The sequence below is a fragment of the Lactuca sativa genome, chromosome 3 (genome assembly GCF_002870075.4).
Source record: "Lactuca sativa cultivar Salinas chromosome 3, Lsat_Salinas_v11, whole genome shotgun sequence".
Classification (NCBI taxonomy): Eukaryota; Viridiplantae; Streptophyta; class Magnoliopsida; order Asterales; family Asteraceae; genus Lactuca; species Lactuca sativa.
Window position 1 is genome coordinate 42,814,402 of NC_056625.2, and position 72,089 is coordinate 42,886,490.

General features: G+C 39.7%; 3 protein-coding genes across 3 annotated transcripts; 1 reads left to right on the forward strand and 2 right to left on the reverse strand.

Moving 5' to 3' along the window:
- Window positions 1-19,383: 19,383 nt before the first annotated feature.
- On the forward strand, window positions 19,384-20,196 carry LOC111919358 (nuclear transport factor 2B). The gene is made up of 2 exons (XM_023914949.3): window positions 19,384-19,756; window positions 19,941-20,196. Exons 1-2 carry the CDS (start codon window positions 19,460-19,462, stop codon window positions 20,013-20,015), a joined length of 372 nt encoding a protein of 123 aa, XP_023770717.1. The 5' UTR covers window positions 19,384-19,459; the 3' UTR covers window positions 20,016-20,196.
- A 74-nt stretch (window positions 20,197-20,270) lies between these two features.
- LOC111919356 (calmodulin-binding transcription activator 4) lies at window positions 20,271-24,688 on the reverse strand. Its single transcript, XM_023914947.3, has 11 exons — window positions 24,347-24,688; window positions 23,606-23,731; window positions 23,408-23,523; window positions 23,244-23,332; window positions 23,096-23,150; window positions 22,640-23,036; window positions 22,338-22,543; window positions 21,634-22,247; window positions 20,991-21,546; window positions 20,580-20,873; window positions 20,271-20,450 (listed from the first exon to the last, which is right to left on the reverse strand). The coding sequence occupies exons 1-11, from the start codon at window positions 24,357-24,359 to the stop codon at window positions 20,397-20,399; spliced, it is 2,520 nt and encodes an 839-aa protein (XP_023770715.1). The 5' UTR covers window positions 24,360-24,688; the 3' UTR covers window positions 20,271-20,396.
- Window positions 24,689-25,389: 701 nt separating this feature from the next.
- LOC111919357 (uncharacterized) lies at window positions 25,390-26,801 on the reverse strand. The gene is made up of 2 exons (XM_023914948.3): window positions 26,089-26,801; window positions 25,390-25,718 (listed from the first exon to the last, which is right to left on the reverse strand). The coding sequence occupies exons 1-2, from the start codon at window positions 26,471-26,473 to the stop codon at window positions 25,702-25,704; spliced, it is 402 nt and encodes a 133-aa protein (XP_023770716.1). The 5' UTR covers window positions 26,474-26,801; the 3' UTR covers window positions 25,390-25,701.
- Between the last annotated feature and the right edge of the window lie 45,288 nt (window positions 26,802-72,089).

Below are 72,089 nucleotides of genomic sequence, written 5' to 3' on the forward strand. Positions count from 1 at the left end.
GTTTACATCATTTAAAACATGTATAAAAATCTTTCACCAGCATAAACAGCAAGTATTCAGACAATATGCACACATAGCACATAATTTATATTAAAATACTTCATATCTATGTGTAAGATGAAAGTAACTATGCACTCACCTGATACGATGGTGACTCGGTACTCGGACAGCACTTCGTTGTCTTAAAACAATTTCCCTCGACGAAACCTAGTATCATTACTACTAGGGTTTAGTCTAATATTCACCAAGACTAATTAATAGTTTCGCTATTGTTACTATTATATAAGCGTTAAACAATACTTATATAACCCATAATAATAGCCCAAGTACTCATTATAAGGTCCTAATAACATTATTATATTGAAACATAAGTTACACTAAAGATAGGGTAGGCATAGCTCACTTACAACGGATTTTTTGCAAAACCGGGCTTCGCTGGAGCAGCGTTCCCGAGCCGAAAGGCTCTTCTTCTCGGAGCCTTCGGGCACTCCGGGGCTTCCGCCTTGTGCTAGGGAGGTTCCCTAGGCTTTTCGGGGGGTTTCGGGGCTAGAGAGAAGTTCTAGAGAGAAAGGGAAGTGAGGGGAGGTGTGAGAATGAATGGAGGGGCGCATCTCTATTAATAGGAGGCTGGAGGGTCACTCACGTCGTGAGTTTTAAGGTTCTCACGTAGTGAGCCAGGCTGTGGCGCAGCCTGGTGCTGACACGTGGCATCGCACATAGGGTGGAAATCAGTCGATTTTCAAAAATTCATAACTTTCGCATACGAGCTCCGTTTTCGACGTTCTTTATATCCACGCGTAGGTAAAAACAAGATCTACAACTTTAATTTAGACTCTGTTGGCTAATTCTCGACCAATCTTAAATTTAACAGTACAAGGAGATTAGACTGCTAAATGACCGCGAAGAATTCGTAACTCCCTCATACGGACTCCGTTTTCATCTGTCTTTTTACCACTGAGTTCCTATTAATGAGATCTTCATCTCTCATTTAGGTCGCGTAAGTCAAAAACCGCTCGAATTAAAATTCGAGTTTCGGGCCGTGCACTGCTATGCCAAATCTTAGAAAAATCATAACTACCTCATACGAAGTCAGATTTGGGCGTTCTTTTTTCTATGTTCTCGGTTTAATGTATACTACAACTCTTATTTAGATCAATAAGGCTAAAAAGTCCTCTATCTTAAATTCACTATTTACGTCTCTCGGTGTCGTGCCGGTTTTGCCGAAAAACTTCGACGGGTCATAACTTCTTCGTTATAACTCGGATTTCGGCGTTCTTTATACGTACGGAAACCTTGAGACATATTCTACAACATGGTTAAGACTATTTATTATAAATAATATTTTGCTGAAAAGTCGTTTTCGACCCCTATTATCTCTAAATTGACTAGCCCGGATCTACAAGCGTTACATGGAGTTTGTCGAGCAGGTGCTTGCTAAAAATGTGGCAAGGAGGGGCATATAGCCAAGGATTGCCCAAAGGTGTGACATCCCCATTTTCACGGTCAGAAAAGACCGATTTTGTTTATGCTTTGTATAAAAATCAGAGTAATATTTTAAATAAAAGTGTTGCGGAATTTGTCCCAAAACAAAATATGATAAAGATTTATCAAAAGCATTTCCGTAGAAATGTATGTCATTTAAAAAGACTCGGGATGTCATGTTCGATATAGATCATAAGCATAAACATTACAGCATAGGCCTTACTACATTATTCCGTATTTACAGGCCTAAAATCCATTACTCTCTCATCCCAAGACATCACATCTATGCTCATGCGCCACTACCTGTAATACAAGAAACTGAGTGGGTCGGGCTTGGGAGCCTGCTGAGCACATAGGGTTTTCAACCTACAATAAATAAGTTATTAGCTTTATCAAACCAAACAAACCCGATTACCCGTTCCCGTTATCCTCACTTTACGTCCCTAAAACATCTAACACAAGGGACCTAGTCTAAGGACTATCATCGGGATGGACACTACTGCTAAGGGGATTCCTCAGCAATAAATGTCCTTAAGGCAACCATGCGGGGGATGGAGTACATCTGTTGAGCACACAATTCAAATAAACATACAGTTCAAATAAACACCTATAGGTTGCGAGCCTGCTAGTGTTCCACTGGACTGTCTAGAATAGTCCGTGGTCGTCATCTATACTCCGCTAGATGACTGGATCATCAATAACATCTATAACGAGCTCTCTCATTATTTTATTTTGTCACACAACAACTATTACATCTACCCATATTTTACCCAACACATTTTGTAGATATAAAATACATATACAGTTTAAATCATTGAAAACATGTATAAAAATGTTCATCCAGCATAGATAGCAAGTATTCAGGTAATATGCACACATAGCACGTAATTTATATAAAATACTTCATATCTATGTGTAAGCTGAAAGTAACTATGCACTCACTTGAAAAGACGGTGAATCCGAACTCGGACAATGCTTCTCTTCTTAAAAATAATTTCCTTCGACGAAACCTACTATTATTACCACTAGAGTTTAGTCTATTATTCGCCGAGACTAATTAATAGTCTAGCTATTATTACTATTATATAAGCGTCAAACAATACTTATATAGCCCATAATAATATCCCAAGTACTTATTATAAGTTCCTAATAACGTTACTATAATTAAATAAACGATATATTAAAAATAGCGTAGGCGTAGCTCACTTACAGTGGGTTTTATAGAAAGCCAGGTTTTGCTTGGAGCAGCATTCCAAATCCGAAAAGCTCTTCTTCTCGGAGCCGTCGAGCACTCCGAGGCTTCCGCCTCGTGCTAGGGAGGTTCCCTAGGCTTTTCGGGGGGTTTCGGGGCTAGAGAGAGGTTCTAGAGAAAGAGTAAAGAGAAGAAAGAATGAGAAAGGTGTGAAGAAAATGAGGGTGGGAGAGGTTCTATTTATAGGGTGAAAATTGGCTGAACTTGGTGCCACATGTCACCATCTAGTGGCAAGACTTGGGGAGAAAGCAATGGCCAAGATTGTGCCACATCACCCATTTTCGCACAGCACACTTCCGACTTCTAAAATCCGTAACTTTCACATACGACCTTCGTTTTTGACGTTCTTTATATCCACACGTAGGTAAAAATAATATCTACAACTTTTATTTTTACTCCGTCGGCTAATTCTCGACCGATCTTAAATTTAACGGTACAAGGAGATTATACTATTAAACGTCCACATAAAATTCATAACTTCTACATACGGACTCTGTTTTCTTCTGTCTTTTTACCTTTGAGTTCCTATTAATGAGATCTTCAACTCTCATTTAGGTCGCGTAAGTCAAAAACCGCTCGAACTAAAATTCAAGTTTCGGGTCGTGCACTGCTAAGCCGAATCTTAGAAAAATCATAATTTCCTCATACGAAGTCGGATTTGGGCGTTCTTTTTATGGATGTTCTCGATTTAACATATACTACAACTTTAGTTTAGTTCACTAAGACTAAAAACTCCTCCATCGTAAATTCACTATTTATGTCTCCCGGTACCGTGACGGTTTTGCCGTAAAACTTCGGCGGGTCATAAGTTCCTCGTTATAACTCGGATTTCGGCGTTCTTTATATCCTCGAAATCCTTGTTTCGACCACTACGACTTTATGTAGAGATATCGGACTTATCTCACACTTTAATTTTGAAGCTTATTTTAATTTGTTATTTATTAAATATTTATAAATACATAATAAGCATAAAAATTCACATAATTCACATAATACTCAAATATTTCATCTTTATTAAAAAAAAGTTACAATAGTTGACCTAGACTTTATGTAGGGAACATCTCCCGTGAATTTCCTCAAATAACACACATGGAAGGTGTTATGAATACCATCGAGTTCTTCGGGCAATTCCAGCTTGTAGGCTTGGTTCCCAATCTTTTGAAGAACTTTGAACGGTCCAATAAACCTTGGACTTAGCTTTCCTCATTTCCCGAATCTTATAAGTCCCTTCCACGGTGAGACTTTTAGCAAAACCGAATCCCCAACTTCGAAGGTCATCGGTCGTCTTTTCTTGTCAGCATAGCTCTTCTGACGATCCTGAGCTGCTAACATCCTTTCCCTAATCACCTTCAGTTTCTCAGCAGTCTCATGGACTATCTCGGGGCCCATAAATTGCTTTTCTCCGGCTTCAAGCCAACAAGACGGCGTACAACACTTATGTCCATACAAGGCTTGATAAGGTGCCATCTTGATGCTCGAGTGGAAACTATTGTTGTACGAAAATTCTACCAGAGGTAAGTGCTCGTCCCAGTTCCCTTGGAACTCGAGGGTACATGCTCTCATCATATCTTCCAGTGTTTGAATCGTTCTTTCGCTCTGTCCATCAGTTTGCAGATGGTAAGCAGTACTCAAACACAACTTTGTACCCAACTCCTCTTGTAGACTCCTCCAAAACCTCGACATGAAACGACTATCACGATATGATACAATCGTAAGAGGAACACCGTGAAGTCTTGCAATTTCCTTCACGTAAGCATTTGCGAGCTTATCCATAGACCACTTCTCGTTGGCTTCTATGAAGTGTGCACTCTTGGTGAAACGATCCACGACCACCCAAATCATGTCGTGTCCGTTCTTTGTCCTGGGTAGTTTAGTCACAAAACCCATGGTGATGTCTTCCCATTTACCCATGGGTACAGGTAAAGGTTCTAAACTCCCATACGGTTTCTGATGTTGTGCCTTAACTCTTGCACATGTTACACACTCGGCCACGTACTTCGCAACATCGAGCTTCATCGTCGGCCACCAGTAGTAGGGTTTTAGGTCCCTATACATTTTAGTGCTACCGGGATGAATCGAGTACATGGTCTTGTGTGCTTCTTCCATCAGAAGATCTCTTATTCCTCCCGTCTTAGGTACCCAAATCCGATCTTGGAATACCTTCAGTCCTCGACTGTTTGTACCGAATACTAACATTTTGCCCAAACGTTCTTCCTTTCGGTCATTCTTCCCTAAAGCTTCTTCTTGGGCTTTCCTGATACTTTCCACAATTGTCGAGACGACTTCGATTCTCAACGCTCTTGGCCTCTTCCTTTCAAGGTTGACTTTCCGACTGAGAGCATCAGCAACAACATTTGCTTTACCAGGGTGGTAAAGTATCTCACAGTCGTAGTCCTTGAGTAACTCTAGCCATCTTCGTTGCCTCATGTTCAATTATTTCTGATTAAAGATATGCTGGAGACCCTTATGATCAGTGAAAAGCTTGCACTTCGTGCCGTAGAGGTAATGCCTCCATATTTTTAAGGCAAATACTACCGCTGCCAACTCCAGATCATGAGTGGGGTAGTTCTTTTCATGTTCTTTCAATTGTCGAGATGCGTATGCTATCACTTTTTCTCTTTGGGTCAGAACACAACCCAACCCGACTCCAGATGCGTCACTGTATACCGCGAAGTCTTCAACTCCATCGGGTAGAGAAAGTATTGGTGCTTCGCATAACTTCCTCTTTAGTTTCTTGAATGTCTCTTCGTGTTTCTCACTCCATGTATACGTAGCTCCTTTATGGGTCAAAGCTGTTAATGGAGCAGCTATCGAAGAAAAGCCTTGGATAAATCGTCGGTAATATCCGGCTAATCCCAGAAAGCTCCGAACCTCCGTGGGACTTTTCAGACGTTCCCACTTCATCACAACCTTGATCTTTGCGGGGTCAACCATTATCCCTCCTTGGTTAACCACGCGACCCAAGAACTGGACTTCTCGTATCCAAAAGTCGCATTTGGAGAACTTAGCGTAAAGCTTCTCCTTCTTTAACACTTCCAACACTTCCCGTAGATGCTTGCCATGCTCCTCCTGGCTTTTCGAGTAGATCAGAATGTCGTCAATGAACACTATCACGGGTTTATCAAGGAATGGTTTACAAACCCTGTTCATCAAATCCATGAATGCTGCGGGAGCATTGGTTAGTCCGAATGACATAACCAAGAACTCGTAGTGTCCATATCTAGTTCTGAATGCAGTCTTCTCAATATCCTGCTCTCTTACCTTCAGCTGATGATATCCTGACCTAAGATCGATCTTTGAGAAGTAGCTCGAACCTTGCAGCTGATCGAATAGGTCATCAATCCTCGGCAATGGATACTTGTTCTTCACTGTTGCCTTATTCAGCTCTCGGTAGTCTATGCACATCCTCATGCTTCCGTCCTTCTTCTTCACGAATAACACCGGAGCTCCCCAGGGTGATGAACTAGGTCGAATGAAACCGTAATCCAACAGCTCCTAGAGTTGCGTCATAAGCTCCTTCATATCCCTTGGTGCTAGTCGGTAAGGTGCCTTTGCTATCAGTGTTGTTCCTGGTAACAAGTCTATACGAAACTCCACTTGTCTATCAGGTGGTAATTCGGGAAAATCTTCGGGAAAGACTTCCAGATAATCACATACGACCGGTATATTTTTCACCTCTTTCTTTTCCTTCTTAGCATCGATTATGAATGCCAAGTATGATGTACATCCTTTGGACAAACATTTTCTGGCTTTCATCAGGGAGATGATTCCAGAATTCACTCTATGTTTGTCCCCGTACACCATAAATGACTCCTTTCCAGGGGGATTAATCCTAACTATCTTCTTTCGGCATAATATCTCGTCATCGTTGGCGCTTAGCCAATCCATACCCAAAACAATGTCGAAACCGTTTAACTCTATTGGTAATAGCTCTTCGTGGAATTCGTTTCCGTTTAGGTCGATGACGATGTTCCTAATACGATCACTAACAGGTACGAATTTGCCACTGGCAACTTCTACAATCAGGGAATTATCTAGTTTTTCTACAGGTAATGCTAATTTCCCACCAAATTTATGCGATACAAAGGAATAGTTGGCTCCGGAATCAAATAGTATATTTGCAGGCAAACCATTTACAAGAAAGGTACCTAAAGCGACGTCTGCTGCCTCCTTCGCAGCCTCTAGCGTCATCTGGAAGGCTCTCGCCTTCGGCTTTGGTGGTATGTTGGGCCTTCCCGCATCTTTCTTCTTTGGGGAATCCTTAGCAATATGCCCTTCTTCACGGCACTCGTAGCACACCCTCTTGTTGATGGTGCACTCATTGACATAGTGCCCCGTTTTCCCACACTTGTAGCAGGTTATTTCCTCGTTACATTTTCCAGAGTGCTTCTTCTTGCACTTCTCGCACCATTTAAATTCATTTCCTCCTCCCCCGAGCTTCTTTGAACCGAACTTGCTCTTCTTTTTGTTGGGTTTAGCAGACCCTTCAAATTTCCTCTTCTCGCCAACCTCAACTTTGCTGGCAGCTCTTCCCTTAATCATATCCTCCACAGACTTGGCAGCCCAGATAGCTGCCTCCAGAGTAGGTGCCTGACGCACTGGCACTGCATACTCCCATGGGAGTCCCTTAGCATACTTGTCGATCTTTGTCAGCTCACTCGGAACAAGACGCAAGGCAAACTCCATCTTTTCTGTGAAGTTGTTCGTGTATTCATCGATTGACATGCTTCCCTTCTTCAGGGTTAGAAACTGGTTCTCTAGCTCGAGCAGGTTTTGAGCTGAGCAGTACTTTCGTTTGAATTGCATCAGAAATTCTGCCCATGTCAGTTGCATGGGCTCATTGGGGCTTAGAGTCTTCCCCAAGGTATTCCACCAACGTACAACGCCTCCTCGAAACTGACGCACTGCAAATGTGGTCTGTTGTTTTCCTCTGCAACCGCATGTCATGAAAGCTAACTCCATCTCCGAGATCCAATCCATGACCCCGATCGAATCTTCCTTTCCAGTGAAAGTCGATGGCTTGCAAGTCAGAAAATCCTTGTACTTGCATCCATTCCTTTCGACTTCGTTATCTTGGTTGTTTTGTCGAACTATTGGTGGGTTGACCTGACCAACGATTCCACTGTAGTTCCCCTCCTCAGTCTGCCCTTCGTTCGACTCGAGTCGTTCGATCTGTATAGTCGCTTCCTCTCGATTTTGCTGGAGCAAACGTCTGGTTTCCTCCATTTGACGATCCAACATCGCCTGGATCATCGCTTGCACTCCGGCCATCGTTATTGGCTCAGCAACAACTTCCACAACCGGTATTTGCTCAATCACTGGGGGTTGGTTTTTGTTTCCATTTGCATTCACGTTTCCGCTACGGGTCCTTGCCATCTTGATCTATACACCGAATAAGGTGAATTTAGATATTTATTTAGGACTGATGTTCAAATCATCCTTATCTCTCCGAAACATTTATATGCTAGTTCTAATATCGTAGTCGTACGTTTAGAATCCTAAACACATAAGGTTTCTAGATCCGGTTGGCAACAGACCATAGATCCGAACAAATAGTAGCATATCAGGCACAAAGCATTTAGCACGTAAAAGCATTTTAGGCATAGTTCCTAAAATAAGCTAGTGCTCACACCTCACAATCATCGCTTAGCATTCTAAGTTTAAGTCTAGAAATCCTACAAATTCCTAGTTCGCTTAAACTAATACTCTGATACCAACTGTGACATCCCCATTTTCACAGTCAGAAAAGACCGATTTTGTTTATGCTTTGTTTAAAAATCAGAGTAATATTTTAAATAAAAGTGTTGCGGAATTTGTCCCAAAACAAAATATGATAAAGATTTATCAAAAGCATTTCCGTAGAAATGTATGTCATTTAAAAAGACTCGGGATGTCATGTTCGATACAGATCATAAGCATAAACATTACAACATAGGCCTTACTACATTATTCCGTATTTACAGGCCTAAAATCCATTACTCTCTCATCCCAAGACATCACATCTATGATCATGCGCCACTACCTGTAATACAAGAAACTGAGTGGGTCGGGCTTGGGAGCCTGCTGAGCACATAGGGTTTTCAACCCACAATAAATAAGTTATTAGCTTTATCAAACCAAACAAACCCGATTACCCATTCCCGTTATCCTCACTTTACGTCCCTAAAACATCTAACACAAGGGACCTAGTCTAACGACTATCATCGGGATGGACACTACTACTAAGGGGATTCCTCAACAATAAATGTCCTTAAGGCAACCATGTGGGGGATGGAGTACATCTGGTGAGCACACAATTCAAATAAACATACAGTTCAAATAAACACCTACAGGTTGCGAGCCTGCTAGTGTTCCACTGGACTGTCTAGAATAGTCCGTGGTCGTCATCTATACTCCGCTAGATGACTGGATCATCAATAACATCTATAACGAGGCCTCTCATTATTTTATTTTGTCACACATCAACTATTACATCTACCCATGTTTTACCCAACACATTTTGTAGATATAAAATACATATACAGTTTAAATCATTGAAAACATGTATAAAAATGTTCATCCAGCATAGATAGCAAGTATTCAGGTAATATGCACACATAGCACGTAATTTATATAAAATACTTCATATCTATGTGTAAGCTGAAAGTAACTATGCACTCACTTGAAAAGGCGGTGAATCCGAACTCGGACAACGCTTCTCTTCTTAAAAATAATTTCCTTCGACTAAACCTACTATTATTACCACTAGAGTTTAGTCTATTATTCGCCGAGACTAATTAATAGTCTAGCTATTATTACTATTATATAAGCGTCAAACAATACTTATATAGCCCATAATAATATCCCAAGTACTTATTATAAGTTCCTAATAACGTTACTATAATTAAATAAACGATATATTAAAAACAGCGTAGGCGTAGCTCACTTACAGCGGGTTTTATAGAAAATTAGGCTTTGCTTGGAGCAGCGTTCCTGAGCCGAAAAGCTCTTCTTCTCGGAGCCGTCAAGCACTCCGAGGCTTCCGCCTCGTGCTAGGGAGGTTCCCTAGGCTTTTCGGGGGGTTTTGGGGCTAGAGAGAGGTTCTAGAGAGAGAGTAAAGAGAAGAAAGAATGAGAAAGGTGTGAAGAAAATGAGGGTGGGAGAGGTTCTATTTATAGGGTGAAAATTGGTTGAACTTGGTGCCACATGTCACCATCTAGTGGCAAGACTTGGGGAGAAAGCAATGACCAAGATTGTGCCACATCACCCATTTTCGCACAGCACACTTCCGACTTCTAAAATCTGTAACATTCACATACGACCTCCGTTTTTGACGTTCTTTATATCCACGCGTAGGTAAAAATAATATCTACAACTTTTATTTTTACTCCGTCGGCTAATTCTCGGCCGATCTTAAATTTAACAGTACAAGGAGATTATACTGTTAAACGTCCGCGTAAAATTCATAACTTCTAAATACGGACTCTGTTTTCTTCTGTCTTTTTACCGTTGAGTTCCTATTAATGAGATCTTCAACTCTCATTTAGGTCGCGTAAGTCAAAAACCGCTCGAACTAAAATTCGAGTTTCGGGTCGTGCACTGCTAAGCCGAATCTTAGAAAAATCATAATTTCCTCATACGAAGTCGGATTTGGGCGTTCTTTTTATGGATGTTCTCGATTTAACATATACTACAACTTTAGTTTAGATCACTAAGGCTAAAAAGTCCTCCCTCGTAAATTCACTATTTACGTCTCCTGGTGCCGTGCTGGTTTTGCCGTAAAACTTCGGCGGGTCATAAGTTCCTCGTTATAACTCGGATTTCGGCGTTCTTTATATCCTCGGAATCCTTGTTTCGACCACTATGACTTTATGTAGAGATATCGTACTTATCTCACACTTTAATTTTGACGCTTATTTTTATCTTTTATTTATTAAATATTTATAAATACATAATAAGCATAAAAATTCACATAATACTCAAATATTTCATCTTTATTAAAAAAAGTTACAATAGTTGACCTAGACTATTACATCGTCGAAAATGCTTAGCCTTGAAAATCGGGCGTTACAAAAGGGGTTCATGGTTTGCTTTCATTGCAACCAGACTGGCCATAGGATGACCGAGTGCCCGCAGTTGATTCAGGGAATAGCACAGGGATTTGTGCCTTCTACCACTCTAGCTACAGAGAGTCTGCCCGTGAAGGCCAAGGCGTCGAAGGCTCGCAACAGAGCCTTCCAGTTGACCGCGGAGGAGGTCCGCGCAACACCTGATGTTGTGGCTGGTATGTGATCTTTTGCTCATTCTTTTGTTTATATATATGGTGATTATATGTGATATGTTTAGGTACTTTTCTTGTGAATTCTGCACCTGCTTTGGTGTTATTTGACTCGGGTGCGAGTCGCTCTTTCATGTCATTAGCGTTTAGTCAGCACATCAGTATCCGACGAGAGGCGTTGAGTCGACCTCTATGAGTTTCTATAGCTGACGAGCGAGCGGTTTTTGATACTGATGAGATTCGAAGATGTGTACTCGAGATCTTCGGTGTTGAGTTTCCGATAGATTTGGTCCCGATTGCGATGGGGGGGGGCGTTTGTGTCATTGTGGGCATGGATTAGTTGAGCCGATTTGGAGCTGTTATAGACTGCGAGCGTCAGATGGTGACGATACAAGACCCTAGTGGGGGAGTGCTGACACTATATGGAGAGGGTACCCAATATGAGTCAGCATTTTGCTCGGTTGCCAGAGCGAGACAGAGTCTACAGCAGTGCTGTAGAGGGTTTGTAGCCTTTGTGATGGATACGCGAGTTGCCGCAGAGAGGCCAAGTTCTGTCGGTGAGGTTCCGATAGTGCGAGAGTTTCCGGATGTTTTCCCTAAGGAGTTACCGGGTGTGCCTCCCGAGAGGCAGGTGGAGTTTCGCATCGATTTGGTTCCGGGGGCGGCGCCTATTGCCAAGGCACCCTATTGCCTTGCGCCACCATAGATGCAAGAGTTATCCTCGCAGCTTCAGGAGCTGTTGGGGAAGGGATTCATCCGACCGAGTAGCTCACCGTGGGGAGCGCCGATCCTTTTTGTCAAGAAAAAAGGATGGTTCACACCGGATGTGCATTGATTACCGGGAGTTGAACAAATTGACGGTCAAGAACCGTTATCCGCTACCGAGGATCGATGATATGTTCGATCAGTTGTAGGGAGCATCTTGGTTCTCCAAGATAAACTTGAGGTCTGGATATCACCATATGAGAGTGCGGGATAAGGATATCCAGAAGACGGCGTTTAGGACTCGTTATAGGCATTACGAGTTCGTGGTGATGCCTTTTGAGCTTACCAATGCACCAACAGCGTTCATGGATCTCATGAACCGAGTATGCAGGCCGATGTTGGATCGATCGGTGATTGTGTTCATCGACGATAATCTGGTGTATTCGAGATCCAGAGAGCAACATGAGGAGCATCTGAGGGAGATTATTGGAGTGTTGAGATCGGAGAGGCTTTATGCCAAATTCTCCAAGTGTGATTTCTGATTATGGGAGTTCCAGTTCTTAGGAGACCTCGTTAATCAGAATGGTATATTGGTCGATCCGGCCAAGATTGAGGTTGTTATGAGTTGGGAGGTTCTGAGATCCCCCACTAAGATCAGGAGTTTTCTAGGGTTGGCCAGCTACTATCGGAGATTTATCAGGGATTTCTCCAAGATTGCCGTTCCCCTCACCAGATTGACCCGGAAGGGCGTTGCTTTTACTTGGGGTCCCGAGCAGCAGACCTCGTTTAAGACTCTTCGCCAAAGATTATGCAAAGCCCCGCTGTTAGCCCTTCCGGAGGGAATGGAGGATTTTGTGGTGTACTGTGACGCGTCTATATTAGGGTTGGGTGCGGTGCTTATGCAAAGAGGGCACGTGATAGCATACACATCGAGGCAGCTGAAGCCCCATGAGACGAGGTATCCCACCCACGATTTGGATTTGGGGGTAGTAGTGTTCTCCCTCAAGATATGGCGCCATTATTTGTATGGGGTTCGATGTACCATATACACGGACCACAAGAGTTTGAAGTATCTGATGGATCAACCAAACCTGAACATGCGACGGAGGAGATGGTTGGACGTGGTAAAGGATTATGACTGTGAGATCCTGTACCACCCGGGCAAGGCTAACGTGGTAGCCGATGCTCTGAGCCGCAGGGCGAAGAGTGCCCCGATACGAGATATATGTATGAGGATGACGGTGATGACTCCGATATTGGATACCATCCGAGAGGCCCAGGCAGAGGCTATGAGACCGGAGAACCGCAAGAGAGAGCAGGTGATTAGCCAGGTGTCCGAGTTTGTTACTGATAGCCGAGGGCTTATGACCTTTCACAGTCGGATTTGGGTGCCGTTTATGGGAGGGGCCCGTAGCATATTGATGGAGGAGGCACACAAATCGAGATTCTCGATCCATCTCGAGGCCACTAAGATGTATTTGGACCTGAAAAGAGATTATCGGTGGCCCTATATGAAGAGGGATGTTGCGTGGGTTGTAGAGAGGTGCTTGACCTGTCGCCGGGTTAAGGCCGAGCACCAGTGTCCGCATGACAAGTTGCAGCCGCTAGAGTTTCCCCAGTGGAAGTGGGAACAAATTTCTATGGATTTCATCACCAAATTGCCGAGGACTGCGAGGGGTGTTGATGCAATTTGGGTGATTATGGAACGGTTGACGAAGAGCGCTCACTTCCTTGCTATCAGTGAGAGCTCTTCTGCGGAGAGGTTAGCAGAGATATATGTGAGAGAGGTGGTGTCGCGGCATGGAGTGCCGATCTCGATTGTGTCTGACCAAGATGTACGTTTCACTTCCAGGTTCTGGAAGAAGTTTCATGAGGAGTTGGGTACGAGATTGCACTTCGGTACTGCTTATCATCCACAGACGGACGAGCAGAGTGAACGGACGATACAGACGCTTGAGAACATGCTTCGAGCATGTGTCATGGACTTTAGTGGAAGTTGGGATACATACCTACCCTTGGCTGAGTTTTCTTACAACAATAACCACCATTCGAGTATTGGTATGCCTCCCTTTGAGCTTTTATATGGGAGGAGGTGTCGGACCCCCATCTGTTGGGGAGAGGTAGGGCAACGAGTGATGGGTAGCACTGAGATAGTGCTTAAGATGACGGAGCAGATTCAGCAGGTCAGACAGAGGTTACTGACGGCCCAGAGTCGCCAGAAAAGTTATGCGGATAGGCGACGATCTGAGCTCGAGTTCCAGGTTGGAGACTTTTTACTCCTAAAGGTATCTCCTTGGAAAGGAGTGATCCGGTTCAAGAAGAGGGTCAAGATGGGCCCCCGATACATTGGTCCTTTCAGGGTGATCGCTAGAGTGGGCAAGGTAGCATACCATTTAGAGCTACCCGAGGAGTTAAGCCAGATCCATGATACTTTCCACATATCCCAGTTGAGGAAGTGTATAGCTGATGAGACGATAGTAGTGCCGCTAGAGGATATCCAAGTGGATACGAGCATGAATTACATTGAGAGGCTGATCGCGATCTTGGATCGGAAGATCAAGGTTCTGAGGAACAAGGAGGTGCCTCTGGTTCAGGTCCAGTGGCAACATCGGAGAGGGTTCGAGCTAACTTGGGAGCCGGAGTCGGAGATGCGGGAGCAGCATCCAGAGTTATTTGCAGAGTGAGATTTCGAGGACGAAGTCTGATTCTAGTGGGGGAGAATTGTAACATCCAGAAACCAGGTATAACTATTTAATCCCTCTTCTTTTCCAAGTTGTCAAAACTAGCCCATGGAAGGGATTTTGTATCAAATGAGTACGTTGGGCGTACTGAAGAGTACGTTGCGCGTACTCATGGGTGTGATCTTGACGCGGATGCTTCCCAGTACGTTGGGCATACCATAGTGTACGCTGGGCGTACTGGGCTCATACATGAAACCCTAAATGAGACTTGAGCACTATATAAGGAATGCTATGGCCTCCATCCCAGCCACCATTTCCAGTGAGTGAAACCCTAAAAGAGCTAAACCTTCGTTCTAAGCTTGTGAGTGTGTCTTTGAGCTTGAAAGTGTCTTTGTGTGCTTGTGAAGAAGAAGATAGGACCTTGAAGATGAAAGATTGGAGTCCAAGCTTCTAGATCTGAGCTAAACTGAGTGGGGAGCTTCTCACAAAGGTAAAAAGCTTCAAACTTTACCACTCTTTGGGTATGAACTTCATATAGGAGCATCTTTAGGGTTTAAGTCCCAAAGGTGGAGACTTTTTGAGTAAATGATCTCCATAAGCCTTGATCTACCCTATTTCAGTGTATTTTATGTTGTAGATCCATAAAAATCCAATCTTAGACGTTAAGATTAAGTCATGCATGAGATTAGGGCTTAATGGGGAAAGAGGATATGTGTTTGAAGTGATTGGTGACCTTTACAGCCATGCAAAGGCTTAAAGGTTTCGACTTTATGGATTAAGAGACAGTAGAGTGCCTGGATCTGTGATATGAGCTTATGTCTTAATCTATTCATACCAAAATTCATGAAAGCATGAAACTTGGCATTACGCTGGGCATAATCCCAGTGCGCGTCGCGTAATGGGTCGAGTACCCCGATTCTGGATGACCACGGAGTACGCCCCGCGTACAGAGCTGGTACACGCAACGTAACTCCCTACAATTAACTTTCGTTGACTTATAGGGTTTGGTCAACGTGTGGACTTTTGGACCATTAGAGGGGTAAAATGGTCTTTTAGCCTTCTGAAAGAACATAGGGAAGGACTTGTCTAGCCTTGAGAGCCGTTATTGATTTGAGATAATTACTTTATGTAATTAGGCGGGGGCTAGGTCATTGTTTCGAGTTCAGGGATTTGAGCACGTGAGTTGCCAGACATCATACGAGGTGAGTCTTCTCACCATACCTTACCTTGAATGGTAATTATGGGTGATCGGAAGGTCTTATGTGATATGACGAGTATGTGATATATGTTTCTATGTTTCTATGTATATGTTATGTATGATATGAGTAGTATGGTATGGACCGGAAGGTCAACAGGGTATAGACCGGAAGGTCAATATGGTATGGACCAGAAGGTCGAGAGAGTAGGACCGTAAGGTCTACTCAGATTGTGGGACCGGAAGGCCCCTGAGACACATTGACTGCAAGGTCTTGTAGAACTATAGCCTTGAGTGGCTTATGTGCTGTATGTAGTATTTTGGGGAACTCACTAAGCATTTATGCTTACCGTGTTATGTGATATGTGTTTCAGGTACTAGCGAGGATTGCGGGAAGGCCCCGACATGATTAGTACACACTGACAGAGGATTTTGTATTTGAGATTCTGGGACATGTTTTACCGTGATAACATTTGATACACTTGTGTTTTGAAATGATTTATATGAGATATGTTATGATTGAAAAATGAAAAATTGTTTTAAATTTTCACGTCGTTACAGAGTATGCTTTGGCGGTGGCATGGTGCGAGACTTCAAAGAATTCAACCGTAGGAAATGATATGTGAAGAGAAGGGCTTTGGGAAGTCGTGCTCGACAAATTCCACACGCTTATGAAGAAACAACCATATCGCAATATCGATATGCTTAGCAGCAAGTGGACCTCGATTAGTCGTCGGTGCACCAAGTTTAATGAGATTTTCATGAGACTAGAATCGCAAAGGCAAAGTGGTGCGAAAGATTTTGATGTTTGCAAAGCCGTGAGGGAACAATATCAAGTGGAAATGGGGGCACGCAGACGAAGTTGATGGAAGGGCACAAGAGTTGGCAGAAATGAAAGCAAAGTTCGACCGACACAATCTGATCGCCCAACAAAAGGTTGATGTGCAACATGAGCTCTTGAAGTTTCTTCGTAAGCAAGCGAAGAAAGATCAAATGACGAAGGATTTAACAATTCTCCAGACTAGCGAAACAAATATGAGACCACGAGAAGCACTAGTGTTCTGGAAGATGAATGAGAAAAACGAAAGACAATATTTAAATGACTAGTTGATCGGTTTTTAGTTTTTAGGACATTTTTTAATGGTATGGTTAATCTAGGAGTTAATTAAATTGCATGTTTTATTTTTTTGATTAATCCAATGTAATTAAAAAAAATATATTGAAAAAAATTAAAAATAAATAAATTTAAAAAAAGAAAAAAGAACCGAAAAAAAAGAAAAAAAGAAATGATGATATGAAAGTTAAAGATGTTATAACTAGGGCTGTCAAATATGTACCATAGAGAACCAACCAACATGCTACCAACCGAACTAAGATAGTTGGTTACCAATATGTTCGGTAGCCAATATGTTTGGTTGGCAGTAGCATATCAATTTAGTAAACTTGGTACGGTAACGGTATTAAATTTTAAATAACACGGTATTACCGTACCAACCAATTCATATATATATATATATATATATATATATATATATATATATATATATATATATATATATATATATATATATATATATATATATATATATATATATAAACAAAATCATATTTTCCTTTACAATTTGAAAAGTTTGATATTAGTGATTACACTTACTCAATAGTTATTACCACATTAAACTAAAAAACTAAAAAGTTAATAAAATTCTTTAGTAACTAATATAGTTACTTTACTAATTTATATTACTAGACAAGAAAGTTGTCTCATGTTGTCATTGCAGATTTTTAACTATTACAATTGAAAAATAGATAGAATTTGGTAATGTACCGTTACCAATCTGTACCAACCAAACTTGTTGGTAGCCAAACAAGTTGGTACCAATTTTACTTGGTACGGTACCGGTAGCAAAAAATATATACCAAATAGAGTTGGTATGGTACATGGTTTGACTAAAAATAAATTGGTACCGTACCATGTTCAGCCCTAGTTATAACAAATTGTCTATTCCCTCTATTTGATGTTATAACATCATTTTGATATGACATATGATGTGACACCTTTTGAATGTGATAACACCTAGGTCTGCCAATTGGGTTGGGTTCGAGTTGGCGGGTCACGGGTTGGCGGGTCAGAAAACATAAACTTAATCCAACCCATATAATATATGGGTTGACGGGTTGGTGGGTCACGGGTTGGTGGATTGGAAACCTCAACCCAACCCAACCCATATAACCCGTTTAAGTATATGGGTTCGCGGGTTCACAAGTTAATGGGTCAAACCCAACCCATATAACCCGTTTAATAAATAAACAACACATTTAAAAAAAAATGAGGTTTTTTCAACATAAATTCATAAAATGATTAAAGTAATTAACATAAAAAATAGGTTTTCAACATAAATTCATAAAGTCAATAACATCCAAATAAAAATGAAAAATGAAAACATTCATAGAAAGTGGATGTGTTCTTCGTTCGTGACTCGTGAAATAACGACATATATTTTTTCTTTTTCTGGTTAATGAACCGCAAACACAAATTGGTCATATATGAATACGGAAGGAATACAATGATACGGAATATTATGAATACGGATGGAAATCAAATTTAATTAATAATTAAATATATCATTATATATATATATATATATATATATATATATATATACGGGTGGGCGGGTTATATATATATATATATATATATATATATATATATATATATATATATATATATATATATATATATATATATATATACGGGTGGGCGGGTTGACCTACGAACCCAAACAGATAACCCAACCCAACCCATGAAATAAACGGGTTGGTGGGTCAAAAATCTCAACCCAAACCCGTCTATTTTCGGGTTGGGTCAATGTCGGGTTACGGGTTGGGTCGATAGTTGCCACCCCTAATAACACTCTTTAACCAGTTGTCCACACCCACTAGTCTTAAAAAATGTCGGGTTACGGTCACCCACTTTGACAATTCATCAACTACTATTAGTCAGATAGACTTCAAATAACCAACAAAGTGCGCATTCTACAACAGCTGCTGAATTATGATCTTATAAAAAAATTGCCCTTAGATAAGTGATTAATTATCCATTTGTTTTTTTTCGAGATATCATTGTGGACTGAGTTATGAATTATGAATCAACCTAACAGTTGCAATATGTTTATTGATTTCCAATTTATGACGATCAAATCAGACTACTACTCGAACTCATCAATTAAGTGCGAGCTAGGCCTAACAGACCATCAATATGTTTCTTGATTTATGATTTTTTTTTGTACAATTTCACTCAAAATCGAATAAAAAACGTTGTTTTAGAAAATAAAAAAACCGATAATTTGGTTTTTGGTTTCAAATCGTTTTGTTTATTTTTTTTTCCGATTTCATTTCGGTTTTTGGTCACCCTCTCACTGGAAATATTTGATACTAATATTTTTGTGAAGTTTCAGAATAGTTCTTAATTCCCTCACACTAAAATCAGATTGTAACATCGCTAGTTTGATAACTCAAGATCACAAGAAAATATAACAAATGACGGTGAATTGTACAAGGAAAAAAAATTGCTTTGAATATGTTATATTCACTAAACCATATAAACCACTTAGGTAACTTACTTAATATAACATGCCAAATCATTTTTTTTTGTCCAAAACATAAATCGGAGTGTTTTTCAAATATTTTCCCTTAAGGGCATAATATGGTATAATCTCAAATTATAGAGTCCGTTTTTAAAATATTTTTGAAATACATAATCCCCTCACTTTTTTTATTTTTTATTTTTTTTATATATATAATTATTATTCTCCATAATAATCTACGAAAACAAAAACCCTTCTCCTCCTTTTCAGATTCAAAGGCTTAGGCGGCGGCAAGAGGCGGAGATGGATCCAGATGCGGTAGCGAAGGCGTTTGTTGAGCACTACTACTCCACTTTCGATACTAATCGGGCAGGTTTGGCTAATCTGTATCAGGAATCATCGATGTTGACGTTCGAAGGTCAGAAGATTCAGGGATCTCCCAACATCGTAGCCAAGTTGACATCACTCCCTTTCCAACAGTGCAAGCACAGTATCACTACCGTTGACTGTCAGCCCTCTGGCCCCGCCGGTGGCATGCTCGTCTTCGTCTCCGGTAACCTCCAACTCAGTGGCGAGCAACATGCTCTTAAGTTCAGCCAGGTACAGTATTCATCCGTCTCTTTGGCATGTTATAAATCGCTTTACTTCCATTGATAAGTATTTTTCGCATAGATTGGTCTCGAAATTAAAAAATTGAAAACTATAGATGCTCATTAGGTTTGTGCCTGTTGATGCTTTTCCTAAATCTGATATTGTTTGTGTGCGTGTGTGTGTGTGTGTGCAGATGTTCCATCTAATGCCCACACCGCAGTCAAGCTTTTACGTCCTGAATGACATTTTTAGGTTGAACTATGCTTGAAGCCACCTTTATGAGAGGTTATCTATGTCCCTTGATTGATCATCACTAGGGGAACAAATGAAATCTGGTTATTATGATTTTATAATGTTTTTTTTTTTAATTCTCTTTTGGTAATTTATCAAAACTAAGAACTTCACATGGGGATTGATTATATGTGAAATGCATTTTTGGTGTTTGTTTTTGTGTTTGTGCTTAGTTTATCATCATCAAGTCTATGGCAAATTAACAACCATAACATTTTTTAGAGACAAAAACTAAACAAATGAGGCATATTGCGGTTAACATGAATACAAATCCAATTACACGCACCTCCATTTGGTTACATGAGCACTTAACAGTTAACACCTTGATAACTATTTCTTCTACATGTCTATATAACTATCAGTCATCTATTTCCATACTAGCTACTCCACCTCCAAAACCTCGGTGCTCGGCCTGCAAAATTCTCCATTATTCACAAGTTTTATTTAAACAAATATCTATATGAGAGGTAAGAAACTGGATATATATGAAGTTAAAAAAAAAGTCGATAATTGAGATGTAAATAAGTATGCATTCACTTACCATAGCTTGTCTATGGTTTTGAAGCATGCGGTGATACTGCTGTCGTGCTGGTTTGGAGTCTACCATGGCCAGTACCCTTGCCACAGCTTCTCCAATAGCAACATCCACTTTCTCCTTCCGAAATGCCTTCACAACATCTTCATCATCATCTTCATCTTCTTCAGCTGACCCCTGGCGAAAGCCTCGCAGACCAGCTCCTTTTCGCCTCCACCTTAGAATAACTTTCTCAACTATACCCACCGCCCAACATATAACCTTATAGCTTTTCCTCACCTGATGACCTCTCACAAGAGCCTACAAAGGAGTTAAATAAATCAGAATCAGATCATCGACACTAATAATCCTAAACCTTATGCTAGTGGTTCAACTTTCATATGTAGTAATCCATGATACCAAAAAGAGAAGCAAGACCTGTATTTTGACTATTTTCTGACGAAATGAAACGAAATCCTTTCGACCTTTCCACCCCCGGTATTTCTTCTGTATCGACAAGGCAGCATGGTGATCATGTGCATTTCCAAAAGTCAACTTTGACCCCTTTGAAAGACCCTCAATGTCACTTGAAAGCAAACCATATTCATCTTCACTTCCCTCGGATTCTTTCTGTTGCCTTCTCCTAAAAGAATGTGCCCTGAAAGCAGACTGTATACGTGCAGCAGCCTGAGTTGCATTCCTAACAGCACTTAACGTGTCTTTAAGATAAATATGATCATCATGTACACCAAGACTGTTTACTGTTCTTTCTGCTTCCACGTCATCACAAGTTCTAGAAACTTCAGTTTCTTGTAGTTTGAGAGATGTAAGATGACCAGTCAATGTCATCTCTGAAAGGTAACCTGCAAGCCCCTTGTGTCCACATGCAGAAGCTATTGATGCCGGGGTTTTCCCTGTTGGATCTTGCTTACTTGGATCTGTAATTGCTCCAGCATATGCACCACAAGCAAGGAGTGCAGCCACCATTTTTTCCCTATCACATTACAAAATATCAGAAATCTATTTTTTTTTTACCTTTAATAGCAATAAACTTATATTTCATTACCCTATAAAGATTTACCTTCCGAAACGTGCAGCCCAATGAAGAGCAGTCCAGCCATTAATATCGCGAAAATTTATGCTTACACCAGAGTTAAGTATTGGGCTCAAGGCCCAACAGAAGCCCAATCCAGAAACCATGTGTATCATTCCTTGTTCCCTTTTGGAAAGAGCACTGTTATTCTTCAATCTGGAAGAAAGCCATTGGTGCAGCTTGTCTTTTAGAAGTTGTTCCAGGATCCATTCCATTGCATTAGATGATGCCAAACTTCCATCTAAAAGGGCCTCAATGAGTTGACTCCATGAATCTTCAGTTTCTGTGCTTTCTCCTTTTTGATCAAATTGTAGCATTTGCACAAGTCTGACTAGTAACAGTAATTCTTCCAAGCTCTTATGTGATTCTGTTTCTGATGAGTTATGTTTATAACTACTTGGTTTATCGCGATATTCAAACTCTTTTATCTCAGTATGAGGCTCTTGATTGTTTGAAGTAATAGAAACAGTAACTTTTCCAGGCAGCAAACAAGGGGGAGCCTGGCAACAAATGACTCCCTCTTGAATAATCTGGACAGGAACTTCAGTATCACCAAACATACAAGTCCATGAATCACATGTAAATGTCCCAATAAAGAATACCTGCAGTGAGTTAGTGAGTGAGTGAGCGAGGAATATGCACATAATTGAAAAGTATCATTTTGATTTAATGAAAATGGAATATAGTAATACCTTGGTTGACTCATTTGCATAGCCCCATTCTGGGGATATCTCACGAATAGTAAATTTCTGCTCTTGTGCAATGGTCAAACTTGAATCTGGTCCAGGAGGAGTTTGACTATGTTCTTGGTCAAACATTGTTGAGTAATCGGAATCACTTCCATACTTATTTGAAGAAAATTTTAGATCTTCAAGTGAATGAGGCAGGAACATGGATGCTGTCGTAAAAAAAAGAGTTGTCAGATAGTTCTAGAATCCATTCCAGGGCTGAATATTTGATTAAAAACATTAAATCTACTAATTGTTAGAACTACCTTGGTACCCTTTAAATATATTATCATAACTTTGTTCATCCATTGTCAGCCCAAAATCATGTGAATTCTCATTGTCATTGTATAAAGCATCAATTTCTTCCAAATGGCCCTCATCCAAACTTAACTGCTCTTCAATTCTTTTCAAAGCCTGATCAACCTCAGAGTTAGGTGAACCAGTAACAGTTTCAGTTTTCATTAGAATCTCATGGCTTATCCCCTTGGCTTTTGTAATAGAATCTGAACTAACTTCTATGCAACTTGGACTAGAGGTGTTCTCATAATAATGTCCATTAGTTTCATTGGATGTTAGCTGACTAGCATAAGAGTTGGAACTTTGAACAAGATTTGAAGAAGTTCCTGGAGAAAATGCTGAAAGGGGCCCCGCAATATTTCTACCCTGTAAAAAGTTGTTAAAAGTGTTTCATGTGATACTATATGAATAGTTAAGAGACTTACCGGGGTTGTCTGACTTGTATCTCTGTAATGAACAAGCACAATATGCTCCTTTGCCCTGTCAACCATTAAATCAAGAAGTAGACGTGTTCATTATTCGGTTAAAAACAGAATCTTAGTAGCATCTTGTATTTAAACTGAAGATACTCACGAATTTAACATCCAATAGCTACGCCTCTGGAAATTTGGATTCTCTTCACCATGTGCATAGTAACAATTCAAAACTTCAACATTTCCAACCTATGCAAAAGGAGTTTAGCATAAGAAAAAATATGGAAAGTAAAAATAAAAAAAGAAGAGGAGAAGAGATCAAACTTTTAGACGTTCGTGTGCTTCACCAATGGCTTTTCCATCTTTCTTTCTCCTCCAACTATGACCATCTTTACGGAAAAACCTCAGGACTTTCCTGTCAAAGAGAAACAAAGAGCCACCTGTAGAAGCATGTAATCAATAAGATAACCTTGACAATATCAGATGTATATCTTTCGAATAAATCAACACAGAAGTACATACTTGGTGGCTGTTGAGGGGCTTCACGGCTGAGCTGCTTTTCATCATAATTCTGCAGTATGAAAAGCACCTCTCCTGCCTTTAGCCATCGGACTTGTGCTTCTTCCAGTATATCTCTGATGTCATACCCTAAGATACAAAACAAAAACAGCTTTAGAAGTACATAAGGTTGATTAAGTACCAAAGATTTACATACATAATGTGTGCAGAGTTAGGTCTCTCTCATCCTCTATTTTCCAGTGATTAAAAACAACACTAATTTTTGTTAGGTCAGTCTAGTTGGGGATCCCTGTCATATCTCATGATTTTTGTTGATTCATTACACCTGAAGATTACAAACGCCAGTTATGATTCTATATCAACAGGATGGATGCTGCTGTTGGATCTTCTATAATGTATTGAATGGTTGTTATGTTGATGGAATAACTTACTACCTCAAATTAAAATATTGAAACCGAGTATAACCAGTTACAACGACGCCCAAAATTTCCATAAATCATGATAACTTTGTTCAGATACGAATTTATCCAAATTAATTTAGGAATTAATCCTTCTACAGCTTTCAATACTTAGTTAGCAAGTTTCGATCACATGATATGCTTTTCGAAGTTCTCAATACTTCATAGCATAAATGTAAGCTGTAAATCGCACTAACTAGAAGTGGATAACACATACGAATAAGTAATCTTCAAATACACGATCAGAATTCAACTATCAGTACAACAGTTAATTTCAAAATCTCACCTGACGTCGTCATTTGTATATTCAACTCTTAAATGACTGACAACGGAGCTCTCAACGAAGTTGTTAACACCGAATAGGTTCGAAGCACGCTAGAGAAATAACTGACGCTGCTATGCTGCAGGAACTACGATCGATGCTTTCCGTCGAGTATAACAGTACACAGATTACAGATAACGACGACGGAATTAAGCAGTCTCCTCCGTGACTTTGTTGATTGAAAGGAGGCGGTAGGTGGTTGGATTCATGAATCATAGACACTTCGGGAGAAAGTCTTGGCAACAGGACAATGAGTTTTTGGCTGGAAGCTGCGATGCGCGATAGACTATTCAAAATAAAATGAGGACATTTTTCAATTAAATATCCCAACTATGCTTTAGTCGAATTATTATATAGGATAAAGCAATAATTTTTAATTATATTGTTTTTTAGTTTAATAAACTTTTATTAATTAAAGTTTTATCATTAATTATACAATTACAGAAAAAATAAAACGTATACTTCGACGGTTTTATGTCGCCCTCACTCCAAGGTCAACATATGAAGTTAAATTGTAGACACAAAAAATATTCTGCTCTCTAACAATTGGACTCTTATCACATCTTATCTTATAATAACATATTTTTAGTAATTCTTGTGACAAACTTATTATTAAAAACAATAATTGAAAGCCTATATTAAGTATATGCGTGTATTAATTAATACATATGCTAAATACTATTGTATGTAAACACAAGCATTTCAAAAGTTAAAAACAATAAAAACCAATAAATTGAAATATAACAAAGGCATAACACGTTTATAACCTTTATCATAGAATAATCATTTTCGACTCTTATTTGAACCAACTGCTTTAACTTATTAACGTAAATAAATAATGAAAGACTTAATAAAAAAATGCGTACTTATTAAACTCGTTTCAGCACATATAACCAAAGAGAAACGACTAATTATCACATCCAATCTTATCCATAAACAACATATATTCTATTCAAGACATATAACAATGGATCTTAAATTGATATGTGATTTAGAACTAATAAATGTGTGTATAAAGTATAATATAGATCAATTGTAAAAATCAACAATATAAGTACAAGTAAGAAACAAGTCCATAATACCACCACCATGTTTTAGCTTTTACTGTTTTACACACATCATCCATAACCACCATATGCTTCTTGAAGTAAAGAATGCACACCCATAACCCTAATTCGGAAAAAGAAAACCTAAAAAAAACTTCATGCCTATATTGTATGTCTTTATAAATAATTCTTAAACATCCAGAGTTCCTTCCTGCATTTAATACTTCAAGAGGCTCAAATCAGAAACAACATTCATGGCGCGGATCTCTTGTTTCACAACAGTTTCCAAGCTGCAAAATCAAAAATATAAATCATTGATTAAACATAATCCTATATCTTTCCAAAAACACAAATTGCGGATTTTATGTATAAGCGTAGTTTGATACAATTGTTTTGTAAGGGTATTAAACAACATATAGATAGATAGATAACTATAGCTTCCACAAACACCAATATACGCATGGTATTGCTTTGCTAAAACAGGCAATTATGTACAAGAATCCCATGTAAATGCATCAACAAACGAATTTGTGATTCTTCCCAGATCTTCATGGATGAAGTACTTCAACGGAGAAAAAACCCCATGTGGCGTTCTATTCAAATTTGATAATCAAATTGAGGAAGTGTAAAAGTATAATACAGACAAGAGTCAAATCATACCAGGGACGCTCTTTCTAGGTGAAGATGGAGACAGAGTATGGCAGAAAATGGCACGACCAAGCATGGAAATACTCGAAATAATTCCAGCCACATAAAACAACATAACTAATCCAAGAACCCAGGGCATCAACAAAAACCCTATGAAGAACGTTATTGATCCACACAACATTAAAGCCAACGATATCCCCAATAACAAAGATGCGAATCCCGCCGGCGTTATCTGCGATAGAGGAGCCGGACGTGGCTGCCTCCGCGTTGACGTAGACACCTCGTCGGAGAATTGAATCGGCGTAGGAGGATGCCGGAGTAAGTTAAGAATCAAAGCAGATAACTCGTAGAAAACCCTAGATTGTTGATCATCTTGGTGAGGTTGTCTGGTCATCATCTTTGTTTAGATCCACAATAACAATTACTTGTTATCCAAATCAAGGAGAATTGATGCTCAATTCGTAAGTATGATTTGCTCAAATCGAGACGATTGGATAAACTCTGAGTAGGGTTTGACGAAATCAAAATTGAATCTGATACTTGTAGTTTATTTTCTTTCCCTTTCGAATCTTCTCAAATCGAATTACATATGCAGCAGTCTAGATCGCAGTAGCTTATCTGCTCCGATCAGAGATCAAATAAAGAAAAATAATACAGTAGCAATTACGATTTGCACAGAGAATTATGAGAAAAATCTTGAATTGAATTTTTATGAGGGTTATCTTGAAAGGGATGAACTTAAATAAAGAGTAGGTACTAGATAACGTAGCAAGATAATTGAGGAAGCTACAAATTTCGTCCCTATACTATTTACCTACCTTCAATTTAGCTTATTGAACTTATTTGTTTCTTTAAATGATCCAAAGTGAATGTTATCTTGTTGTAGTTCACGATCTCAAAAGTCAAAAGGATCATATGTGCATTAGTTTTCTAATGATTTTCATGTCCTTAGACATTTACATAGTCACTTTTAAGGCCATTGTGGCTACCTCTACCGTAAAAGTCCAATCGACTTAAATGGTTTTGTAAAATTTTATTAGAAAATACTTATAAATCGGATTGTGTGGGCGAGTGGCTTAGACCACATTCTATATTTCTACTCGAGGAGTCCTCTTAAGTTTTTGAGATGCTACCATTGAGCTTGAAGCTAGGTTGTCAATGATCTTCTATGACCTCTATTCAATAGACAATTTTTTTTTTATTATTTTTTTGTATATTTTGTTTGAATTTTTATTTATTTGTTGAATGTCATTCGTGGATCTTAAATAATAAATTAGCACTTGTGGATCTTAAGTGATGAATTGCTTAAGGGATCGATCCTCACTATTTTATGAAAAGTTGGCTTACTTTGTTAGCATTAAAAAATCAACAACATAACTATAGGATAGGATTGTAAATGGCTCGCATATTCAACAAAAACCGTTAATTAATTCTGAGACATATAGTTCTTTTATGTCCGTTTGTTGTCTATTGAATTGTAAGTTGGTTAAAAAGTGAAAGACTTGAGTTGCATCTTCATATTTATGGTAAAAAAATAGTCTTATAAAGTTTGTCAATATAGACCATTTAAAAATGCACCGTTAGGGAGTGTTTGAGAATTGCTGATTGAGTCAATGCCCGATTGAGTCAGATTAGACCTCTTATTTGACCCGGTAAGTGGCATATCAGAGGCTATACGACTGAATCAGATGCTTCTAATTATGGTATCTAAGGGTGTTCGTTTGGATGAATCGGTTCAATCCGATCCAATCAAATGAATCCAATTTGATTTCCGTTTTCAAGACATAGATCTAAATAGTCCAAACTAAATTCAAAATCGGTCCGATCCAATTAAATTACGATTCGGTTGGATCCGTTTTTATAATTCGGTTTTCAAAAATTAGAATATTTTTTAAAACAACATATAACTAGAATATTACCCAACTTTGTAAAAAAAAAAAAACAAATAACTTAGTTGTGATTTAAAGTTTATAAACAACTATTAAAAATATATATTAAAGTTTAATATTTTAAACATAAAAACTTTTGTGAAAAAAATACATATTAAAGTTTTTTATTAGGTTAAACTTTTTGAATCTATCTGAAAAAAATAATAAAATAATAAATAAGTATAGATATATATTAAAAATAAATAAATAATAAATTGTTGTTCGGTTTTTTAGATTATTCGGCTTTTATTTTATATACCAAAACCAATTCGATTTTCAAAATAATAATTCAATTTTATTGAAAATCAATCAAAAAATAAAAATATTCAAACAAAATAGTCAAATCCAAATTATCAAATTGGACAATTCGATTTTATCCAAATAATAAATAATCCTAATATATCAAACAGTTTAAATATGATTGATTATGAACTAACCTCTTACTAGACACAATGCAAAACATATAAACACTTCATCTTTATGCTTCTTAATTTGTTCAAATTACCATTTTAGCAAATCCCAAGATGATAGATTTTAACTAACAACTTCATGATCTCAATTCAACTTTGATATGTCTGATTTGATTTTCTATTTCGATTTATATCTTCAAATTTTATAAAGAAATAAAAAATACAAATAGAATAGGAAAGATGTTGAAATTCCAAAAAGTTGATAAGCTCTTATAGTTACAGCAACGTGACAAGATAATTTTCTTTAAATCAATTGAACAAAAACATTTCTTTTTTAGACTAAAAGATGAACTCTCTTAATAGTCTAGGGACTAAATCTGTAGTTCACTAAGATAATGTGAATGGATAAAAGACGGAGCGTGGATAAACGCGCCAGCATGTTGGAGCAGTGTCGGCGCTGATGGCTGACGTGGAACCTTATCTAATTTGAGCCAGCAAGACCACAAGTTTCCGATCATCGCGCTGCGGAAACGCGTCGACTTGAGGTTCAGGTTAGTGGGGATGTCGGGGCCCAACAAGCTCTCCTTTTATAATTTCTTTTTCACTTTTTCGTTTTGTTTTAAAAGAACGACGTGGAGGTATTTTTTTTTGTTTTTTGTTTCAATTTTTTTTTTTGTTTTTGTTTAATTTCGTTTTCATGAGATCGTGAAATAACAAGACCGGAAGAAGCGTCCAAATGTTCCATTGGAAGAGCTTGAGGAACCAATAGGTACAAGTCAAATAAGGTGAGATATCATTTTTGGAGAAAATGAAAAGGACGGAAACGAATTATTGGTATTTTTTTTTCGTAAAAGTTAGTAACACCACAAAATAATCAATGATTAATGAGTTAATAAGATCCTCACGACTCACGACGATGGTTTGTTTTCATTATGGCCGGCCACCATGATCGTCCACAACATCTGCTTACATGGTAGTGATTGTAGCGTTGTTGATTGTGGTCATGACAACGAAGAAGGACGGCCAATAGGACCATTTTGCTGACCTCATTTACTTTGACTATCTCATATCTAGCCATTGCAAAAGACTATTAGTTTCAAAAAAACTTGTTTCTTTCATATTTTAAACATATTACCTTTATAAGTACAATATTACACTAATTTATTTGTTCACATCATTCTTCTCTTCATGTGCTACCCACACATACATACATATCTCTCTCTCTCTCTCTCTCTCTCTCTCTCTCTATATATATATATATATATATATATATATATATATATATATCCAAAAACCAAACACTTCATGATGGATCAAAATCCAAACACTCAACCAACAATTTTGACAATCCGTTTGGGCTAAGACACAACACCTCGTAAATTGAGGATGTCTAATGAAAAATACGGGTGGTACAGTTATCATCAATTTAGGATGATTCCGTCCTAGAAGCATGCATCAACAAACTGTTGTGGATAGCGACTTTTCATGTCATTTTTTGTTTCCCAAGTAAGGTTTGATCCAAAAGTATGCTTTCAACACTCAAGTACCAAATTGATCATCTTGTGCCGCAACTTTTTCGTTTTACTATCAACAATCGCTTTAGGCTCCTTAATTAACCTGTTGTTTTCATCAGTTATAAATTCCGAAAGTGGAATCATATAAGGTTCTCCTCCCAAGCACTTCCTCAGATAACAAAATGAAAGGTGTTGTGGGTACCTTCTAGTTCAATTGGTAACTCAAGCTTGCATGCTTGCTTCCTTATCTTTTGAAGCGATTTGAACGGTCCGATAAAACGAGGAATTAACTTCTCACATTTACCAAATCTGATAATTCCCTTCCATGGAGAGACTTTAAGTAACACGTGATCACCAACCTCAGAAGTCACAGGTTGTCGCTTCAGATCTGCATAACTTTTTTGATGACTTTGAGCAGCTAGTATTCTTTCTCAGATGATTTTCACATTATCAGCGGTTTATTGAACGATTCCAGGCCCCATAAAGTGTTTTTGCTCCAGCTTCAAGCCAACAAGATGGCGTATGACACTTTCTTCTGTGCAATGATTTAAAAGGAGGCATCTTAATGCTTGAGTGATAATTATTGTTGTAGGCAAATTTTACTAATGGTAAGTAATTGTCCCAGCTACCAACAAATTCTAAAGCACATGCCCACAACATATCTTCTAATGTTTAAATAGTTCTTTTACTTTGTTCGCCCATTTGTGGATGGTAAGCAGTACTTAAACACAATTTCATACCCATTTCTTCATGCATACTCTTCCAAAATCTGGAAGTGAATCGACTATCTCTGACTGATACAGTCGATAAGGTCACCATGAATCTTGATAATCTCCTTTACTTAGGTTTCTGCCAAATTTCCCATAGACCAAGTCTCCCGTGCGGCTAAGAAGTGTGCACTCTTCATCAACCGGTCTACTATAACCCATATCATGTCAGGGGCGGATCCAAGGGGATCCCGGGGTAGCCCGGGATACCCCTCAATTTTTTTTCGGTAGTGTAATTTTTGTTTACGTATCCCTCAAAAAAAATTCGGTATAGTGTATATATACGCATCCATCAACTTATAAATACAAACAAACAGTTGGTCTGCTGGTTAAGGCGTTGGCTTATTCAAGCAAAGGTCTTGAGTTCTATTCTTCATATTCTTTGTTTATTTTTGTTTTATTTTCCCAACTATTCTATCCCATATCGCTAAACACATGTAAACTCAGCCACTTTTTTCTATTATATAAACCTGTTATGCTCATGCTTTATTTGATATCTACTTTGAGTCCCACATTGATTCAAGTATCAAAATATACTTCAACTTCATGTTTATATAATAAGACTTAAGGTTAGCTAAGGATTTGATTAAGATTTGGGTTTAAAACCCAAACCGAACCCGAGAAACCCAAGTAGCCCGGGAAAAAAATTAGGTTACCCTAAAAAAATTGGGATACCCCTTTACTTTGATCCTGGCTCCGCCATTGTATCATGTCATGGCCTTTTCTTGTCTTTGGCAACTTGGTTATGACTCCATGGTAATTTCATCCCATTTACCCATGTGTATCAGTAAAGGTTACAAGTCCCCATATGGCTTCTGATGTTGTGCTTTAACTCTGGAACAAGTCACACATTCAACCATGTAAGCTACCACATCAATCTTTATTGTTGGTCATCAATAATAAGGTTTCAGGTCCAAATACATTTTGGTGTTGTATGTGTGTGTAGAATACATGGTTTTATGAGACTCTTCCATGAGAAGATCCTGTATACCGTACATCTTTGGCACCCAAATATGAGTTTTTAATACCTTTAACCTTTGATTGTCTTATTCGAACACTAATGTATTGCCCAAATGTTTTTCTTTCTTCTTATCATCTATTAAATATCTTAGTTTTCGTGATCTTTTCTATAATCATTGAGATCAATTCAATACTCAATGATCTTGCTATTTTCCACTATAGATTCACTTTTCTACTTAAAGCATTAAATACGAATATGCTTTACCAAGATGATAAAGTATTTCACTATCGTAGTCCTTGAGTAGTTCTAGTCATCGTCTATGCCTCATGTTCAATTCTTTTTGAGTAAAGAGACATTGAAAGCTTTTATGATATGTAAACAACTTGAATTTAGGTCCATAAAGATAGTGCCTTCAAATCTTCAAGGCAAAAAACACCTCCGCAAGCTCTAGATCGTGAGTTGGATAGTTTTGTTTGTGAACCTTCAATTGTCTCGAGGCATAAGCCACCACTTTGTCTCGTTGGGTAAGAACACACCCTAACCCAACTCCAGAAGCATCACTACATACTAAAAAGTCATCAATCCCTTTCGGTAGGAAGAGAATTGCTACTTCACATAATCGCTTCTTTAGTTCACCAAAAGCCGCTTCTTGCTCCTCGTTCCATGTGTATACAATCTCTTTTAGAGTTAAGACTGTTAGTGGAGCAACAATAGAATAGAAATATTTGATGAATCTTGGTAGCAACCTTCCAATCCCATAAAAGAATAAACTTCCATGGGACTCTTTGGAATTTCCCATTTCATAATAGTTTTGATCTTTGCTGGGTCGACCATTATACTCTTCTGGCTGACCACATGACCTAAGAATTGTATTTCTCGAATTCAAAAATCACACTTAGAGAACTTTGCGTAAAGCTTCTCCTTCTTTAGGACTTATAATACTTCTCGAAGATTTTTACCATGATCTTGATTGTTCTTCGACTAAATCAAAATGTCATCAATGAACACTATTACCGATTTATGGAGAAAATGTTTGCAAACTTGACGCATCAAATCCATAAATGATGTTGGAGCATTTGTTAGTCCAAACAACATAACAAGGAATTCATAATGTCCATATCTTGTTCGGAAGGTTGTCTTATCAATATCTTGCTCTTTTACCATCAATGGATGATAATCTGACCCGAGATCAATTTTGGAAAAGAAAGTTGCTCCCTGCAATTGATCGAAAAAGTCATTTATTTTGGGTAATGGGTATCAGTTCTTTATCGTAGCCTTGTTTAGTTCGCGATAACCAATACACATTCTCATCACACCGTCTTTCTTCTTCACAAAAGTACTAGATCTCCTCAGGGTGATGAATTAAGTTTTATGAAACTTTTGTCCAATAATTCCTAGATTTGCGATATTAACTCTTTCATCTCTATAGGTGCTAAACCGCATAGTGCTTTTACAATCGACGTCGTGCATGGTAGTACATCAATTTTGTAATCTACATGCCTCTTTGGTGGTAATCTGTAACAACCTAAATTTTCAATAAAAGTTTTCATCTTAAAGTAACCAAAACAGTTCCATAAGATATAAAATTCCAAACACATTTGTTTTCAAAATCCATAACATCAGATAAATTATTCATAAAATTAGAGTGTCCCAAATGAAACCAGAGACTGCATGTTGCGCCATCACGCCGAGCTCTTGCCCTTAGATCCTGATGTACCTGAAACAACCAAAAAACTATAAGCTAATGCTTAGTGAGTTCCCCAGAGCATACCCCCACACAATCCATATAATCACATAAACCATATTAGCTACATCAACTGCATATACCATATAAGCCATGCATACAATCATATAAGGTTGCCATGGAAACCCTCCAAGATCTTACACCGGGTGCCATGGGAACCCCCACATGGTCTTAGCCTATTGTCATGGGAACCCCCACATGGTTTTACAAACATATAAGGATGCCATGGAAACCCTCCAAGGTCTTATACCGGTGCCATGGGAACCCCCACATGGTCTTAGTCTGGAATGCCATGGGAACCTCCACATGGTCTGATATCCAACTCCCTCGGAAACCCCCAATGTCTTCCATGCAAATATCATAGAGACTACTAGCATATCACATATCACATAACAACTGGTATATCACATATCACATATCACATAACACATAATGGGACGGCCTTGATGCCTTCGACCCATTGGTATAGTGAGGAGACTCACCTCTCAAGGAATGCTGAACTGGTAAGATCAAATTCCAACTCACACCTCCAAACACAACTGGCTACAACCACCATGTGACTAACTTCACCAAAATCCCAAAATACCAAAGATACCCTTAAAGTCAAACTTGGTCAAATTCAAAGTCAACAGTCAAGGTCAACAGTCCATGTTGAGCCAAGTCGTCGAGTTCCTGCAGTTCTCAGAAAAACCGAGGTAAACCCTAGTCAACTCGCCGATTTATCGCAACAACTCGTCGAGTTCAAACAATGTCCAGAAGATCGGGGAAACCCTGAGCTAACTCACCGAGTTGGAAAGGTAACTCGTCGAGTTTGCCTAGTCTTAACTCATTCAACCACTTTCTAAGTGACTCTAAAGCTCCAAATTATAGATCTGATCCCTTAGGGCTGAGATACCACATAAAGTTGCTGACTTTACGTCCATGCATGGCATTAAGGGGGATAAAACACTTAATCATAGATTCTTAAGGGATTTAGGACATGAAGGAAGGCCAAGATTTGATAAAGATGGCAACTTTAAGTCAAAAAAGGCCATGAGATGTCCAGATCTGAAGTCATAGCTTCATGACATGCTCAAATCCAAGAATGATCCCAAAATGAGCTAATAATGACCATAAACTCCCACATGAAGAGATCTAGCAAATAAATGACCAAGGTATCAACTTTATACTTCAATATGGCTGCCTCAAAAGAGAAGACACCGGATCTACAACCTCTCCCTTCAGCTATGCACCTCCAATTTCAAGCCTCTTCAAACAAACACCAAAAATGCACTCTTTAAGCTCTCACACACTCAAAATGGTAGGAAAAGGACAAACTAGGGTTTCTCTAGACAAAGGCGCGATAAGGGAGGCTAACAATGAGGCTTAAGGCCTTTAAATAGGGTGCACACCCTAAAAATTAGGGTTTTCCTTTTTAACATCTACTCATCGTGTAACACCCAAAATCAGAAAGGTCAAGAAAGGAAAGGAAAAACCCTAAGTTAAAGAGGGTTGAATCGTCGAGTCCAGGGAGGAACTCGGCGAGTCGGAGCGGGATCCGGGTGTAAAGTAAGTGACCGACTCGGCGAGTCGGCAAGTGGACTCGGCGAGTCTGGTCTGGGTTGGGAAACCCTAATTTCGGGACTTGGTACCCTATTTAAGCATCTTATTATCTTCCCTAGGGCTCATTTGCGGCCCCTATAGTCCAGAACCAGAAACCCTAAGCCTCCATTGTTGCTCATTCAAGCTTTCTTGCCATTTTGGGTGATTTGAAGGAAGAAGGAAGAAGGCACCCATTGGGGATTCAAGGATTGACAGTAGATCCAGAGTTTGTGAGGTCTTCCAGAACATTTGAAGGTAATGAGTCGCTACCTTCCCTCTTTTGCATATAGATCAACCTTTATCTTGGGATTTGGGGCTTTTAGGGCAAGTTTAAGAACCATTTCGAGTTAGAAGCCCAGATCTGAAGTTGCTACTTCAGATCTAAGTGTATCTTGGCCTGGAGAATCATAAAGCATCAGTATTTGGGTTGATTGTTAAGCCCTTTGTCTTAAACCCTAGTTTATAGTGTTTTGAGCCTAGATCTCCTTAGCTACACGTAAAGTTTGCCACTTTACGTAAGGAATAGGCTTTAGAAGAGTGGATCTACAGTTTAGAGTCCATGCATGACTCAAAAGTCCTCTACATGTATGTAGATCTGAATGGAGTCGGCGAGTCCTTCGAGTGGACTCGGCGAGTAGCATGAAGATGAGGACGAACTCGACGAGTGGGATGAACAATTCGTCGAGTCGGATAAGTTGGGCATGAACTCAGCGAGTTGGAAGAACAACTCGACGAGTTGGTTGAAGATTGCCTTGGGCTCGGCGAGTCTATTCGTGGACTCGGCGAGTCAGGTCGCGAAACCCCAAACCCTTCGAGTTGAGACTCGAATCAGTGAGTCGGGTGGAGACTCAGTGAGTTGAACAAGACAGGACTCGGAAATCGTTGGACTCGGCGAGTCATGGACTGACTCGGCGAGTCGAGTCACGAATAGAAGGACCCTGAGCATATGAACTCGGCGAGTCAGTAGGTGGACTCGGCGAGTAGGGTTGACCTGGAAGGTTGACTTTGACCAGTGTTGACTTAGTTGACTTTTAGAGGACTGTTAGACTAAGTGTCATATTGATATTGGTAGCTCGGAGAGCTGGAGGAGCAGCGGCTCAGGGGATTGTCGATTAGCAGCCAGAGGATTATCGGCAGAGCTCAATAGTTCAGGTGAGTTTCCTACCAGTAGGAACGGGTCTACGGCCACAATGCCGGCCCGTTTAGCTAGCAGTTAGTTCCGGACTTTGGTCCGAAGCAGTAGTTCAAGGTGCTTGATGTCTTTGTGATTCAGGCATGTCTATGTGTTATGTGTTCCGGACTTCAGTCTGATGTAGTATATGTGTTATGTTAGCAGATACGTGTTTATGTTATGCTATGTTCAGACAATTCCGGATTTCGGTCTGATGTAGCTAGTTCCGGACTCCGGTCCGATGCAGGGGACAAGGTCCCAGTCAGTTCCGGACTTCGGTCCGATGCAGCTAGTTCCAGACTCCGGTCCGATGTAGGGGACAAGGTCCCAGTCAGTTCCGGACTTCAGTCTGATGCAGTTAGTTCCGGACTTCGGTCCGATGCAGTTAGTTTCGGACTTCGGCCCGATGCAGTTAGTCCGGACTTCGGTCCGATGCAGGGGACAAGGTCCCAGTTAGTCCGGACCTCGGTCCGATGCAGTGGGCAAGGCCCAGTATGTGCTTTATATGTTATTGTATGGTATGTGGTAGATTGGGGGAGCTCACTAAGCTTCGTGCTTACGGTTTTCAGTTTTGGTTTCAGGTACTCAGTTTTCAAAAGAGGAGCTCGGGAAGATTGCAGTGCACACACCATAGTCAGTTAGCCTGGGAATGTTTGACTCTGATAATGAGATTATGTTTTGAATTAATACTCGAAAAATTATGTTATGACTTATGATACAATTTTTATAAATATGATTTTAGTAATGTTTTTAAATAAATTTTTAGTCGTGATTTTTGGGTCGTTACAAGTTGGTATCAGAGCCTTAGTTTGAGGGATTCGGACATACCCTCGGGCGTGTCTGAACTCAAACTGAGGGATTAGTATAAAGGTTTTCAAAAGGAAAAGACAGTTTTGCAAAAAGAGTTTTGAGAAAGAAAACAGTTTTAGTAAAGCAAAAGAATTCAGAAAGAAAGGAGTTTTGGTAAGAGAAAAGGGTGTGGTGCATGCAATCAGCCGAGCTCAAGTAAGTACTCCCAAATTACCCATACAAGTTTATGTTATGATTATCAGTTTCAGTTTTAGTAGAACAGCATGCTAGAATAGGACTAAGGATCTAGGAATGATGCCTTATGTGCCTGCTTTATGTGTTTCAGCTTGATAAGAATTTCATGCTAGTATTGAGTAGACAGTAGTAGGATAGCCTGTGTAGGTTATGCCTGATAGTATGAGCTTAGCATTGTATGCTAGTACAGTTTCTCGTTATGAGAATAGATTTGCTTGGGTAGTTTCCTGTGTCCGAATGCTGCTTGCTTTGTGCTTTTCTGGGACTCTGAATGATGGGAGTTAGCCATTAGGTGAATACGTCACGTCGCATGTGAGCAGGGTTGAATAATCTCAGAGTGCTGGATTTGGCCCTATTGCGCAGCTCTTGTCTGAGTCCAACCGTTGTAGGGAAGAGTCTTTTACTGGAAGGATTATCTGAGCCTCGTCACATGTGATGGTATTAAGGTGGTGGCTAATTGGCATTAAAAGGAGGCCTTCAGCAGCTGAGGACTATTTGGGTAGAGTCAGGGGTTCCCTAGGGCAAGCCTAGAATGAGAGTAGCAGAGATCAGTAGTAGAGAAAAGATGACTTGGTGGAGTTGAGGTAACTCTTGAGGAAAGTACGGATAGATGTGGAAGGTAGTATGGGCCCGTACTACTGAAAGCAGAGGATCCGTACTCGATTCAAGAGGGGCCAAGGCAAAAACAGGGAACTAGTAGAGTGTGTGAGAGATCCCTCAGCAGTAGTGTGTAAATTGATCAGGAATTGTTATATTTTCAGCATGGTGACGTTGCGCGAGATATCAGTTGGCAGTTCAGGTGTCGAGGAGGGATCTGGCTCAGGCTCTAGAGCCGGGCAGCTTGATGATCAGATGAGGGATTTCATTTCCGCAGAGATCATGCACAACATCATTGATCAGACTCCAGTGATTTTCGGTTCGGTTAGAGAGGTCATTGTGGAGCTCATGGACAGTCATCTTGAGGCCTTTAAGGACGGGATAGTTTCAGGACAGATTGGGGCTCGTTTAGACCCCGATTCTTATAGAGTTCAGGGATCCATCGGGAAAGGAGATCCCATTTCTAGTTTTTGTCATTAGTGGATGGGAGTTAGTGGGGCATCCCGTCTCCAAGAGAGACCTCTACATGATTGGATAATTAAGGAGGTTACGCAAGCCATTCGTGAGGATCTGCCTGACATGGTCGTAAGGATCAATGATAGGTTGATCGCGAAGCTCCAGGATCAGATAGTTGTTGTTCAGTCGACGGGCGGTGTCGACAAGGTAACGCAGGAGCGAGAGACAGACAGGGAATCAGAAAGGAAGAGGAAAACGGATGAGACTCAGGTAGCCACAGGTTCGGGTAAGAGGCCCAAGGGGTCGGATTTGAGGACGAAGGACTATCAGAGCCGCAGTCGATGCGGGAAGTGTGGTAGGACGCACCTGGGTGCGTGCAAGCGTAGAAGTGGAGGCGATGCTGGATGTTTCAAGTGCGGCCGGATTGGCCATTTTAGCAGAGATTGTACTGTTACCATCGCCTAGGAACTTGACCCGATATGTTTCCATTGCAGTCGGAGGGGCCACAAGAAGGCCCACTATCCGAGTTTGTTTTCAGCAGGGCAGGTGCCAGCTCTGCCCTTGGGACTTCAAGTACCGCCAGTGGTTGCCGAGGCCGGGCAAGGGCGCCCACGGCTCGGAGCCGAGTTTTTCCGATTGATTTCAGCAAGCATTCGAGTAGCGCTGAGTGATGGAGGTATGTATCTTTTACCTCCCTGTCAAATATTATTCATGATATTATTGTTATGCTGCTGCATTGATGTTAATAAGCATATGTGTTGGGGTATTATATTACTTGCCTATGGTTAAGTCTTATGCCATCTGCATACTTTGGAATTGAATGGTGAATTGGAGGTCGTCCCCTCTAGATCAGGTTACTTCGGATACAGTAACTGTAGCATCTATGTGTAAGATGCAGTAGTGCCTTACTACTTGCGGAAGGCGTTAGTCGGGTAATGATCAGTTATATTCTCAGTAGTGATAATCCAGAGTTTTTAAGTAGAGTAGCTAGCGGTCAGTAAGGAAGTGGGTTGGGGATGTGCACCCCAAACGCAGGTTCTCGGGATGTAGTCCCTAAAGCAAATACAGTTAAGGATCGAAGGGTGCTCAGTTAGATAGTAAGAAGGGTGCGGATCTGGTAAGAGTTAGTTGGAGCGCCGACGGAGGTAAACGTTGGCGGACAGCATATCGCCCTTTTAATGGAAGGAAGGTTGGGAATCCTTTCGACCAGTGAGCAGTAAGGAGTTAGCCGAATCCAAGTGGGGGAGAACCCTCCGAGTATACAAGGATAATAGCCACGTAGACCCAGAATGAGTGCGCGGCCTCTGAGAAGAAAAGATAGTAGCACAGTGATTGATGGATTGAGGAGTTCAGAATTGGAAGTTTGAGGACCTTCCTAGCAGTTAGTTCATGTAATCGAGATGGTTAGAAGCTGGATGGGAATCCAAGATTGGAGGACCACCTGTAGGGCTCAAGTGAGTCAGAATGAGGATCCTGAGAACGGTTAGCAAGAGATGCTTTCGTATTAGTAGCCAGTGACAGAGTCAGCATGCAGAATTGTGTAGATTTAGGAGTTGGGAGTTTGGAAACTTCCCAACAATAGCTTCTTGTATCCGGATTAGTAGACGGTTGGTTTGGGAACCAAGCCGAAATTCCTCGACGAAGCGCTAAGTATATCAAGGATATAAGATGTCGAGGTTGATGCAGTATTCAAAGACTGAGGGCTGGTTTTGAGAAATCAGGATGAGGAATCACTAGCAGGACTATGATAGTCAGGATGTCCTCGGAATAGTAGTAGAGTGTTGTAAGTCTGCGGGGGTAGCCGTAGCATTCACTAGCAGTTAGATAGTAGTAGAGTGTTGTAAGTCTGCGGGGGTAGCCGTAGCATTCACTTGCAGTTAGATAATAGTAGAGTGTTGTAAGTCTGCGGGGATAGCCGTAGCATTCACTAGCAGTTAGATAGTAGTAGAGTGTTGTAAGTCTGCGGGGGTAGCCGTAGCATTCACTAGAAGTCAGATAGTAGTAGAGTGTTGTAAGTCTGCGGGGGTAGCCATAGCATTCACTAGCAGCCAGATAGTATTAGAGAGTTGTAAGTCCGCGGGTGTAGCCGTGGCCTTTATCAGGTTGGTAGGCAGCATGAGCGCGTTGTTGGGCGGGGGGAAGCAGTAGTACCCACCCGTTCGGGTGCAGTAGTGAGGATATGGGAATCCACGGGTTAGATTTTGGATTTCCCAAATGGTTCAGTTATGGTTAAGTCGGCGATTTTTCAGTAGATCGTCACCTCAGTTATGAGATCAAAGTAGCAGTGGACCGTTGGGGTTCGGGTATGTTAAGGGCTACCGTTAGTCTAGGAGCCATCATGTTGTTAGTTGTGGAATTGATGATGTCAGGATGTGACGTTTGGACCTGATCGGTGGATCGGGAGGTTGATAGAGCCACAGTGACAGGATAACTAGTGGAAACTAGTTCCAGAGAAAGATTTTGTTTAGAAGTCGTGGGAGCGACTAAGTGAGGAGTCTTTTGACTCCACAGTTGAGTTGGAACTTGGTGTTGTAGATAACCGATAAATGATTGGTAACCAGGAAGGTCTTGAGATAATTCGGGAAGTAGTGTTTCAAGCAGTTCAGTGTTTCAGGCGTATTTAGAGTTTCAGGCATGTTCAGTGTTTCATGCAGTTCAGAGTTTCAGGCATGTTCAGTGTTTCATGTAGTTCAGTGTTTCAGGCAGTTCAGTGTTTCAGTCAGTTCAGTGTTTCAGGCAGTTCAGTGTTTCAGGCAGTTCAGCGTTTCAGGCAGTTCAGTGTTTTAGGCAGTTCAGTGTTGCAGGCAGTTCAGTGTTTCGGATAATTGCAGTGTGAGGGTCAGTATTAGTATGTGTGTTGGAATGCAAGTGCTGACGGTATAGTTGGTTGATTTGGAAATGGCAAGTCCCTCTTAGCAGGATCAGTTGAGCCTTCTGCCAAGTATAAGTGATCTGTAAGGATAGCTAGGCAGGTAGCTTTTCTTTCAGGATGGAAGGCTCGAGTTAGTAGGAGTTGAGTAATCAGATGGGAGATAAGCAAGCTGGTTCCAGCAACATCGTTTTAGTATGAGCGACAGATAGGGGTGTTCACGGGGCGGTTCGGTCCGGATAGTAATAAAATTACAAACTGTTACCACAGGGCGGGTACCTAATGCGCACTAACCGAAACCGAACCGTATTGATAAAAAAACCGAACCAAACCGAACCGTATAAAAGCGGGTAACCACGGTTCGGTTCATGGGTACCCGGTAAAATATAAAAAATAAATTCAATTGAAACTACAAACTCCATTTTAGTTATCTCATTCTTAAAATTAGTAAGTCAAAGAGTTTAAAAAAACATAATGAAGTTTAAAAAACGTAACGAAGTTCAAATATCATATACTATAAGTTGTATAATAAATACAATAATAAAAATAAAAAGAAAAGCAAATGAATTTAGAATTACAAAATTGGAGTTGTCAATATGGATTTTTGTTTAGGTTATTGGACTCTTAGATCGATCAAAACAGTACTAATGAAATAATATTTTTTGTACATTATATATATATATATATATATATATATATATATATATATATATATATATATATATATATATATATATATATATATATATATAATCAAACGGTTCGGTTCGGGTATCCGCGGATACCTAAATATGAAAACCAAAAACCGACCCGTTGATATCCGGTTTTTTCGGTTTCGGTTTTTTTTCAGTTACGTTTTTTTTTTGTTTCGGTTTTGGATTGACCGGTTCGGCTCGGTTTTTCGGTTTTGCGGTTTTTTTGCACACCCCTAGCGGCAGAGTGGATAGAACAATTATATATAATCGAAGTATCTTCAGAAGTCGCTGGAAGCAACTAGTAGGTTGCAATGGGGTGTAGGGACCGGTGGGAGTTCGGTAACTCAGATATCAGCAGATTAGTTGGACCAGGGTGGTCTCAGTGCATCCGGTAGGCGGATGAGGGGTAACAGAATTTTTAGTCGGAGGAAGTAACGTTAAGGAAATTATGGAAAAGAGAAGAATTCAGTATGTACCAACAGTAGTGACCAGCAGTGTGAGTGGCTGGAGTGATGGACAAAAGGGTTAAAGTCACCAGGTAGGGTGTTGAGGCGGATTGCAGGTCAGTTGATCATAGAGAACTTCGAGGACGAAGTTTAGTTTAAGTGGGGGAGAGTTGTAACACCCGAAATCAGAAAGGTCAAGAAAGGAGAGGAAAAACCCTAAGTTAAAGAGGGTTGACTCGTCGAGTCCAGGGAGGAACTCAGCGAGTCGGAGCGGGATCCGGGTGTAAGGTAAGTGACCGACTCGGCGAGTCTGGTCTGGGTTGGGAAACCCTAATTTCGGGACTTGGTACCCTATTTAAGCATCTTATTCTCTTCCCTAGGGCTCATTTGCGCCCCCTATAATCCATAACCAGAAACCCTAAGCCTCCATTGTTGCTTATTCAAGCTTTCTTGCCATTTTGGGTGATTTGAAGGAAGAAGGAAGAAGGCACCCATTGGGGATTCAAGGATTGGCAGTAGATCCAGAGTTTGTGAGGTCTTCCAGAACATTTGAAGGTAATGAGTCGCTACCTTCCCTCTTTTGCATATAGATCAACCTTTATCTTGGGATTTGGGGCTTTTAGGGCAAGTTTAAGAGCCATTTCGAGTTAGAAGCCCAGATCTGAAGTTACTACTTCAGATCTAAGTGTATCTTGGCCTGGAGAATCATAAAGCATCAGTATTTGGGTTGATTGTTAAGCCCCTTTGTCTTAAACCCTAGTTTATAGTGTTTTGAGCCTAGATCTCCTTAGCTACACGTAAAGTTTTCCACTTTACGTAAGGAATAGGCTTTAGAAGAGTGGATCTATAGTTTGGAGTCCATGCATGACTCAAAAGTCCTCTGCATGTATGTAGATCTGAATGGACTCGGCGAGTCCTTTGAGTGGACTCGACGAGTAGCATGAAGATGAGGAGGAACTCGACGAGTGGGATGAACAACTCGTCGAGTCGGATGAAGTTGGGCATGAACTCGGCGAGTTGGAAGAACAACTCGATGAGTTGGTTGAAGATTGCCTTGGGCTCGACGAGTCTATTCGTGGACTCGGCGAGTCAGGTCGCGAAACCCCAAACCCTTCAAGTTGAGACTCGAATCAGTGAGTCGGGTGGAGACTCAGCGAGTTGAACAGGACAGGACTCGGAAATCATTGGACTCGGTGAGTCGAGTCGCGAATAGAAGGACCCTGAGCATATGAACTCGGCGAGTCAGTAGGTGGACTCGGCGAGTAGGGTTGACCTGGAAGGTTGACTTTGACCAGGATTTTGACTTTGACCAGAGTTGACTTAGTTGACTTTTAGAGGACTGTCAGACTAAGTGTCATATTGATATTGGTAGCTCGGAGAGCTGGAGGAGCAGCGGCTCAGGGGATTGTCGATTAGGAGCCAGAGGATTATCGGCAAAGCACAACAGTTCAGGTGAGTTTCCTACCAGTAGGAACAGGTCTACGGCCACAATGCCGACCCGTTTAGCTAGCAGTTAGTTCCGGACTTCGGTCCGAAGCAGTAGTTCAGGGTGCTTGATGTCTTTGTGATTCAGGCATGTCTATGTGTTATGTGTTCCGGACTTCAGTCCGATGCAGTATATGTGTTATGTTAGCAGATACGTGTTTATGTTATGCTTTGTTCAAACAGTTCCGGATTTCGGTCCGATGCAGCTAGTTCCGGACTTCGGTCCGATGCAGGGGACAAGGTCCCAGTCAGTTCCGGACTTCGGTTTGATGCAGTTAGTTCCGGACTTCGGTCCGATGCAGTTAGTTCCGGACTTCGGTCCGATGCAGTTAGTAGTCTAAATAATTACAATCCCCATCCCGCCTAAAATTTGAAGAATTCGTTGATAGTTAGAATAGATTCGTAGACCAGGTCGACTGATCCGTTTTCAATTTTGAAAAGTTCTGTTAGGTTCTTAGTAGCAATCGACGACCTTTTTTTTCTTTTACTTCACAGAGATTTTCGTCTCCTTGATAGCGGGAAGTTCTCCAAAAGTATGAAAAGCTGGAGGACTTTGTACCATCCATTCCGGTGTGGTTGGATTCTGTTCAACAGCCCAAGGACTTGGAGCACATCTTTTGTTGTTTCCATTGCTTGAAGTGATAGCGCTTTCTCAATGAGAGAGATCATATCGTGGTAGAGCTCCTATCCGTGCTTTGACAAATCCCTCTCTGGCGTCATCTACTGGCTGACTGCACACTGCCTTCTGCCTGACTATGGCTTTTAGAAAGCAAGATCCCTCCGTTTATCACTCTATAGAAAGAACATCCCATACAGAGTCTTTCAACTAACAACTAAGCTATTCGAGCCTTCACCTAAGCTCTCATCGATAGAGCCCCTGTCTCTTTGATTCTTGTATACAAGTCTGGTAGTCAATTGTTCTAGCAAGGATGGGTGACTGGCCGTATTCCCATTTATATTATCAAATATAGGTAAGGCCAACCCGCCCCTTCATCATTTCATTTTTTGTAACGAGAATATATATTGGTACGAAGCGCAAGTACTTAGCTTAGAGCCCTGAGCTCCTCGGATCGGAAGAAGACTAAACTGCGAAAGGAGAAGCCCTCTTCAGAACCCATACCCTAAGTCGATTCTTTTTCTTTTATTTATTCAGAATGAGCCGCTGACACTTGCTTGCCTGTGACTTGACTTCCTCGTACTCCTTCTCCTAGAAAGCGACTTCTTTCATTCCTCGACAGCTAGGTCTTTGCCGACTCTTAGCTTTCCAGGCGGGTTGGTGTTCAACCTTCATTCAATAGGGCTATCTATCAGAAAGGTCTTAATAAAAGAATCCCTGTAATAGAAGTTCATTCCTTAAAGACCTTCCTAATCAGTAATTTGATGGTCTTCCGTAAAGACTTTCATGCGCACCTTCCTTCATAAGGACCTTTATGACAGAGCAATTGAATGCAGCGGTGCAGGGCCTCTAAGATTATGAATAAGCTATTCATTTTCCGTCCTATTGAATAAATTCGGCATGATGGTAGTAGAGTAGTCGATCTGATCTCGCGCGCGGGCGGTTAGAAATGCCTATAGATGAGGTAGGCGAGGCTAGCTTGCCGGCAAAAGGCGATTGTCTTTTGTTTGATGAGAACGAGAAGGGATCGCAATAAAGCCAGGGTCCTGTTCGGCATCCTATTCTCCGTTTTGAGTTTCTTTTGGAATCCTCTTCTTTTCAAAAAGATCTTCTCCCTTGTTCTTCCCTCTTCCTATGATCTTGACCTGCAAATTTATTTCCGAAAGCTCCCACTATGACTAAAAAGCTCCCAATAGGCCACCCGCTTATATTATAATAAAGTAAGTAAGAAGGAGCGAAAGCTACTCGACCAGACGGGAGAGGCAACCAAAGGAAGCTGGTTCACCTTCTCTCCTCCGTTACTGGATGTAACTATTCAGATTTTTTTCGAGAATAAATCATTCTCTTAATAGATCTCGTCTTGTTCCTCAATCTTCGAAGAATGCGGCGTTGTATTATTGTAAGTTTCCTGTTCCAAACATTTCCTTCAAGTAGACAACAAGTTTTAAATCTTAATGCGGGCATTCCTACTCTTGTGCACCTACGTCACTCGACTCGCGCGCAACCCCGCCCCGTTATGTTATAGAAGAATTGAGCTTCTTGCTGGGCTGGTTATTCAGAGCTAGCAATTGGCTGTCAGATTTTGTCCCGCAACTAGAATAAGATCGCTTCGGGGGTCACTCTCCTACCCCCCCCCCCCCCCCCCCCCCCCCCCCCCCCGCCGGTGGGGAATCCGCTCCCGGGTCATCGCTCTGCTGCGTCTCGCCCGTCCTCTAGGCACCTTTGGAAGGCGGACCTACTTACCATGCTAGTTGACCAGCGGCAACGCTTTCCCTTTTATTGATACTACCAAGACGATTTGGATACTTGACTTCTAGATGCAATATCTTCACTGTTCTGAAAACAGAACTTTCTTGTTCATTTTAGCTGTCAGCCAACTTCATCATTACCATACAAGCCTATGGTGGACTACACCATACCTTTCTACAATTTCTAAGTAGTATCCCACCTTTGGGCTATCCTCTGTAATGCACTTCTTCTTCTGGGGATAAGAACTGACAACTAGATTGGAGATGATCCCTTCTCTCCAGTGAGTGTAGTGAAGGACTCTCGCCTAGTTCTGAAACTCTTCCCGCAGCCTTGCCATTATTGCCCTGCCTACCTTGGCAGGCATACCTCAGAACCAATTCATCTCATCGGCCTGCTTTGCTAATCCGTGGACCAAGGGATGTAGGCCTAGGAAAACTTGAAAGAAAGAAGCAATACCGACGGTACCAAAAGAGCTCTGGGGACAAGGTCCCAGTTAGTCCGGACCTCGGTTCGATGCAGTGGGCAAGGCCCAATATGTGCTTTATATGTTATTGTATGGTATGTGGTAGATTAGGGGAGCTCACTAAGCTTCGTGCTTACGGTTTTCAGTTTTGGTTTCAGGTACTCAGTTTTCAAAAGAGGAGCTCGGGAAGATTGCAGTGCACACACCATAGTCAGTTAGCCTGGGAATGTTTGACTCTGATAATGAGATTATGTTTTGAATTAACTCTCGAAAAATTATGTTATGACTTATGATACAATTTTTATAAATATGATTTTAGTAATGTTTTTAAAGAAATTTATAGTCGTGATTTTTGGGTCGTTACACATCGAGTTAGGGCTCCCTAACTCGCCGAGTTAAGTCCTTAATCCCGCGTCCAAATGAATCCCTACATGACGAGTTGGAGCTCCCCAACTTGTCGAGTTCCAGCCCCAAACCCTAAAATATTTAGAAATAAATAATACTAGGACCAAGCGTTACAAATCTCCCCCACTTAAGCTAGACTTCATCCTCGAAGTCTGCTGATGCAAAAAGGTCCGGATAATGCTTCCTCATCTCATCCTCTGGCTCCTAGGTCCATTCAGAGCCTCTTCGGTGATGCTATTGCACCTTAACTAGTCTCACTTCCTTGTGACATAGGGCTTTCGTTTTCCGGTCTAAAATCGTTATTGGTTTCTCCACATAATTGAGACTCTCATCAACTTTAATAGCATCGAAGGGAATGACTGCGGCTTCATTAGCTACACACTTCCGAAGCTGGGACACGTGGAAGGTGTTGTGGATCTGGCTAAGCTCAACCGGTAGATCCTAACGGTAAGCCACCTTGCCCACCTGGGCAGAGATCCTGAATGGACTAATAAATCGGGGCCCTAACTTGCCCCTCTTCCGAAACCTAATGACAACCTTCCATGGTGACACTTTCAGCAACACGAAGTCTCCCACCTATAAATCGAGATCTGAGTGATGCCGGTCAGCATAACTCTTCTGATGGCTCTTCGCGACCCGCAGCCTGTCGCGCACTTGCTGGATCAGCTCGGTAGTCTTAAGCACCACCTCGGTGCTTCCCATGACTTGGTGCCCAACCTCACCTCAACAAACTGGGGTCCTACACCTCCGACCATACAACATCTCAAACGGGGGTCTGCCGATACTAGCATGATAACAATTGTTATATGAAAACTCTACTAGTGGGAGGTATGTATCCCAACTCCCTCCGAAATCTAATATGCATACCCGTATCATATCCTTGAGCATCTGGATCGTCCGATCGCTTTGGCCGTCTGTCTGGGGGGTGGTATGCAGTGTTAAAGTGTAACTGTGTGCCTAGTTCCACATGGAACTTCCACCAGAATCTGGAGGTGAATCGAACATCGCAGTTCGAGACCATCGATACTGCCACTCCGTGCCTGACCACCACCTCTCGCACATAGATATCTGCTAATTTCTTAGTACAGATACTCTTGGAAATTGGAATAAAATGGGAACTCTTCGTCAACCTGTCCATAATGACCCAAATGGAACCCACGCCTCTCGCCGTCTTCGGTAACTTCGTGATGAAGTCTATGGTGATCTCTTCCCATTTCCACTTAGGAATGGGTAGCGGCTGAACCTTGTCGTGAGGCCTCTGATGTTCGACCTTGACCTTCTTGTAGGTCAAGCACCGCTCCATAAACCACGCAACCTCCCGCTTCATGCAGGGTCACCAATAACTCAACCTCAGGTCTCTATACATCTTTGTGGCTCCCGGATGAATAGAGAACTTGGACTAGTACACCTCTTCCAAGATATTATGTCTCACCCCCCCTAGATACTAGTACTCACACTGACCACACTGTGTCAAAAGACCCCGACCATCCCGAACAAACAAAGGAATCTGCCCATGAATCAACTATATCTTTTAGTTTTTTTCTTCAAACCCTCTACCTGAGCCTCCTTGATCATATCCAACAAGGGGGAAATCATCGTCATCCTCAAACAAACGTCTCCAATCGGAGCACTCGTCGCCTTGCAGCTCAAGGCATCGGCCATCACGTTGGCCTTCTCTGGATGGTACAAAATCTCGCAATCATAGTCCTTCAGTATATACAACCACCTCCTCTGCTGCATGTTGAGGTTCTGCTGATCCATCAGGTACTTCAAACTTTTGTGATCAATATAAATGGTGCACCGAACTCCGTACAAGTAATGCCTCCAGATTTTGAGGGCAAACATCACTACCCCCAATTCTAGGTCATGAGTGGGGTAGTTTTCCTCATGAGGCTTCAGCTTCCTCGAGGCGTACACGATCACATGCCCCCTCTGCATCAAAACAACACCTAACCCTATGATAGACGCATCACAATACACCACCAAAGCATCCAACCCCTCGGGTAGTGCTAAAATCGGGGCCTCACATAGTCTCTATCTCAAGGTCTCGAAAGCCAACTGCTGATCTGGGCTCCACCGAAATGTCACATTCTTCTTGGTCAAGCGAGTCAAAGGTACCGCAATCTTGGAGAAATCCTGAATAAATCTTCGGTAATACCTCGCTAGGCCCAATAAACTACGGATCTCAGATGCATTCTTCAGTATTTCCCATCACATCACTGCCTCAATCTTGGCTGGATCAACCAAAATACCCTCTTGGTTAATGATGTGCCCCAAAAACTACACCTCACGCAACCAGAAATCACACTTGGAGAACTTTGCATAAAGCTTTTCCGCCCTCAGCGTCTCCAATACCTCCCTCAAATGCTGCTCGTGCTGCTCCTTGGTCTTAGAATAGACCAATATATCATCAATAAAAACGATCACAGACCGATCCAACATCGGTCTACACACCTTGTTCATGAGGTCCATGAACGGTGTTGGGGCATTGGTGAGCCCGAATGACATCACCACCAACTCATAGTGACCGTACCGAGTCCTGAAAGCTGTCTTCGGTATATCCTCATCCCTAATCCTCATCTGATGGTATCCCGACCGAAGATCAATCTTGGAGAACCAAGATGCGCATTGAAGATGATCAAACAAATCATCGATCCTCGGGAGTGGATAACGGTTCTTCACTGTTAGCTTGTTCAGCTCCCGATAATTGATGCACATCCTGTGTGACCCGTCCTTCTTCTTCACAAATAGGATCGGTGCTCCCTACGGGGAACTACTTGGACGAATAAACCCTCGGTCTAGCAACTCCTGAAGTTGTATAGACAGCTCCTGCATCTCAGGCGGAGCTAGCCGATACGGTGCCTTAGCGATTGGAGCAGCACCCGGCACCAAATCAATGTGAAACTCTACTTGCCTCTCCGGAGGCACCCCACGTAACTCTTCAGGAAAGACATCTCGAAAATCTCGTACAACCAGTACACTGCCCAAATTTGCCGTGGTCTCAACCCTCGTATCTGAGATGTATACCAAAAATCCCGAACATGCCTAATAGAGAAGTCTCCTACCCCTTGCAACTGAATAGAGGGTTTGCCCTTACGAGGTCCTCTCCCCATGAATAACCAGTTCTCCCCCACTTAGGGTTCGAACTCTCACCAGCTAGCGCTCGTAGTCTATCATGGTCCCATTGGCCCCTAACCAGTCCATCCCGACGATCACCTTCAACCTTCGCAACGGTATCGAAACCAGATTAACACGAAACCTCTCCCCAATCACATTCATGACACAACCCCGATATACCCTCACAACACTCACAGTGCGGTCCTCCACAATCTCAACCCCAAGCAGGGAATCCAAAGTACCCAGAGCATCCCGAAACTTCTTGCTGAGCGCAAGAGATACAAACGATCGGGTAGCTCCCGAATCGAAAAAAACATGAGCCGACATACCGTTGACCAAAAAGGTCCCTATACAAGCGCACATATATACATATAAGCATAACAAATAATATCAACAGGAAAAATAGATTACGTACCAGCCACGACATCTGGTGCTGCCCGAGCCTCCTCGGTAGTCAACTGAAATGTGCGACTCTTCACCGCAGGAGCTTCCACCTTGGCAGGGTGGCCATCGGTGATCCTCATTCTGGCGGGCACAGGTGTCGCCACTGCTCCTCCTCCTCCCCGAAACCTTAGACAATCGACCCTTTTATGGAATGTCTGGTTGTAGTGGAAACAAATTAAGCCCTTCTTGGGGAAGTCCCTGCTTACGTGGCCCGACTGTCCACATGTATAACATACCGGGCCCGTCACCCGACAAACTCCACTATGCAATCTCCCACATTTGGCACACCGGCCACGACCCTGCTATCCCCTACCTGATGAATCCAAGGTCTTAGGCTTTTTAGCCTGACCTACAACTGTTTGAGCCTGCTCTGGCTTCTGCTTGGTGCGGAACTCCAACTCCATCTCTCGCTCCTGAGCCTTCTCTACCATCTCATTCAGGTTTTGTACCTTGAAAAGCTCACGAAATCACATATATCACCCCTCAGCATGGAATGATACCTCTTCCTCCTCATAAACTCATCTGTAACATACTGAGGAATCAATAGTGCTCGTTTCCAAAACTTGGCGGTGATCTCCACCACAGTCTCGGTGGTCTGCTGTAGATCATGTCCCTCACTAAAGGTTGCACCTTAATGGATGATTCAAAATCTGAGTCAAAACGCATGACAAACTCCTCCCATGACATCTCAGCAACTCCAGCTGATCCCACCTGGTGGGTCACCTCCTCCCATCAGTCCCTGGCTCGGCCCCTCAACATGTATAAAGCAAACCTCACTTTTGCTGCCTCGGGGCAAGAGCTCATGTGTTGGGAATTCTCCATGTCTTCCACCCAACGTCGACTAACTATGGGGTCCCTGAACCCAAAGAAGTCAGGCGCCCCATACACCTTGAACTCCCGGAAAGAGGGAGTTTGGGCCCCGACCTAGCCCGCAACAATCTCGGCTCGGAATGACCTGAGCCGCTCCTCCATGATCTCCAACATCCCCTCCTTGACAGTACCAGAAATCACTGGGGTAGCGTCAAGAATGCCCCTCGTAACCTCGACTGCGATAATCTTGCACATCCTCTCATCACTGGGCTCCATAGCGTAGCCCGACCCAGATTTAGATCTTGATCCCCCTGCTCCATGACGTATCAACACCATTCTGATCTGAAATACCATAAGACAGAGTGATGAAGATATTCAAAAAGGGGATCCTTCCACACCGGTTCTCCTTACACCTTCCATATCTAACATTAGTTCGGGTACAGGTCCTATGATTTCAATAGTACGAGCCCAATACTACCTTCCACACCTACCTGTACCTTCCCTAAGGCTCTACCTGATAACTCTAATTCGTCCCATAACAAAACATATCGCACAAACCACTGCATTACTTAAATCCTATGCTATCCTAAGATTTGCTCCATTCGTATCAAACCAGATGTCAAATCAATCATAACAGGTTGCCCTATGCATGCAAATTATACACAAAACATGATAAAATAGATTGTCAAATAACAGACTCTACCCTAAGACCACAAACTGACAAGGAACAGGAAATAAGGCCAAATCAGTTATTCTAAGGCTATAAGATCCTAACCGTATATAATTTTAAAAGCATACACATAGCAAAATCCATCCGACTATCACATTCCAAATATCAATATAGCATGGCTAACATATTGGGGAACTACTTCCTTGAGCTCGGTCGTGCATTGCACTCTACCTTTTTTTAGTTTTAAAAAGTGTTTGACATTTGATTTTTTCTGAAAACAAATTTACCATTTCCTCAGTTTGAGTTTTGACACACCTGAGAGTGTGGTCGAATCCCTCAAACCAAGGCTCTGATACCAACTTGTAACAACCCAAATTTATAATAAAATTTTTCATTTTAAAGTAACCAAAATAGTTCCATAAGATATAAAATTCCAAACACATTTGTTTTCAAAATCCATAACATCAGATAAATTATTCATAAAATCAGAGTTTCCCAAATGAAACGCCAGAGAGTGCATACCGCGCCATCATGTCAGGCTCTTACCCTTAGATCCTAAAGTACCTGAAACAACCAAAAAACTGTAAGCTAATGCTTAGTGAGTTCCCCAGAGCATACCCCACACAATCCACATAACCACATAAACCATATTAGCTATATCAGATGCATATACCAGATAATCCATGCATATAATCATATAAGGTTGCCATGGAAACCCTCCAAGGTCTTACACCGAGTGCCATGGGAACCCCCACATGGTCTTACAAACATATAAGGATGCCATGGAAACCCTCCAAGATCTTATACCGGTGCCATGGGAACCCCCACATGGTCTTAGTCTGGAATGCCATGGGAACCTCCACATGGTCTGATATCCAACTCCCTCGGAAACCCCCAATGTCTTCCATGCAAATATCATAGAGACTACTAGCATATCACATATCACATAACAACTGGTATATCACATATCACATATCACACAACACATAATGGGACGGCCTTGATGCCTTCGACCCATTGGTGTAGTGAGGAGACTCACCTCTCAAGGAATGTTGAACTGGTAAGATCAAATTCCAACTCATAGATCCAAACTCAACTGCCTACAACCACCATGCAACTAAATTCATCAAAATCCCAAGATACCAAAGATACCCTTAAAGTGAAACTTGGTCAACCATGGTCAAATTCAAAGTCAACAGTCAAGGTCAACAGTCCATGTTGACCCAAGTCGTCGAGTGCACCTGCTGACTCGTCGAGTTCCTTCAATTCTAAGAAAAACTAGGGTAAACCTTCGTCAAATCGCCGAGTTATCGCAACAACTCGTCGAGTTCAAACAGTATCCAGAAGATTGGGGAAACCCCAGTCCAACTCGCAGAGTTGGAAAGGTAACTCGTCGAGGTTGCCTAATCTTAACTCATTCAACCACTTTCTAAGCGAGTCTAAACCTACAAACTATAGATCTGATCCCCTAGGGCTGAGATACCACGTAAAGTTGCTGACTTTACGTCCATGCATGGCATTAAGGGGGCTAAAACACTTAATCGTAGATTCTTAAGGGATTTAGGACATGAAGGAAGGCCAAGATTTGATAAAGATGGCAAGTTTAAGTCAAAAGAGGCCATGAGATGTCCAGATCTAAAGTCATAGCTTCATGACATGCTTAAATCCAAGAATGATCCCAAAATGAGCTAATAATGACCATAAAGTCCCACATGAAGAGATCTAGCAAATAAATGACCAAGGTATCAACTTTATACTTCAATATGGCTGCCTCAATAGAGAAGATACCAGATCTACAACCTCTCCGTTCAACTATGCACCTCCTACTTCAAGTCTCTTCAAACAAACACCAAAAATGCACTCTTTAAGCTCTCACACACTCAAAATGGTAGGAAAAGCATGAAATAGGGTTTTTGTGGACAAAGGGGCGATGAGGGAGGCTATCAATGAGGCTTAAGGCCTTTAAATAGGGTGCAAACCCTAAAAATTAGGGTTTTCCTTTCCAGCGTCTGCTCGTCGAGTTACGGTTCCCCAACTCGTCGAGTTACGGTTCCCCAACTCATTGAGTTGAGTCCTTAATCCCGCGTCCAAATGAATCCCTACAAGACAAGTTGGAGCTCCCCAACTCGTCGATCACATATGCAAAAAACATTGTACATCCTTTGGTAAAGCATATTCTGGCTTTCATCATTGTAATGATTCTAGATTTCACTCTACTTGTATCACTGTATATTTCTTCCAAGGGATTTATGAACACCATCTTCCTTCTACATAAGATTGTCACCCAACCAGTCCATGCCTAAAATTACATTAAACTCATTGGGTAATAATTCTTTATGAAAGGCGTTCCCATTTATGTCAATGGTTACACTCTCTAACTTATTACTAAAAAATACATTTCTACCACCAACTATTTCTACCATCACTGGATAATTTAATCGATGTGGTGATAATTTAAGTTTTCTTCTAAATTTTTGTGAAATAAATGAGTGATCTGCTCTTGAATCAAATAAAATCTTGGAAGACAATTGATTAACTAGGAATGTACCCGATGCAACGTCAGTTTCTTCTTTGGCTTCACTGAGTGTCATTTGGTAGCTTTGACCCTTGGTTTTTGCTGGTAGGCTCTTCATGGTGGATTTCTCACCTTTTGGACACTCGACCTTCATGTGCCCTTCTTCTCCACTGTTGAAGCAAACTCTTTTTTTATCAGGCAGTTTGAGGAAATATGCCATGGCTACTTGCAATTGAAATAAATGAGACAGTCACCCCAATGACTTTTCTTACATTAGTCACTCCATTTTGCTTCTTGGTTGCTTTCGGATTTTTTTCTTGGAGTTTGGTTTAAAGGACCTCTTCTTCTTCTTCTTGTTTACCGAGGACCCGTCAAACTTCCTCTTCTTGCTGACTTCAGCTCTATCGATTGTCCTTCCCTTGATCATACTTTCAATAGACTTTACAACCCAGATGGTTGCATCAAGAGTACTGGCCAGATAAACTGGCGTAGAGTACTCCCATGGTAGTCCATTTGTATACCTATCAATTTATGATAGTTCGTCGGGGACAATATGCAAAATAAATTCATTTTGTCTGTGAATGTGTTGGTATACTCATCAATGGACATGCTGCCCTTTTTTAGTGATAGAAATTGGTTCTCTAGATCCAGTATGTTTTAAGCTGAACATATATTGTGTTTGAAATGCACCAAGAACTCTTCCCATGTCAGTTGCAGCGACTTGTTAGGGATTATCATTTTTATCAACATATTACACTAATGAATTGTTTCACCTTTGAATTGCCGCACAACATAAGTTGTCTGCAACTTGCCCGTGCAGCCACACGTTAAAAGGCTAGCTCCATTTCAGAAATCAAATCCATAACTCAAACTGGATTCTCATTCCTGTGAAAAGTTGATAGTTTTCAAGTCATAAAGTCCTTATACTTGCACATGCTTTTGAATTCATCATTCCTCTTGACTTCTGGACTTTTTGGAGGGGATGGTAGTCTTTGATTACTATTAGATTCATTATTTCATTCTTGAATCGATGTTGTGTGAGTAGGAATCAATTCATCGTTTACCGGTTTATTGATTATTGGCTCATTGATCACTAGCACTCCGCCTCGAGCATTTGCTAGTTCTTGAGTCAAGAATTCCCTAAACTCACATTGCTGTTGATCTAACATGGTTTTCATCATCAACCGAGCTTCGTCCATAGTGAAAAAGCAGCTCTAGCTCTGGCATTCTGAGGTGCTGGACCTCCATCGTTATTGACGACCCTAACGCTCCTTGTAATCATCATTTCATTCTATAATCGTAGATATGAGTAGTTTAATATAGTAACAATTTACATACTCATATATAGATATAGATATTCAACGCATAATAGAAATTAAGGCATCTTCATATAATATGCTAGTGCTTGTGTCCATATCATAGGAATTTAGGTACCTATCCTAAAGTATGCTATCACACACCTCACCATTAACACTTATGTTCTCAGTTTAAGTCTAGATATTATCAAAGTTCTTAGTTCGCTTAAAGTATTGCTCTTATACCAACTGTTACATCCACTATTTTTAGAACCAAATAAACCTTTTTCTTTACACTTTAAATTACCATGTTGTCTTTGTTGCAGAAAATCCGTGTTTAATAAAACATTTTTGTAACATCCATAAAATTTCAATAAAATTTAAAACTTTTCAAAACAATTCGTTTATTAAAGAGGTGTTTACAAAACTGTTGTTTCCAAAACCATTATTTAAAAACGAAATCATTTACACATAATTTTCAAACAATCACGTTATCAGAGTATCCCAGAAACCATAAGTTCCAAAAACACGAGGATGTGTACGGTCATGCTTTCACCTTGCCACGATCCATTGAAATACCCGAAACCATAAACCAAAACTGTAACGCTTGTTCCAGGTACCATTTATTTCTCTAAAATTTTAGGGTTTTAGACCGGGACTTGACGAGTTGGGGAGCTCCAACTCGTCGAGCAGGGATCATTATGGACGCGGGATGAAGGGTTTACTCGACGAGTTGGAAGGCCCCAACTCGACGAGTAGACGCTGGAAAGGAAAGCCCTAATTTTCCAGGTTTTGCACCCTATATAAAGAACTTATGGCTCATTTGTGGCCTCCCTCATCATCTTAATAGCCCAGAGAAACCCTAGTTCGAGCCTTACCTTCTTGTTGTTGGATTAGATGTCTAGGCCCATAACTATTATTGGTATGTACTCGACCCGAGAGTAGCGTGGTCCATTTGGGTTGCATAACACCAGGACAATTTGTTAGGATGGACTCTTGAGAAAAGGTTACATATGATTTATTAATATATTATAAGTTCTAATATATTAATATGAAATCATATGTTTTAATTAGTATTAATCAAGAATTAATTTGGAATTAATTTAGTGATCAAAAGAGACTAATTAAATCTATGGGGACTAACTATGGTAATTAGTTATATTTATAAGTGTTGGGATTGTGATCCATATTGGACCAAGTTTATGTATGGATACATAAAGAGTTGGGCCACATGAACCATGGATCGTAAAACCCATGGGTATGGATTTGGGTTATACCCATGACTCTTGGAATCCCACATATAAATACATACTCCATAGTCTAAAAACCGCCACTCGTAATACGTCTAGTTCTTGGAGTTCATGGAGGTGTTTTTGGTGCATGGAAATTCTCTCTCAAGAGTCACCTTTGTCCTAGGTGAGTTGTGATTCCATTTGAGGTGCAACACTTGGGGCACTAAGTTCTTAAAGGCCAAAGTCTTCCTAGCAACATCAACAACATCGAGAGGTATGACTAAAACTTGTCTTATTATACATATGTTATTTGTATGCTAGTTTTAGGCTTAAATCTTTGGAAACCATATGCATGTATAATTAGAGAAAACATAGATCCAAAGCTTTTCGGGTTGTATGTGCACCATAGGATGTTGCAGTATACAAAATCGCAGCAGTGGTATCAGAGCCATGGGTTGTTTTCTATTATACTTGATGTTTTATAAGTTTTCAAAGTAAAAAAATCAAAATTTTTGCCTTCTGTCCAGTGAACTCGCCGAGTCCACTGGGTGACTCGCCGAGTAGCATGCATTTTGCCTTGGACTCGTTGAGTCCAGTAATGGGCTCGACGAGTTGGCAGTCCAGACAGCAAAATTTGAGTTTTTTGGCCTGTTTTGGATTAGAATCATTACCACAAAATGTTTTGCTCATAAAATTTGATTTTGTTGTTATGGTAATGATGATTCTCTTCCAATTAAAAGATAACTGTCATAATTTCAAGATTTTTATTAGTTTATATGTTTATGCTAATTTCTTGAAGATTGACGATATGAATTATCTTGTTCTTATGAGTTAGTTTAGATTAATAGAAAAATTTTATGATAATTGGTTTTCAATTCAAATTTATCTAAAAGTTGTTCATAATATGAGTTTTTGTAACTTGTCCACAAGTTATATGAAAAGTCTCATTTATGAATTTTAAAACTCATAAAATTTCCGTAAGTTATGAAAATGAAGAGTCTCATTTTTAAATGTTTTTAAAGTCTTCCATAACTTGTCCTCAAGTTATAGCACTTGAAGAGTTTTTCATTAAACTACTTTAAACTCATAAGTTATGGAAACCAAAAGGTTTTGAATTGTTCACAACTTACCCTCAAATTTTGGAATTTGTAAAGTTACCCCCCATGTATACTTTAATTCCAACCCCTAGAATTTTAAAAGTTTAAAATTCAACCCTTATACTATTATAATATTATAGGTTTAATATATATATATATATATATATATATATATATATATATATATATATATATATATATATATATATATATATATATATATGCATAAGAGTAAGTCAGTCTTACCGTTAGTAGGACTCATTCACGAAACTAGTCTATAAGGGGGTATAAGGTTACTGCCTATAAAATGATAGTTTAATGGGTGTCCACTCTTACCCACCGCTTCCTTGACTGGTGGAGGGTCTTAGCCGAACGGATAGGACATGACATTAATTCTCCCTTCATTAAACGTATAATGATAAATATAAAGTAACTAAACTTTATTAAATTTCCAATCTTAGTTACTTTAGGAATATGCGAATTTGGTGCTACCCCATGAAATTGCTCTTTGCACCTTGTTAAGTCGTTAGTGGAGCATGTGTGGTTAACCAACACACTAATCTGGGACTGACAATGTGTGGCAAATGGTAGATTGATGTTAATCATAGATCAATGGAGCGTGTGTGGTTAACCGAAACATTGATTAGGTGGTTGTAACATTAAGTGTACCAAGTTAATTTGCATGGTTATTCACTCCTTGTTTGTGATCATCGGCTTCACAGTCACAAACTTAAAGGGCACAATCGAGATTTAAACATGCCATTGAATAGTTCAATGAATCTCAAAAGATCTAGGAGTTTCAATTCATTTAAAACCTAATGTTAAATTTCGTTTTTCTTGGTGGAAATTAGTAAATCGTCATTTACCTACCTTCAAATATTTTGTAGCTTGGATTACGACATCCCTCTTCCAAGTTATAAAATATTGTGTTGGGTCCTAGCCTTACTATTTCATATTGGGTGTTATATTAAGGACTTACATCAACTTGCTTGAATTTCTCCCTCATAGATGTTTAGTTATGACAACTGTGGTCTTCCTTATCCTTTTGGATAAAGCTTTCCTAATGAAGATGATATCCCACATGGCGATCAAGGTGAAAGATTAATCCCTTTATCGTGCATTAATGGGAATGGAGATCACACTTCACTTCCTCCACCTCCTCCAGTTATTCTCCCTAACCCACAAGTTCTTGAAAAGTTCAAGGTCACTCAATCCCTATTGGCAAGAAATGTCTATATGTGCTCACATCTTGAAGATGAAGTCACATATTGACAAGCTGGGAGAGTTGGGTGCCGAAGTCTCGAAGAAGTTGGCTGTTGACTGGGTTCTTTAGTCACTCCCTGATGAAAGATCACGGCATGATCCTTATTGATCTTACTTATTTTCTTGTTGCTATTGAATCAACAATGATTTGGAGCACTGGTAGAGCAAATTTGATTGGAAGATCTACTTCCCAAACTTCCATGGACATTGACAATGGTAACATTAGAAGTCTAGAAAAGCTTTATCTTCCCAATGGAAAGGGATCGACCATGGTCAAGTCATTTGACCCAATGGTAAAGAGAAAGGCTAATTCTGAGATAATCCTGTGTACCATTACCAAAGAATCCATATTTTTCTATTGCCAAAAGAAGGAGCATTGGTTGCGAAGCTGTCCTATTTACCTGAAAGTTCACTAGGATGGTAAAAGTCAAAAATTTGACTATGCTTCAGGTAAAGTCCACTATCTAACTCTATTAAGTTCCTATTTGGAAATTCATATTACATGATGTGACTAGGTCACATTTTGATGTTTTGTAGAATCAGAAAAAGAAAGGAAGCTTAGAAGAAGAGTATGATGAATCTGATCGCGAAGATAGATTTCGATCACATGATTCGAAGATCAGCATTTTAAGATGCTGCTAAGAGTTATGATATATTGCTTATGAATGGATAACAACATAGTTTCATGTGTATTTGCATTGTAAGGATAAATTTTTCCGCATTTTTTAAAATAAAAAGAAAATTTTTGATTTTATTTATTTTAAGTATCCTTACAATGGCATTTGTGAAAAATTGTTGTTTATATGATTCCATTGATAGCAATATTGGAAAATGGATTTGATTCTTTCGTTTGTTGTAGTGTCATAATTTACCAAGTAAGGAAAGATTTTTATCACCCAAGTTTCAGTTGGATAGGAGCTTGGAATCATGCAACTTGTATTGTATGATGAATGAGAATTTTCATCTTTGGGAAATTAAGACTAATTCCTTGTTCACATGTAAATGTGAGTCAAGTGAAGGAATAGGAGACTGGGTACACTTGGTTATGCGCTAATCAGGTCCACCACAAAGAACGATAAGGCTATTCATCATGATTTACTAAAGCTTAGTAAATATGGTTGTGCTTACAATTTTAAGTATAATTCTGAAATATTTGAAAAGTTTCAATGTATGGCAGGACGAATGAGAAGAATCAAATTAGGCAGAAAGATAAAAGTTTCTCCAATCTGAAAAGATGGGAGAGTACTTCAGTATCATGTTTTATAATCATCTGAATGATTAGGAAAAACCATATCACAATTGATCCTCTAAGGACATCTTGGTGCATTTGCTTGGCTAAGAAGAGGAATCGTGAATTGTTGAAATAGGTAAATCAAAAGATAAATCATACTTCGTTCCAAAAACAAGTCTTAGAGTCATACTCCAAGATTGTAAGTTAAGTGACATAATCTTTAGAAGGTTTAATACACTTGTCAAATGTAGAGTAAAATGTTTTCTTACTCTTGTACATTTGAAATTGCTAAGTTGTGATGTTTTGGATAAAAGAAATACCAACTAAGACCAATTATGTGAAGTGTTTGTCTTGATAAGAATCCGCACTAACTCTTGAATATTTGTTTGTCAAGAAATGGTTCTTGACTTAGAGAATCTTATATGTCAAGAGGTCAGTGTGAGTCTTAAAGATCTTGAAAAGTCTCAAGAACTAATCAAGGGTATTGTTTATCACTAGCACACGACTTGAGGTTTATAACCTATCGTGTTGACATATTCTGGTTTTTGTGCCCATTCCAGTTAAAATTTGACTATGCATGTGAGTTCTATGAGTTCTCAGTTGTTTGCATGACAACTTGGAAGACCTGGTAAGCCGTTGTGCTGCCAGGTGGCAAGAAGTTAAGATTGAAAAAGTTCAATCCATATGAGTATGGATTTATCACTAACCTTCTCTTTTGGTTATGTTTTTGACAAATTCACATGGATAGGAACACATACACCATAAAATCTAAGTGTCATAAGGTTTCTCTTCGATTCATGAAAATGATGGTGAGGAAACGCTTTCACTAAGTAGATTTTAAATACTTAGCAATTGTGGTATTTGCATTTCTCGAATTCGATTATGATTACGACATCCCTTTTCGTAGCTCAAATTGTGAGAAGTGACAAAAAGGTCTAAACATTATGATTACGACATCCCTATTCATAATTGTTTAGACACACATGTGTGCTATCTAAGGAAATGTGTATGATTTTGGGAAGATTAGATAAAGTCTTATCGAAGCGTCTCGTATTATAAATCTGAACTTTGGTAAGAAATTAAAAAAAGTATTGATTTCTAGAAGTCCAACTGATTTCTAGATACATGTCAAAGCTAGTGGGAGCATAAGTGTTATGCTAATAAGGATATAATTATCATGTTAGTGGGAGCATGATTATTATGTTAAGTTTTGCAAGTTAGCAATGTTAATTATAAAAAACAAAAGGTTCAATTTGCAAAGTTGCAGGGTTTGAAAAGTTTTTTTTGCTATAATTAAGGGAGAGGAAATTATACTTCATCCCAATTCTAAAAGCCTAGATTGAGATTTTAATCAAATTTAGTCAAGTATATATATGAATGTTATGTTAGAATGATTCAACATAAGGAAATTCTATATAAGGATTTACTAATTGCGTTCTCAATATTCGATTATGATTACAACATCCCTCTTCATAGTCCGAATTTTGAGAACATGGCTAATAGAAAAATGATAGCAAAAGTCTGGTCTAGGATCATGTCTTTATGTGAGACATTATGAATCTTATCCCATATGCTTCGGGTATAGGATCGATTGCATATTCTATAATATTTCTATGTGTTTTGAATTTTCCGAATGCCTAGGGCATTAAGAGGGAAAAAGGACCAGAAATGTATATGAGGAACATATTGGTTGCTCATGGACAATCTGAGGCTTACCAAAGATTGGTTGCTCATGGACAGTTGGAAGTGTGGTGTTAATTTTGGAAGGAACATATTGACATATTCTGAAAAGAGCCAACTCTTGTTCAAAAGTGATAGTTAAAATGGGAATATGGAAATGTTTCCATAGGTGGAAGTTATTCATTAAATCTGTGTAAGATTAGAAAAATTAATGCAAGAAGGATGTTCAAAGGAATGTACTTTGAATATGAGGCTTCATTTCCATGGAATAGCTCTCCATTGGAACACTTTGTAATGTTTGTTGCCAAGTCTTTGTGACTTTTGTGTATAGCCATTACAAGAGGATAATTGAATATAAGTTTAGAATCTAATAGATTTTAGTAATTGGTAAAGAATATTGTCTTCTTACATTTATCATAAGGATTTGGAATTGTGAAATGAGCATCATTGAAATGTTTTCAATCGATCTATTCCACAAAGAAAGGACCATAGGTAAACATAGTGTGCATGCTTTGAGAAAGGGACAACTATTGTTTTAGTTCAAGTATTAAGTTGATTATTTGAAACATTATACAATGAATAATGAGTAATCAATATGACTCAAAAGTTTTGGGGCCATATAGGATTAGTATTATTCTTGTGTTTCACTTTTCATGTTTTGACTTCCCGAATAACTAGGTTATTCAAACCGTCCACAGTCGATCATACTTTGGAAGTAGGTATTGAGGCAAGACTGTCATGATTCATGAATGGGTCTGTAGTATGTCTAGGTGTTTTAGACATAGCTGCAATATTCATGAGTGCTCCTGGAATAAGATTCGAGTATTGGATTAAACCCACACTCATTTGAATCACTTCATGGATTTTATCACGAGTGATCATGAGACGATAATATCTTATATTCTTCAAACGAAGACATATGAGTTGTAGTTGCGAGTCGGTTGCACATTGGCATATGTAAACGCACCAGTAACTTGGATGTTATAAAACATATCATTGTGTGTAATTCGATGAGTGAGTACAAGCGAGCATTTGGGTCGAAGTTTATCCGTTCCTTTTACCCCATGTGGATAAAAGCGATATATGTGGGCCCCTCGATGATTTAGTGATGACAAACCTAAGTGATTGGTCGGGCCTCGACTGATTTGATTTGTTTAATTAGTCGGTCGTCATAAATCGGAAATCGGGAAACAATAGATAGACAAAGAGAATGATTATAATCCATGTCTCAGTCCATATGATATCTAGAATGGAGGAATATATGATCCCTTATCTAATGGACACGTCATTGACTAGGTCAAAGTTCGACAACAACTTTTAAGAGCTACAATTGCTAGTAGGGATTTCAGAGTCTTACTTACAATAATAGTTTTAGACTTATCCAAGTGGGAGACTGTTGGATTAGATGTCTTAGCCCATAACTATTATTGGTGTGTACTCGACCCAAGAGTAGCTGATGGGTTTTGAGCATTCTAACACTTCCTAAGTGTACATGCAACCCTAATAACCTTGAATCTATGTTTTCTCTATATACATGCAAATTTCTTTTTCAAGGTTATTTCCTAACTAGCATGGCATGGGGAATATATGAAACATAAAAACTAGTAGAAATACATACCTTGTTGTTGCTTGGATTCCTTCAAGACTTTGTGAGCCTAGCACTCCAAATGTTGTGCATCAAATGCTTCACACAACACCACAAAACTTGGAATAACTTGAGAGAATACTTCTAGCACTTAAAATCGGTTATGCCCTCTCTAGTAACCTTACTAGGGTCGATTTCACTAGCCAAAGGGTCTCTTTTATAGTGGTGTCACAATTAGGGTTTTCATATGAATACTCTTAATCGTCATGACTCTTCATTTCTCATGACCCATGGGTTTGTAACTCCCATGGACTATCCATGGAGCTCCAAATGGTTACATCCATAACCCATAAACCATGGATCATTAATCCACCATAAAAGATTTGATGATTGTCATAATCAACCCTATATATTTAATTAGTCTCACTTTGATCACCAAATTAATACTAGTTTAATACTTGATCAAATACTAATTAAATAATACTATTATTTGTTACGAAATATTAGTTTGTGAATGACTATTGGATTCTCCATTTCTCCCATAACTCCTCATCATTATTTAGCATTAGTAACAACCATTTCAATGTGTTTTATGAATGTAATAATACACCATCATAAAGTGCATTCATATTATAGCTCATCTTTCATCTTATTTGGATAGTATAAATAGTGAGCCATATGTATTAGAAACTTGATGATTTCATCACAAGTATTGGAATAAAAGTTCTCTCTACTCTCATTTCTTTCTTTACCTCATATTTTATATTGTTATTTGATCATATTTTATAAGACGTTATCAGCACGAGGCTCTACCATAGAGTTCCAACTTCTTATCGTTCTTGTCGTTGTCAGGTATAAATATAATTTTTTTTTCAAAGTTCATATGTATAGTTCTCACAAGTTATATAATGCTCACAAGTAATTTTATGATACTTCTTAACTAACAATCCTCTAATATACAACTCTTTATTTTGATTAGTACTTTCACTATGGAAAACCTTAGCAAACTTGAGTTTATGGCTCTTGACATTAGTGGAAAAAATTATTTATCATGGATCCTTGATGCTGAAATCCACCTTGATGCTATGGGGCTTGGAAACACCATAAAGGATGTAAATCCTTTAAATGAAGCATCAAGCCAAGAAAAGGCTAAGGCGATGATTTTCCTTCGCCACCATCTCGATGAAGGATTAAAAGCTGAATACCTCACTGTCAAAGATCCACCTGATCTTTGGAATAATCTGAAAGAGAGGTATGATCATCAAAAAACGGTGATACTTCCTAGAGCTCGTTTTGATTGGTTACACCTTCGGCTACAAGATTTTAAATCTGTGAGTGAGTATAATTAAGCCATGTTCAAAATTACATCCCAACTAAAACTATGTGGTGAGACTATAACTGATGAAGACATGCTAGAGAAAACCTTCTCTACTTTTCATGCCACTAACATGCTCCTGCAGCAGCAATATCGTGAGAAAGGTTTTAAAAAATATTGTGAATTAATCTCATGTCTTCTTGTGTCTGAACAAAATAATGAGCTCTTAATGAAAAATCACCAATCATGTCCGACCGGTTCTAGTCCATTCCCTGAAGTGAATGTGACATCATCTAACTATAACGGCCGTGGGTCTAACCGTGGCCGTGGCCGTGGTCGTGGTCGAGGTCGTGGACGTGGTGGAGGCCGTCATAATAATCGTCCCAACAATAATAATAATATAAGTAACCACTAGAAGTGGGAAAGTAACAAAAACCCACATCCTAATGATAAAAGTGGTCAAGGCAAAAAGAAAGTTGAAAATGTTTGTCACCGATGTGGAATGACCGGTCATTGGTCGCGTACATGTCGCACTCCAAAGCATTTTGTTGATCTTTATCAAGCTTCTCTAAAATATAAAGAAGGAAAAAATGCGGAAACAAATTTTGTTCAAAATTATTTTTCCGAAGATCAACTAGAAATGGGACATTTGGATGTCGCCGATTATCTTGCCTACACGGAAGGGACAAACGGTGCTATGGATGGTGATGGAAGTACCCAATTCTTCCCATAAAAGGAGATGGATATGCCATATCATGAAATTGTTGGTTTTCTAGTATCATTTTATTTTTGCATTATGTTTGTTTAAAGTCATTGTCATGGTCAAGAATAATATGTAGTTTTGTTTAATGTCGTTTATGATTTTTATGTTATAGTCGTTTCATGAGAAGAGATCTCGATGATTCTTCTCAAAATAATAATATGTGACTTTATTTATCTAAGTTGAATATTTCTTATTTCTTATTATTTTATTATATATTTTTATTTTGAAGAGAAATATGGATATTCGCAAAAGAAATGAGGAAGATATATGTCTTGCAGACAGTGCAACAACACATAGCATTTTTAATAATGAAAAATATTTTGCTTACTTATCAATTGGAGAAGCAAATGTTAATACAATAACGGGTAGTGCAAAAATGATTGAAGGCTCCTGAAGAGCGAATATCATATTACAACAAGGGACAATAATTACAATTGGAGATGCATTATTTTCATCAAAATCACCAAGAAATTTATTAAGTTTTAAGGATATTCGGTCCAACGGATATCATGTTGAAACAACCAATGATGGTGATAAAGAGTATCTCAATATTACAAAAATGATATCGGGTAAGAAAAGTCTTTTGGAAAAATTACCCGTATTGTCCTCCGGATTGTATTATACAAATATTAAAATGATTGAATCTCATGCTATTGAAAATAAAAGGTATGATAACATCTACAAAGTTTGGCATGACCGGTTGGGCCATCCCGGATCAGTTATGATGCGAAAAATAATTGAAAGTTCAAGTGGACATTCCTTGAAAAACCAGAAGATTTTTCAAGCTAATGAATTGTCTTGTGTTGCATGTTCTCAAGGAAAATTAATTTCCCGTCCATCATTGAATAAAGTTGGGTATGAAAGTCCTAGTTTTTTAGAAAGAATTCAAGGGGATATATGTGGACCAATTCATCCACCATGTGGACCATTTAGATATTTTATGGTCTTAATTGACGTGTCAACTAGATGGTCACACGTGTGCTTGTTATCTAGCCGTAATCTCGCTTTCGCAAGATTACTAGCACAAATAATCCACCTAAGGGCACATTTTCCCGATTACCCAATTAAGAAAATTCGACTTGACAATGCTGGAGAATTTACATCACAAGCTTTTAATGACTATTGCATGTCGATTGGGATAACTATTGAACATCCTGTTGCATATGTTCATACACAAAATGGTTTAGCTGAGTCGTTAATCAAACGCCTTCAATTAGTTGCAAGACCATTACTAATGCATTCTAAACTTCCTACATCGACATGGGGACATGCAATTTTACATGCGGCATCACTTATACGCATCAGGCCAACTAGTTATCATAAGTTCTCCCCTATTCAACTGGTTTGCGGCCATGTACCAAATATTTCCCATCTAAGGACGTTCGGATGTGCAATTTATGTACCCATTTCTCCACCTCACCGCACAAAAATGGGTCCTCAAAGAAGAATGGGAATTTATGTTGGATACGAATCTCCATCAATAGTAAAATATTTAGAACCATCAACTAGAGATTTATTTACAGCTAGATTTGACGATTGTCATTTTGATGAATCAGTTATTCCAACATTAGGGGGAGAAATAAAGAAGCTGGAGAATAAAATCTCTTGGAATGAATTATCACTTTCAGTTTTAGATCCTTGTTCAAGTCAATGTGAACTTGAAGTGAAAAAGATAATTCATTTACAAAATATAGCAAATCAATTGCCAGATGCATTTACTGACCCTAAGAGAGTAACAAAGTCTCATTTACCAGCTGTAAATGCTCCTGTTAGAATTGATATCCCAGAAGGAAAAAATACAGCTACAAATGAATCAAAGGCACGCCTGAAGCGTGGAAGACCAACCGGTTCCAAAGATAAAAATCCTCGAAAACGAAAGGGAGCAAATATAATTGATGGTCCAAAAGAGAAAACAGAATCTTTTGAAAAGATTAATGAAGCTCCAGAAGACCCCAATGACATAACAAAAGAAACTGAGGTACCTGAAAATTATGAAAATGAAGAGATCTCAATAAATTATGTCATGACAGGAATAAGATGGAACCGAAATAAGATAGACGTCGACGATAATTTTTCATATCATGTTGCGTGCGAGATTATGGAAGAAAATGAGGATGTTGAACCTGAATCTATAGATGAATGTAGAAATAGAAAAGATTGGCCAAAATGGAAAGATGCAATAAACAAAGAGCTTAATTCTCTTACTCAACGAAAGTTTTTGGACCTGTAGTCCGTACACCAAACGGAGTAAGACCAGTGGGACACAAATGGGTATTTGTGCGCAAAAGAAACGAGAAGAATGAAGTTATGAGATATAAAGCAAGACTTGTTGCACAAGGTTTTACCCAAAGGCCCGGAATTGATTATGAAGAAACATACTCTCCTGTGGTTGATGCAATTACATTCCGTTATCTAATAAGTCTGGCAACGCATGAAAAATTAGAGATGCGTCTGATGGATGTAGTTACCACCTATTTATATGGTTCACTTGAGAATGATATTTATATGAAAATCCCAGAAGGGTTGAAGGTGCCAAAAGCACAAACTCCTAATTCTCGTGAAGTATATTCGGTAAAATTAAATAAATCTTTGTATGGATTGAAACAATCTGGTCGTATGTGGTCAATTGTTTAAGTACATTTCTTTTAAAAGAGGGTTATAAAAATGATCCATTAAGCCCATGTGTATTCATAAAAAAATACGGATCAGAATTTGTGATAATTGCTGTTTACGTAGATGATTTGAACATAATTGGAACTCCTGGAGAATTGGAAAATGCCACTTCTTGTTTGAAAGAAAAATTCGAAACGAAAGATCTTTGGTAAAACGAAATTTTGTTTGGGTCTTCAAATTGAGCACACAAAAATGGAGTTTTTGTACATCAATCTAGTTATCTAGAAAAGGTGCTTAAAAGGTTTTATATGGATAACTCACATCCATTGAGTACCCCGATGGTAGCAAGGCATTTAGATGCAAAAAAGGACCAATTTCGGCCTTGTGAAAAACATGAAAAACTTCTTGGTCCCGAAGTACCGTATCTTAGTGCTATTGGTGCACTAATGTATCTTGCTAATAATACGAGACCTGATATATCTTTTGCTGTAAACTTATTAGCAAGATATAGTTCTTGCCCAACAAGAAGACATTGGAATGGAGAATCCAATAGTCATTCACAAACTAATATTTCGTAACACTCCCCCTTGAATGACGATTGTATCATGCCTCGTTAAAACCTTAATAGGTAAAACCTCATGGGAAAAACCCTTTATTAAGGTTTTAACGAGGCATGATACAATCGTCATTCAAGGGGGAGTGTTACGAAATATTAGTTTGTGAATGACTATTGGATTCTCCATTTCTCCCATAACTCCTCATCATTATTTAGCATTAGTAACAACCATTTCAATGTGTTTTATGAATGTAATAATACACCATCATAAAGTGCATTCATATTATAGCTCATCTTTCATCTTATTTGGATAGTATAAATAGTGAGCCGTATGTATTAGAAACTTGATGATTTCATCACAAGTATTGGAATAAAAGTTCTCTCTACTCTCATTTCTTTCTTTACCTCATATTTTATATTGTTATTTGATCATATTTTATAACATTATTAATATATTAGAACTTATAATATATTAATAATCATAAGTGCCATATTCTCTCATTTAGTCTATCCAAGTATTGCAATGCCATGCAACCCAAATGGACCATGCTGGGTCGGATCAAGTATATACCAAATAAATTTATGGACTTAGACACTATATCCAACAGTCTCCCACTTGGATAAGTCTAATAACTATATTTGAAAATATGACTTCAAAATCCGACTAGCAATCGTAGCTCTTTCAAAGTCTCTCGGAACTGAGATGATGATGATACGCCATTTAAGATAAGTGATCATATAATCCTCTGCTCTCATGATATCAGCCGGACAAACACATGGAACATGGTCTTACTTATTGTCCAACATTTGTTTCTCGATCTCCGATTTGTTTCGACATAGAACTAAATTGAACACATCAATTAGGTTCTAACCGGGCCCGGTACATAGGTCAAAACCAAATCATCGAGGGGCCCAGATATCGCTTCTATTTCTAGAAGGAACAGATAAACTTCGACTGATATGCTTGTACTAACTACTCATTGAATTACTCACAAAGGCACGTTTTATAACATCGAGTTACCAATGCGTTTTCGTACAATCAATGAATAACCAACTCATAGTCAACAACTCATATCTCTAGGTTTGAATATTTATATGATCTTACCGTCTCACGATCACTTGAGATAAATTCCATGAAGTGATGCAAGTGAGCGTGGGTTGAATCCAATACTCAGCCCTTATGAGTACTCATGAATGTTGTAGCAACCATTGCACTGTCTAAAGAACTTTAGACAAATCATACAAGCCAAATTCATGACAGTCTTGAATCAATACTTACTTCCAAAGTTTGACCGACTGTGGATGGTTTGAATAATAACATGATTATTCTTGAAGTAAAAACATGCAAAATTGAAACATAGTAAGCAATCAACACAAGATAGTAACACCTTACTCATAAATAAATAACAACTTTTATTTATCATCAAATGTCAATTACATTTTACAATTTTCAGGAATCTAATTATTGAGACTAATATCATCCTTCAGCCCAATGCACCTCGCATGCTGTAAATGTTTAACCCTGCTCAGTCCCTTCGTGAGGGGATCTGCTGGGTTCTCATCTGATGATACCCTCTTTGCCACGAGGAGTCCTTCTTCTATTCTATGTCTGATGAAATGGTATTTTCTGTCAATGTGCCTAGATCTCCCGTCATCTCTTGGTTCTTTCGCCAAAGCAACCGCACTTTCACTATCACAGAAAATTTCTATTGGCTCCTTTATAGTTGGTACAAATCCAAGGTATCCGATGAAGTTCTTTAGCCATATCGCCTCTTTTGCTGCCTCGCTTGCTGCTATGTACTCTGATTCACAAGTCGAATCAGCTACTGTCTCCTGCTTGGAACTTTTCCAAGTAATGGCTCCTCCATTTAGGATAAAGACCCAGCCTGACTGAGAGCGGAAATTATCCCTATCAGTTTGAAAGCTAGCATCACTATATCCTTCCACTCTCAAGTCATCACTGCCTCCGAGGGTAAGGACCCAGTCCTTAGTCCTCCGCAAATACTTGAGAATGTTCTTTACCGCTGTCCAGTGTGCCTTGCCAGGGTTCCCTTGATATCTACTGACCATGCTCAAAGCAAAGGCCACATCAGGGCGAGTACAAGTCATAGCATACATGATCGAGCCCACAGCGGAAGCATATGGTACCTGACTCATTTCAGCTATCTCGGCCTCTGTACTCAGACTCTGAGTCTTACTTAGCTTGGCATTACTCTGGATTGGTAATTCTCCTTTCTTGGAATCTTGCATAATGAACCTCTTCAGTACCTTATCCATATAAGTACTTTGACTAAGTCCAATTAGTCTCTTACTCCTATCTCTCAATATCCTTATCCCTAGGATATAGGCAGCTTCCCCAAGGTCCTTCATAACAAAACACTTCCCAAGCCAGGCCTTAACCTCCTGCAAAGTTGGGATGTCGTTTCCTATGAGAAGTATGTCATCCACATACAACACCAAGAAGCTAACTATGCTCCCACTAGCCCTGACATACACACATGACTCATCCTCACTCCTAGAAAAGCCAAACTTTTTGACTTTCTCATCAAAGCAAAGATTCCACCTGCGAGATGCTTGTTTCAATCCATAAATGGATTTTTCAAGCTTACACACTCTATTAGGGTATTTTGGATCGACAAAACCCTCTGGCTGAGCCATGTAAACATCCTCAGCCAACTTCCCATTAAGGAAAGCGGTTTTGACATCCATTTGCCATATTTCATAGTCGTGAAATGTAGCTATGGCTAACAACACTCTAATAGACTTAATCTTAGATACTGGTGAGAAGGTCTCATCATAGTCAACTCTCGGAGTTTGAGTAAAGCCCTTCGCAACCAGTCGGGCTTTATAAGTATGTACTTTCCCATCCATGTCGGTCTTCTTCTTGAAGATCCATTTGCACCCAACTGTCTTACGACCTGGTACA

Bases quoted from the DNA above. Each gene is read 5' to 3' on its own strand.
- LOC111919357 (XM_023914948.3), bottom strand. From the start codon at position 26,473: ATGATGACCAGACAACCTCACCAAGATGATCAACAATCTAGGGTTTTC.
- LOC111919356 (XM_023914947.3), bottom strand. The intron at 23,151-23,243 runs GTGAGTATCTTC...AATGGTTGACAG, and splicing joins AGCTATTGGATGTTAAATTC to GGCAAAGGAGCATATTGTGC. The intron at 20,451-20,579 runs GTAAGTGAATGC...AGAATTTTGCAG, and splicing joins AAAACCATAGACAAGCTATG to GCCGAGCACCGAGGTTTTGG.
- LOC111919358 (XM_023914949.3), top strand. From the start codon at position 19,460: ATGGATCCAGATGCGGTAGCGAAGGCGTTTGTTGAGCACTACTACTCC. The intron at 19,757-19,940 runs GTACAGTATTCA...GTGTGTGTGCAG, and splicing joins ATGCTCTTAAGTTCAGCCAG to ATGTTCCATCTAATGCCCAC.